This window comes from Ailuropoda melanoleuca, chromosome X (genome assembly GCF_002007445.2).
Source record: "Ailuropoda melanoleuca isolate Jingjing chromosome X, ASM200744v2, whole genome shotgun sequence".
Classification (NCBI taxonomy): Eukaryota; Metazoa; Chordata; class Mammalia; order Carnivora; family Ursidae; genus Ailuropoda; species Ailuropoda melanoleuca.
In genome coordinates, this window is record NC_048238.1 from 90369379 (window position 1) to 90441467 (window position 72089).

The following is a 72089-nucleotide window of genomic DNA, read 5'->3' on the forward strand; positions in this document are numbered from 1 at the left end:
TGTATGTGGGGGAAAATATTACAGGCAGTATGAAAGTGATGAGAATAGTGCTCAAACCTAGTTGGAATGGGAAGACAATAGCACTGTATACAGCAGGCTGATTACATATTTCTCCTCACCCTGAAACTTAGGTATTTTGTGTGATACATATCCTAGGGGATATAATGCAGACAGTGAGATATGAGCACAATGGAGTAACTTAAAAGCAATAATAGAAAATTAGCCCCCCAAAGCACATGTCAATATAAATAAATAAATAAATAATAAAATATTTTATGATTAAGTAACTAGTTAATGAGGAAATTATATGTAAAATTATATTATATCTATAATCTATAATTATATTATATATCTATATATTATATGTAATATATATCTATATTATATATAGATATAATTATATATCTATAATCTATATTATAAAGAGCTAACTGATGGTGGAATTATTAAATACTCAAAATTGTGGCATTCAGTTAAAACAGTAATTTATGGGAAATTTATAGCTTTGAATATACATATCAGAAAATGGGAAAGACTGAAAATAATTGAGATATACATTCAATCCAGGAATCTAGGGAAAGAGCAACAGAGTAAACTCAAAAAAATAAATAATATATGGACTATGAGAAACAAACTGAGGGCTTCAGAGGGGAAGGGGGTGGGGGAATGAGATAGACTGGTGATGGGTAGTAAGGAGGGCACGTATTGTATGGTGCACTGGGTGTTATATGCAACTAATGAATCATCGAACTTTACATCGGAAGCCGGGGATGTACTGTATGGTGACTGACATAATATAATAAAAAAACATTAAAAAATAATAACATATGGAAGAGGCATTCAAAATGATTTACAAATGAAAAGCTGTTTTTTTGAAAAGAATGGTGAAAAAGATAGATAGGTAAAAGATTAATCAAGAAAAAGAAAAGCAGACTGACAAAAGCAGTCTGAAAGTGGGTAATAACCAAATATAAAATAGTTAAATATAAAAATGTAAGATAATATTATAACCAGTGCTATGCAAATGTTAGAAAAATATTTCTGGGAAAAAATATAAATTTTCCAAACAAAACTCTGGGCATTATAATTCAGTAGTTTTGGTTTGAGGTCTAGACATGGGTATTTTGAAAAATCTTAGCATGTGATTCTGACATGTTACCCTTAGTCAAGAACTAGTGACGTAGTGGAATTAGCATATATCGAAGTGCATCTTCGTTCAGTTTAGTTAAAAGATTTTCATACTTCACCATGCACTAAGTGGGGAACTTGAAGTAGAAAAAAAGGACAAAGAACACAGGGAATCAAGCAAAGCACTCATTCTTTAGATTTCCCTTAATATGTAGGTTTTTCATATATCAGAATCAAAGAAGCCAGGACATACACCGATAAATGCTAGCATAATGGATTTTGGAACAGAGTAAACATTTATGGATGCTTTCACAGAGTTTATCCCAAATAATTTGAAACCTACTCCACATGAAGTTGGTTTTCTGCCAGGATTTTTTTTTTAATCCTTCATAATCCATTGGGTATATTTACTTTGGAGATATGGAAAGTCCACAGGACTTTTATTTCTCCCACCACTATTTCAAATTTTGTATACAGAGAATTATCAGAAACTCTAATTCTTATAGGTCAGTGTAAGGATATAACCTTTGGGTGTTAGAGCTCACTAATTGTTGGCTGAGCGTGCAGAGAAAATGAGAGACCCTCTACAAGTCTGTGTTTAACAATACTCCCCATTCCATCTCCCAAATAACGCCCCCCCCCCAAATGTATCAGGTTGACCTTCAGGACTTGTTTGCTTGCTGGTGTGATTTGAGCCTCTTACCAACCCCACCTCTCAAGCCAAATGGATCAATCCATAGATAATCTCTGTCTTCTTGGTAATGCTTAAAATTCCTCAACCATGAATAAAAACACTGCCTTACAAATTGAAGTATAATAAGCCAATCAAACAAAAGTTTAATAGAATATGAAAGAGAGAAAGGAATGAAGAAACTCATGAAGAAGGAGCTTATTGGAGAGTTGGCAGGAGAGGGGAAAAAAGGAGAAAGAAGAGTATATATTCATTACTGACTTTGAGTATATCTAGAGTGGATAATTCTAAGCCTCTCTTGGGCAAAGAAAAATATGTATGCAGGTAATATTTTTCAGCTTGACTTCTACAAATATAAACTACTATGCCTCACAGGACTTACACAGATTTGTTCAAACCCAAGAGATTTTGTATGAAGTTTAGTGAGTTTTTATTGAGGAATTATTTCATTTTAAAATTCCAACTTGATGACTAATAGTTATTTCTCATATGGTATCCTTTAAAGTGATAGAAGAGGGGTGCCTGGGTGGATCAGTCAGTTAAGCATCTGCCTTCAGCTCAGGTCATGACCTCAAGGTCCTGAGTTTGAGCCCCACATCAAGCCCTGCATTGGGCTCGCTGCTCAGTGGGGTCCCTGCTTCTCCCTCTCATTCTCCCCCTGTGTGCTCTCTCTCTCTCTCATATAAATAAATAAAATCTTTTAAAAAAATAAAGTGATAGAAGAGTATATGAGTAAACAGAATACTTTCCTCTATGGCTATGTTGGATAACAAAAGAGCCTCTCTACACCCCAAATTTTTCATATGGGCTTTGTGATGAAGTAAAGTAAATATGCAAAATAAAAGTGAAATACTACCAAAGAGAAACTATAGCTAAAACAAAACAAAACAAAAACCCTTTTTTTAAGTCAATAGTTTCCCTTTTTAGAGAATTTCTACTCCATACACATTTAGTTTCAGCCTGAGGTGAGGAGAGAAAACAGCATTTGATGCTGTAACATGAAACCTACATGAAAGATTATTTTCATTTGAAAGCTGAAAAATTGATAATAGGAACTGAACAATGATGAAAAATTGGGTAGGCTATGACAGTGATAACATTCTGGTGGCATCCTGTCCTCTGAGCAAGCAAACAGTATAACTCAAAGCTGTTCGCTTTTCCCTGCTTACTATAATCAATTAAAGTGGAAGAATAGGCAGTATCCTTTAGCAACGGTAGAGTGTAGATATAAGCAGAATGCTAATCAGAGAAAAAAAGGATATGTAGTGAAATGCAGTGAGGACATGAAGTTGAACTTGGGCTTGAAGTCCTGGGTTTGAATCCTGACTTTGGTACTTTCTAGTACACGACATTTGGCAAATTAATTGTGTCCTGGCTTCCTTATTTTTAAAACTGGAATATTAATACCAACTTTACAAAGATGTTGTAAGACTTAGAAATAATATATGTAAAGGATCATATACTATGTATATGTTTTAAATGGTAATGATTATTGTTACCTTTTCCAACACCAACACGAGTTTACCTAGGAAGAACTCAGAAAACAAACCCATATTGTAGACTATGCTCTGATAAAAAACAGTGTTGCCAAGGACAGTGAATTTTCCTACTTGATTTCAAATTAAATTGCTTTATTATTTTTAAAAATTTAGCTCCCACTACTTTAGGAAGAAAATTGAGTTTTAAGTCATAAATAATCATTAAACTGATGCATGGTATAGGACAATAGAGCAATGGTTAAGAGTACCATGGGTAAACTAATGTAGAATATTTTTAAAATGGAGATACTATGACTACATTATAGTTTCCTTCTTTGTTGAGACATTAGTTTTTTCCCATAGCTGTGCTCAGAGTAAAAATCTGTAAATGTAAATGTAGACTACATTGCATAGATTTCTAAAAAACATTTTTTTACAAAGCAATCAATGGTATCTGGCCAAAAATAAAACAAATTTATATGATTTCTCTAGGGCAAAGAAGTACTGTGTGTTGAAATAGAATAAAGCAGATAAATTTATGTACTTCAGTATTCTGTGATTACAACTATTTTTCATAACCTTAGATTAATATTATACAAATTAATGAAGCAAAACTTACCAACGTTGATGCTTAATTTATGTGACTAAAGCAATTAAAGCTTACTTATTTCAGTTATAGATATGATTACAAAGATAACTCCAAAATTTCACACAAAACAAATCATAGATACTTTAAAAACACTCAGGCCATTACTGAATGAAAAATGGATAAATAGAATGGAACAATGAATAGTAGAGGCTTCTTCTCAAAAGATTAAAAAATAGGCAACCTATCAATTCTATATTAGGAGTTGGGATAGCAGATTATTCTATGTAAAATCTGGAATCTAAGAAAAATTGATAACAGCAGATTCAAAAATCCTGTCAAGGTCCAGCATTGAAAATTTAATGTTTTCTCTATTGTTTTCAAGTACAAATTACATGTTCCTGTAACTGGATAAGAGTTGAGGGGATGTTTTTCTGATGGAGAGAATGGAAAACCCTCAAATCAGATTAGGAAAATTCTGTTCCCTCAGGAGTGGTTACATTTCTGGACTCCTAGTGAGGGCCTAGACTTCCCTATGGTGAGTATAATCCATATAATTACCTTCCATTAAGTGTGGATAGAACCTGTGAACAAGATTGGATATTACTCCCTCATTTGGAATACGAATCTGTTGACTTTGAAATAAACAAAAGGAAGCTAATCCTGGGTGGCCCTGGTGTTTCAGAGAAAGATTTAAAAGATGGAGGAAGTTTCAAAAAAAGTCCAGTCTTGCTGGTTTCGGAAATGCAGCCAATTTGAGTTCTACAGCTGGAAAGAAATGAAATGTGCCAACAACTACATGAACCTGAAAAAGGAACCTGAGCCTCAGAAGAGACCCCAGCTCTGGCCAACACTGATTTCGGTATGATGAGGGCCTGAGAAGTGAACCCAGCTATTCAACGTCTAAACTCTTAACTCACAGAAACTATAAGATGATAATGAATTTGTATTGTTTTAAATATGAAAAAGAAAGTGAAAATGAAAATGGAAAGTGAAGGATCAAAGGTAAAAAGGTAAAATTGCCAAAAATGCCAAGAGGAGGACAAATTGAGAAGAATGAAAGGAAGGGGGAAAAAAAGACCAAACAAGGGTCATGATTTGTTCTGACAAAGTAATGTGAATAGTGTGTGTTCTAGAATGCAGACTTTAAAATACACTTTTCTGGCCTACTAGAGAGACAAATACTACTTCTGTCACTCATTTTTAGAATGAGAAAGTCATAGGGTTAATGCTGGACCTAAACAGACTCGGCAAGAGAAACAGTAATGAAACACAGTAGATATTTAGGGAGAGGGGAAAATGATGCACAAAGTGGTGAGATGGATGCTACAGAAAGTTTGACTGAGCTTAGAATAGGTCATCAAATTAGTAGCAGGTTTCTATAATGAAAATTATGATACACATTTGGATTATTTTTGGCTTTTATTTCGATTTTTTTTATTTTTTAAGTTTTTATTTAAATTAATTAGTTAATATACAGTGTAATATTAGTTTCAGGTATACGATATAATGATTCAAAACTTTCATACAACACCTGGTGCTCGTCGTAAGTGTACTCCTTAATCCCCATCACTTATTTCACCTATCCAAACACCTACCTCCCTTCTGGTAACCATCAGTATGTTCTCTATAGTTAAGACTTTGTTTCTTAGTTTCTCTCTCTCTTATTTTTTCCCCTTTGCTTCTTTGCTTTGTTTCTTAAATTCCACATATGAGTAAAATCATAAGGTATTTGTCTTTGACTGACATTTCATTTAGTGTTATACTCTCTACCTCTATCCATATCCTTGCAAATGTAAGATTTCATTCTTTTATGGCTGAATAAAATTCCATTGTGTGTGTGTGTGTGTATATATCTCACCTCTTCCTTATCCATTCATCAATTTCATCAGTGAGTGGACACTTGGGCTCTTCCATATCTTGGCTATTGTAATAATACTGCTATAAACACAAGGATGCATGTATTCCTCTGAATTAGAATTTTTGTATTCTTTGGGTAAATACCTAGCAGTGCAATTGCTGCATTGTAGGGTAGCTCTATTTTTAACTTATTGAGGAACTTCCATACTGTTTTTCAGAGTGGCGATACCACTTTGCATTCCCACCAACAGTGAAAGAGGGTTCCCCTTTCTCCGCAACCTTGCCAACACCTGTTGTTTCTTGTGTTGTTGATTTTAATGATTCTGACAGGTATGAGGTAATTTCTCATTATAGTTCAGATTGGTATTTCCTTGATGATCAGTGATGTTGAGCATCTTTTCATGTGTCTGATGGCCATTTGTATATCTTCTTTGGAAAAATGTCTATTCATGTCTTCTGCCCATTTTTTAAACTAGATTATTTGTTTCTTGGGTGTTGATTTTTATAAATTCTTTATATATTGTGGATTCTAACCCTTTATCACATATATCATTTGCAAATATCTTCCCCCACTCAGTAGGTTGCCTTTTAGTTTTGTTTATTGTTTCATTTGCTGTGCAGAAGTTTTTATTTGAAGTCCAAATAGTTCATTTTTTCTTTTGTTTCCTTTGCCTCAGAAGGCATATCTAGAAAGAAGTTGCTACAGCCAAGGTCAAAGAGATTGCAGCCTGTGCTCTCCTCTAGGATTGTGATGGTTTCCTGTTTCACATTTAGGTCATTCATCCATTTGGAATTTATTTTTCTGTATGGTGTAAGAAAGTGGTCTAGCTTCATTCTTTTGCATGTTGCTGTCCAGTTTTCCCAACACCATTTGTTGAAAAGATTGTCCTTTTCCCCATTGGATATTCTTCCCTGCTTTGTTCAAGATTAGTTGACCATATAGTTGTGGGTTCATTTCTGGGTTTTCTATTCTGCTCCATTAATCTGTGTGTCTATTTTTGTACCAGTACCATAGTGTCTTTTTTAAAAAATAATATTTATAATTATATTATGTTAGTTACCATACAGTACATCCCTAGTTTTTGATGTAAATTTCCATGATTCATTACTTGTGTATGACACCAGGGCCTAGTGTCTTGATCACTACAACTTTGTAATATAAATTGAAGTCCAGAATTGTGATGTCTACATCTTTGCCCTTTTTTTTCAAGATTACTTTGGTTATTTAGGGTCTTTTGTGGTTCCATACAAATTTTAGAATTGTTGGTTATAACTCTGTGAAAAAATGCTGGTGGTATTTTGATAGGGATTGCATTAAATGTGTAGATGGCTTTGGCTAGTACAGACACCTTGACAATATTTGTTCTTCCAAACCATGAGCATGGATTATCTTTCCATTTCTTGGTGTTATCTTCAATTTCTTTCATCAGTGTTTTATAGTTTTCAAAGTATAGGTCTTTCCCCTCTTTGGTTAGGTTTATTCCTAGTCATCTTATGGTTTTGTGGGCAATTGTAGATGGGATTGATTCCTTCATTTCTCTTTCTGCTGTTTTATTATTGGTGTATAGAAATCCAAAAGATTTTCGTATGTTGATTTTTATATCTGTGACTTTACTGAATTTGTGTATCAGTTCTAGCAAGTTTTGGGTGGAGTCTTTTCAGTTTTCTATAGAGAGTATCCTGTCATCTGCAAATAGTGAAAGTTTTCCCTCTTCCTTGCTAATTTGGATGCCTATTATTTCTTTTTGGTTGTCAGATTGATGTGGCTAGGACTTTCAGTACTATGTTAAATAAGAGTCCTGAGAGTCAACATCCTTATCTTGTTCCTGACTGTAGAGAAAAAGCTCTCAGTTTTTTCCACATTGAGGATAATATTAGCTGTGGGTTTTTCATATACAGCCTTTATTATGTTGAGATCTGTTCTTTCAAAACCTACTTTATTGAGGGTTTTTATCACAACGCTTTTTTTCTGCATCTATTGAAATGATCATATGATTCTCTGTGTGTGTGTGTGTGTGTGCACACCTGTAATGGTTTATTTCTTTTTTTTCTTTTCAATTTTTATTTAAATTCTAGTTAGTTAACATATAGTGTAATATTTGTTTCAGGAGTAGAATTTAGTGATTCAACATTTACATATAACATTCAGTTCTCATCATAATAAGTGCCCTCCTTAAAACCCATCACTCATTTAGCCCACCCACCCACCTCTCTCAACCTGCAGTTTTTTCACTATCGTTATGAGTCTCTTATGGTTTGCTTCTCTCTCTCTCTTTTTTTCTTTCCATAAGTTCATCCATTTTGTTTCTTAAATTCCACATATGAATTAAATCATATGCTATTTGTCTTTCTCTGACTGACTTATTTCACTTAGCATAATATACTAGCTCTATTGATGTCATTGTAAATGGCAAGATATTATTTTTTGATTGCTGAATAATCTATTTATCTATCTTCTATCTATCATCTATCTATCATCTATCTATCTATCTGTCTATCATCTATCTATCATCCATCTATCTATCATCTATCTATGCACACACACACACCATGTCTTCTTTATCTGCTCATCAGTTGATGAACATTTGGGCTCTTTCAATAATTTGGCTATTGTTGATAATGCTACTATAATCATCAGGGTGTATATATGATCATATGGTTCTTATACTACTTTTACTAATGTGGTGTATCATGTTAATTGATTTACAGATATTGAACCACACTTGTAGCCCAGGAATAAATCCCAGTTCTGCTTTTTGTTGTTTTTTGTTTTAGTTTCTATATCATTTATTTCTGATCTAATCTTTTTTTAAAGATTTATTTATTTTAGAGAAAGAGAGTGGGGGGGTAGGGGCAGAGGGAGGGAGAGAATCTCAAGCATACTCCCCACTGAGTGCAGAGCCTGACATGGGGCTTGATCACATGACACTGAGATCATGACCTGAGCAAAAATCAAGAGTCAGACACTTAACTGACTGAGCCACCCAGGTGCCCCTCTGCTCTAGTCTTTATTATTTCCTTCCTTCTGCTGTCTTTAGGCTTCATTTCTTGTTATTTCTCTAGCTCCTTTAGGTGTAATGTTAAATTATTTAAGATTTTCATGCTCCTTGAAGCAGGCCTCTATTGCTAATACTTACCTCTTAGCATCTCTTTGTTGCATCCCAAAGGTTTTGAGCAATTGTGTTTCATTTTTATTTGGTTCCATGGAAATTTTTAAAAATTTTCTTCCTTTTATTTCCTGATTGACCCACTCCTTGTTTAGTAGCATGCTGTTTGTGGTCTTTCCAGAATTTTTTTTTGTGTGTGATCAACTCCTAGTTTCATAGTGTTTTGGTCAGAAAGTTGCATGGTATGATTTCAGTTTTTTGTACTTGTTGAGGCTTGTTTTGTGACCTAATATGTGGTGTATTCTGGGGAATGTTCCATATGTACTTGAAAAGAGTGTGTATTCTGCTGTTTTATGATAGAATGTTCTGAACATATCTGTTAAGTCTATCTGGTCCAGGGTGTCTTTCAAAGTCATTGTTTCCTTGCTGAATTTCTGTTTAGATGATCTTTCCATTGATGTAAGTGAGGTGTTAAAGTCCCCTACTATTATTGTGTTATTATCAATGAGTTCATTTATGTTTTATATATTTGGATACTCCCTTGTAGGGTGCATAACTATTTACAATTGTTGTATCTTCTTGTTGGATTGTCCCCTTTATGATTATATAATACCCTTTGTCTCTTTTTACAGTCCTTATTTTAAAGTCTAGTATGTCCAATATAAGTGTTTTTACTCCAGCTTTCTTTTGACATCCTTAACACGATACATGTTTCTCCACCTCCTCACTTTCAATTTGAAGGTGTCTTTAGGTCTAAATGAGTCTCTTGTAGGCAGCGTATAGATGGATCTTGTTTTGTTATCCATTCTGACACCCTATGTCTTTTGATTAAAGTGTTTAGTCCATTTACAATCAAAGTAACTATTGATAGATGCGTATTTATTGACATTTTATTACTTGTTTTCCATTGCTTTTGGAGATTTTCAATGATCATGCCTTGTCTTTGTTACTTTTGGTCTCTCCTTTGCACTTAGTGAGTACCATTTCATATTTCTGGCCTGGCTGCTTTAGTGGTCATGAAATCCTTTAGTTTTTGTTTGTCTGGGAAACTCCTTATCTCTCCTTCTATTCTGAATGATAACCTTACTGAATAGAATATTCTTGCCTGCAGATTTTTCCCATTCAGCACTTTTAATATATCATGCCACTCTCTTCTGACTTGCCAAGTTTCTATTGAGAAACCTCCAGCTAGCCTTATGGGTTTCCCCTTATAAGTTAAGGACTTCTTTTGTCTTGCTGTTTTTCAGATTTTTGTATCACTATATTTTGCAAATTTAATTAGAGTATGTCTTGGTGTTGGCCTGCTTTTGTTGACTTTGATGGGAGTTCTTTATTCTTCCTGGGTCTGGATATCCATTTCCTTCCCTAGATTAGGGACTATGTCTGCTATTATTTCTTGAAATAATTTTTTTGCCCCCTTTTCTCTCTCTTCTTCTGTGACTCCTATAATACAAATGTTATTACCTTTGATGGAGTCAGTGTTCCCTAAGTGTATTCTCATGTTTCATAATTCTTCTCTCTTTTGTTCAACTTCATTATTTTCCATTATTTTGTCTTCTATATCACTAATTCATCCCTCTGCTTCTTTCAGCCTGTTGTTCATTGCATTAAGCCTGTTTCTAATCTCATTTCTCTCATTCTTTATCTCTGTTTGATTCTTTTTTGACTGTTTTTAACTGTTTTATCTCAATGGTAAGAGTCTCACTGATATCTTCTATTCTTCTATTCTTTTCCTCATCAAGCATGTTACTTATATCTGTTTTGCTTAGATCCCTGTGGCCTTATCTTGTTCTTACACTTTAGATAAGTCTCCCTATCTTGGTATTTTGTAAGTCTTTCTTCTCTGTGTTTTCTAGAAAGACCCGTTATGTCTCATGTTCCTGAAAGTAATGGCCTATGAAGAGGTCATGTAGTGCTCAGGGCCTGGCACTTCAAGAACTGTTTCCAAGTTTGCTGAGTGCCCTCTGGTGTTGTGTTGTGGCTGCTCTGTGCTTCAGGTCCGTTGTCTGCAGAGGATTTCCTTTCCTGCTATGGGCAGTGTTTTGTCCCTGGCCTGAATATGGTGAGTTTTAACTAGGTGTGCTCTGGTCTGCTTTTGAATTGAGACCTGAAACTAACTCCACCAGAACTGAGGCCCTGCAGAACTCTCTGGTCGAGAGATGTGGTGTGGGCAGGGGTTTTGTTGCTCTTCTGGGGGAAGGGCCTACCTCGCTGGGACTAAAACAAGCTTGATATAGATGGGCAGTCCTGTCTGAGTGCAGGGAGGTGGGGCTTTGTGTAAGCAAGTTAGGCAGCCAGTGTCCTTGCTGAGCTGCTTCCCTCAGGTGGCTCTGTGTTTATGCTGAGGGGTGAAGGAGGAAAATGGTCCCAGCCAGCTCCTTTGTTCCTCTAGAGATGTCTTCTTGAATGCTAACTTTCAGGTATGTGCTTTAAGAAGATTGTATAATATCCACACTGCATTCCCCAGGTGTTTTTCAGACCTCTGTTTCCATGTTGTCTGTCACTGGGTTGTTTGCCTGCCTTGTCTCCAGGAGCAGCATAGTGCCCTCTGGGCTCTATCCTCACCAAGCTCTGTGACCTTAAAATCCAGGCTTTGAGACCAACTCTTTGCAACAACTCACAAAATTTAGTTCTTCTTGTTTTTCAAGCTAATTGCTCCGGGGAAATGTTCTCCTTGTGCATTTCCCTGTGTGCCCCTCTCTGTCTCACACTTCTCCTTGGCTCCCTCCCCTCCCCAGTACCCATGATCTGTTTCTCTCCCTAAATCACATCTTCACACTTCCTACCTTCTTGGATGTAGCCTCTTCTCTCCCTTTATAAAGTTTGTTCTGTCAGTCTTCAGGTCAGCTTCTGGGGTATTCGGGATGATTTGATAGTTATCTAGGTATGTTTGCAGGATGATATGAGCCAGGGTCCTCTTATTTTGCTGCCATATTCCTCTCAAAGGACCCCTAATCCTTTTATAAGTCTGAGACCTTTTTTTGCTGAAAGATATACTTAACTGATATCTACTGCTTACTTACCAGGATTTTGAAGACTTTCCTGCCCAAACTTCCCATTACTGTGCTCTAATTACCCATTGTAATGTCCAGATAGTTATCTTTACCTTTTATTCATTACAAAGTAAATGTGTGGAGCACAAAATTCTATCATATACTCATGGATGCTTTATTTTACCCAACAGAGTAATCTATCCCTCAGTGACTACATCTGGGACTGTTTCTCCAGTACTTTCCTTGACTTAGAAAGTGCATGTCCATTCATTTATACTCTGTCAGGGTCACGCCTGATTAAAAAGTGAGACAGAACATTTTAATGATATCCCTTTTAACTCTTGTCAGCATTTGCTATGATACATTTATTTAAATGTCCTGTAATTTTAGTAAATTGGGGACAATGATCATGATCACAGTAGCTTGCTGATTTGAAAATGTACTGTAGGTGTGGGCCACATATAAAAAGCATTAGAACCATTCGAGGATAACTTGTTATAAATATGTTTCCAGGTCTCAACCTCATCTTTGACTTTGCATGTAGGAAATTGCATTTAAAACAGGCTCCTCAGGTAATTCTTGTGAATGGAAAAATTTGAAAACCTTGGAATTAGAACAGTTTGGAGATGTAATATAAATCTTGCACATTTTGTTCATTATTGTTGTAATAAATTGTGAAAAAATGTGAAAAAAGCTACTACTTATTAGTGTATTATTATTTCCCTTATCTAGCTCAGTATTTTCATGTAAATTTCAAGTTCACAGTCTAATAAATATTATTTCAACAATACTATGTGTTTGTATGGAAGAACATGACTGCTGATATCAGATTGGCTTTTTCTAGGATTGGTTCTTTTTCATGACTAACATGTAGACATAAGCAGTATAAAAAGATGACAGTAGGATGAGACAATAAGAAAACTAAGTAAATATGGTTTGTAAATACACTTTATGAGGAGTATTTGTAAGAAGATAGATACTTTTGGCCAGCCCAGAGACATGAGATATATGTTACAAAGCTATAGTTGCAAGACAACACTCACTGATAAGAGGGAGTTATTAGTATATTACTATATCTGGGAGAGAGGAAAGATGGCAGAGGAGTAGGGGATCCTATTTCAACAGGTCCCCTAAATAAAGCTGGATATCTACCAGACCATCCTGAAGAGCCACAAAATAAGCCTGAGATGTAAGATACATCTGGATCTCTACAAACAGAATATCTCCCGTGCTTGGTCTCAAGGTATGAAGCAGGGACCTGAGAGTCTGTGGGGAGATATTAGAAGATAAACTGAAGGGGGAGCCACCGTGCTCACGCACCAGGAAGGCAGAAGCCTCCCAACACTGCGGAGCGGGCCACACTAGCAGACTGGTAGCAGCAGGGAAACCACACTGAAACCTGGAGCTTAGAAGCATGCATGCAAACTGGGGGTGGCTGGCAGTTTTAGAAGCACAAAGGGCAGAGACAGCTGGCAGTAGGAGTGAGGACTGGGAGAGCAGCTGTGGGGCACACAAACCAGGATGCCGCAGTTTTTAGCAGCACCGACAGATATGGAGTCGTGTGCCCTTTAGAGCTCAGTGAAGAGCAGATTGCGATCTCTCTGTTCTGAGACAGAGGTTCAGATACGGTCGCTGCTGCTCTGACTCTCAGAAGAGACACAGAAAACCACCAGGGAAAGCCGCCAGAGAACAAAAGCCCCAAAACCCCTAAAAACCGGTTCTCACTGTGCCCATCCCACCCATAGGGGGCAGGGCAACCCTGCCAAAACAGGGTTGCCTGAATATCAGGGTGGCAAACCCCTCCCCCAGAAGGCAGGCTGAAAGAACAAGAAGCCCACATCCCTAAGGTGCCTATAAAGCAGGTGCATCTTGCTTGGGTCCTGGTCAATAATTTGAACTCTGTACATTCCCACAATGACACCTCACCAGAATGATGATGAGGAGGAACCCCCAACAATAGAAAGAAACAGAGACTGTGGCCTCTGCCACAGAACTAATGGATATGGGTATAACCAAGTTATGAAAAATGGATTTCAGAGTAATAGTTATCAAGATCATGTACAGTCTCAAGAAAAATATAAACGAAAATAGAGAATCTCAGAGGGCTGAAATAAGAATGAATCTTCAATAAATTAAGAATTCTATGAATGAAATGCAGTCTAAACTGGATGCTCTGACTGCCAGGGTAAATGAAAGCAGAAGAAAGAAATAGTTAGAGGATGAGATGATAGAAAAGAAGGAAAAGGAGGTAACAAGGGAAAAAGACTACAATTTCAAGAAAAAAAGCTACAGGAGATTACTGACTCAAAGAAACATTCCAGTGTCAGAATTATCGGGATCCCCAAAGGGGATAGAGAAAGAGAGAGGTCTAGAAGAGATATTTGAGCAAATTGCAGCTGAGAACTTCCCTAATCTGATGAAAGAATCAAGTATTCATGTCCAAGAGTCAGAGAGGACCCTTACCAATATCAATGAGAACAGACCAACACCACAACATATAATAGTACAATTTGCAAATCTTAGATCCAAGGATAAAATCTTGAAAGTGGCAAGGGGGAAGAGATTCCTTATGTACAGAGGGAGGAACATCAGAATAATGTCAGACCTGTCTACAGAGTCCTGGCTAGCCAGAAAGGGCTGACAAGACATATTCAGAGCACTAAGTGTATCCAGCAAGGCTGTCATTCAGAATGGATGGAGAGACAAAGAGCCTCCAAGACTGGCAGAAACTGAAAGAATATGTGACCACAAAGCCAGCCCTACAAGAAATACTATAAAAGTAAAAAGACCCCAGGAGAGATACAGAACAGAAATTTACAGAAACAATCTATAGAAACAAGGACTTCACAGGCAACATGAAAACATCAAAATAATATCTCTCAATAATCACTCTCAATGTGAATGGCCTAAATGTTCCCATAAAACAACACAGAGCTTCAGACTGGATAAAAAGACATGACCCATCCATATGCTATCTACAAGACACTCACTTTAAACCTAAAGAAACATCCTGACTGAAAGTGACGGGATGGAAAACCATTTTTCATGCCAAAGGACTTCAAAAGAAAGCCTGGGTAGCAATTCTTATCTCAAACAAATTAGATTTGAAGCTAAAGACTGTAGTTAGAGATGCAGAAGGACACTGCATTACTCTTGTAAGTGCTATCCAACAAGAGGATCTAACAATTATAAGTATGCCCCCAACAGGGGAGCAGCTTAGATACACAAGCCAACTCTTAATGAGAATAAAGAGACATATAGATAATAATACGTTAATAGTAGGGGACCTCAACTCTCCACTCTCAGCAATAGACAGATCACCTAAGCAGAAAATCAACAAAGAAACAAAAGCTTTGAATGACATACTGGACCAGATGGACCTTGTAGATGTATACAGAACATTCCACCCTAAAACAACAGAATACTCATTCTTTTCGAATGCACAGGGAACTTTCTCCAGAATAGACCATATACTGGGTCACAAAACAGGTCTCAACCAATACCAAAAGACTGAGATTATTCCCTGCATATTCTCAAACCACAATGCTTTGAAACTGGGACTGAATCACAAGAAAAAATTTGGAAGACTCTAACACTGGGAAACTAAGGACCATACTGCTTAAGAATATTTGGGTAAACCAGGAAATTAAAGAAGAACTTTAGCAATTTATGGAAACCAATGAAAATGAAAGCACATCAGTCCAAAACCTATGGGACACTGCAAAGACGGTCCTATGGGGAAAATACATAGCTATCCAAGCCTCACTCAAAAGAATAGAAAAAATCTAAAATGCAGTTTTTATATTCTCACTTCAAGAAGCTGGAGCTGGAACAGAAGAACAGGCCTAAACCATGCATGAAAAGACAACTGATTAAGATTAGAGCAGATCAATGAATTAGAAAGCAGGAGCACAGTAGAGCAGATCAACAAAACTAGAAGCTGGTTCTTTGAAAGAATAAATAAGATCAACAAGCCACTGGCCAGACTTATTCAAAAGAATAGAGGAAGGACCCAAATAAATAAAATTATGAAAGAAAGGGGAGAGATCATGACTACCACCAAGGAAATAGAAATAATTATTAGAAATTATTATCAACAACTATATGCCAATAAATGAAGCAATCTGGAAGAAATGGATGCCTTCCTGGAAACCTGTAAACTACTAAGATTGAAACAGGAAGAAATTGACAACCTAAATAGACCAATAACCACTAATGTATTAAAGCAGTGATCAAAAACCTCCCAAGAAACAAGAGTCCAGGGCCTGATGGATTCCCTGGGGAATTTTACCAAACGTTCAATAAAGAAATAATGCCTATTCTCCTCAAGCTGTTTCAAAAAATAGAAACAGAAGGAAAATCTCCAAACTTGTTTTACGAGACCATCATTACCTTGATTCCCAAACCACGGAAAGACCCCAACAAAAAGGAGAATTACAGACCAATATCCCTGCTGAATATGGATGTCAAAATTCTCAACAAGATCCTAGGTAATAGGATCCAACAGTACATTGACAGCATTGTCCATCATGACCAAATGGGATTCATCCTTGGGAAGCAAGCGTGGTTCAACATTCGCAAATCCATCATCGTGATAGCACACATTGATAAGAGAAGAGACAACAATCATATGGTCCTCTCCATTGACACAGGAAAAGCATATGACAAAATACAGCATCCTTTCCTGATTAAAACACTTCAGAGTGTAGGGAGAGAGGTACATGCCTTATTTTTATAGGAACCATCTATGAAAAGCCCACAGTGAATATCATTCTTAATGGGGAAAAGCTGAGAGCATTTCCTTTAAGATCAGGAACATGACAAGGATGCCTATTCTTGCCCTTATTGTTCAACATAGTACTAGAAGCCCTAGCAACAGCAATCAGACAACAAAAAAGAATAAAAGGTATTCAAATTGGCAAAGAAGAAGTCAAACTCTCTCTCTTCACAGATGACTTGATACTTTATGTGGAAAACCCAGAAGACTCCACCCCCAAATTACTAGAACTCATAGAACAATTCAGTAATGTGGTGAGATACAAAGTCAATGCTCAGAAATCAGTTGCATTTCTATACACGAACAATGAGACTGAAGAAAGATAAATTAGGGAATCCATTCCATTTACAATAGCACCAAAAATCATAAGACATCTTGGAATACACTTAACCAGAGAGGTAAAGGATCTATACTCTAGAAACTACAGAACACTGATGGAAGACATTGAAGAAGACACAAAAAGATGGAAAAATATTCCATGCTCATGGATCAGAAGAATAAATATAGTTAAAATATCTATGCTACCCAGAGAAATCTACACTTTCAATGCCATCCTGATCAAAATATTAGTTACATTTTTCAAAGTGCTGGAAAAAAACAATTCTAATATTTGGAATCAGAAAAGACCCATGGATTGCCAAGGAAATGTTGAAAAAGAAAAACAAACCTGGGGCATCACATTGCCGGATTTCAAGCTATACTGCAAAGCTGTGCTCACCAAGAGAGCGTGGTACTGGCACACAAACAGATACATAGACCAATGGAACAGAATATAGACTCCAGAAATGGACCCTCAACTCTATGGTCAACTAATCTTTGAAAAAGCAGGAAAAAGCATCCAATGGAAAAAAAGACAGTCTCTTCAATAAATGGTGCTGGGAAAATTGAAAAGTTATATGCAGAAGAATGAAATGTGACCACTCTCTCACACCATACACAAAGGTAAACTCCAAATGGATGAAAGACCTCGATGTGAGACAAGAATCCATCAAAATCCTAGAGGAGAACATAGGCTGTAACCTCCTTGACATTGGCCATGGCAACTTCTTTCATGACACATCTCCAAAGGCAAGGGAAACAAAAGCAAAAATTACCTGTTGGGACTTCATCAAGATAAAAAGCTTCTGCACAGCAAAGGAAACAGTCATCAAAACAAAGAGGCGACCCACAGAATGGGAGAAGATATTTGCAAATGAAAGTACAGATCAAAGGCTGGTATCCAAGATCTACAAAGAACTTCTCAAACTCAATACACGGGAAACAAATAATCAAATCAAAAAATGGGCAGAATATATGAACAGACACTTTTCCAATGAAGACATATGAATGGCTAACATACACGTGAAAAAATGTTCAAAATCATTAGCCATCAGGGAAATTCAAATGAAAACCACACTGAGATACCACCTCACACCAGTTAGAATTGCAAAAAATTAACAAGGCTGGAAAGAACAAATTTTGGAGAAGATGTGGACAAAGGGGATCCCTCTTACACTCTTGGTGCGAATGCAAGTTGGTACAGCCACTTTGGAAAACAGTGTGGAGGTTCCTCAAAAAATTAGAAATAGAGCTACCCTTTGACTCAGCAATTGCACTACTGGATATTTACCCCAAAGATACAGATGTAGTGAAAGGAAGGGGCATATGCACCCCAATGTTCATAGCAGCATTGTCCATAGTAGCCAAATGGTGGAAGGAGCCAAGATGCTCTTCAACAGATGAATGGATAAAGAAGATGTAATCCATATACACAGTGGAATATTACTCAACCATCAGAAGGAATGATTACCCCACATTTGCATCAACATGGATGGGAATGGTGATTTTTGCTAAGTGAAATAAGCAGAGAAAAACAATTATCATAAAGTTTCACTCATTTGTGGAACATAAAGAATAGCAGGGAGGTTGTTAGCAGAAGGAAGGGAAAAATGAAGGGGGGGTAAACAGAGAGGGCCATGAACCAGTGGAGACTATGGACTCTGGGAACCAAACTGAGGGTTTTAAAGGGGAGGGTGGCACAGGGATGGGCCAGCCTGGTGAATGGTATTAAGGAGGGCATGTATTGCATGGAGCCCTGGGTGTTATATGTAAACAATGAATCATGGAACACTACATCAAAAACTAATGATGTAATATATGGTGACTAGCGTATCAATATATTACTATATTTGTTTATTGTTAGTTTAAGAATTGGCTAAAACTAAACTTGCGAGTAGTTGACTTTTATTGCCAGGGTCAGGGCTGATCAGTGTTTAAACATATTTACTTAGAGAAACATAGATCACTGAATCTTAATTCATGGTTCATTTCCAATCAATAAGCTATTACCATAAGAATAATTAAATAACTCAAAATCTTTTAAATTTTCTCTTCTGAGATTTCCAATAAAAAGCTAAATTCACTTTTATTTGCTTAAGGAAAAACAAGAGTGGGTCTGGTTAAGGTTTTTTGTGCCTGTGGAAGAATATTTCCCTGCATAGCACTATTAAACATATAGCTGAAGATATCTAGTTTGAAGATTTGAGATGGTCTGAATGAATGCTCCTCTCATAATAATGAAAATATTTGATAAATAGAAAAGTGATTTGGAAGAAAATCACCACAATTTCTATATATAATTTGTAATTTCTATCCATAAGTGGAATAAAACAAAACAATATAAAAAAATAGAGCTGATCAATGTTATAAGGAAAAGTGTCTTTATGTGACAATCTGAGACGTATATTCAAGAAAACATTGATATATTTTTGTAAACACTACTGGTTTCTTTTAACTTAGTATCACAAATTAGCATTTTATTTTAGGTTAACCAAAGATGTTGAATGTTAGAGAAATAACAACCAGTTCCCAAAACTGATAACCATAACTTATTGAACTTAAAATAAATTGCATACCAGTAAACCTAGTACCTATTTGCTTAATCAATGGACATACAACTATGCAAAGAAGGTTATAATTAGAAATGGGATTTATGACCCTACTTTACCTTAATCCGTGTCATGAAACTACTACATTTATTCCATAATAGTGTAATTCTAGAAACATGACAGAATTAAAAAAAAAACCTCACAAGTAATATGTTGTAATTAGGAAAAATTGAAAAAGATGTTCCAATGAGTTTGAGTTACCAAATCATAATTACTCATAATTTAAATAAAAGATAAATTGAGACATTATTGATCTCATTTGTCAATGAAAAACTTTTAGCAACCTAATACTGAATTTTACATATATATATTCGCTAAATACTACATGCATAATTAATAGCAGTTTTCCTTAAATGATAAATTACTTATTGATGATGAATTATGCATCAATTGTGTGTAAATTTAATATTTTCATAAACAAAACATATTGGTAGCAAAATAAATAACTATACTTAAGATTGAATGGATTGCCTAAGGACATTTAAATTTTCTGCAGTGACTAAATATTGATGTGTAAATGTAGTTGCCTCCCCTAATTGATTCAGGTTATTACTGTAAGTGTTCAATATTACATTTCAAAAGAAAATTTATCATTGGAGGATGAGTATCAGGATCAATATTAAAAAGTCTTGTACAAATAATTTCATCTGTAACAAGAAGAATTGGGTGTCTTATGTAGAGCAAGAATCAGATGTGACTAAAACATTCACTAGATTTAACCTTATAAAGCACATAAAAGCAGTTTGTGGCTGGAACTTGAAATTATGAGCTCCTTGTTGGTGTGAAGCAAAGCAACTTGGCCAAAGAAAATAATTACGGCAAAGATGAGTATGAAGGTGAATTTCAAGCTGATAGTGCAGATGTGGCATTCATTGTCTATGTAGTATAGGACATGGCGATCTGAACCTGATTTCCATCTTTACCAATTATTTCCAATGTGACCTTGAACAAGTTATATCTCCTTTGAACTTTCTTATGTGTAAAATGTAACTAGTAATGCTTATATCACCAGATTGTTATAACACACGAATAAGATAATGTGTGTAAAAGCACTTTGCAAACTATAATTTTCTGTGTTGTGTTTATATTTATAATACTGACCCTTAAGAAGAAAATTATTTCAATTGTCTCCCAAATCAAGCAGTACCTCCTAAATATTAAGGCTTCTACAACAACCTGGGATAATCAATTCCTACTACAAATTAACAATGCTCCAAATTTTATTAGATTTAAGTAACTTTATATTTCAAAAAGGGTTTCAATACCTTATGTCTACTGTATTATTTCATTAAATGGACTATTTATAAAATGTTTTAATTACAAGCTGTGTAGTCAAATTTATTATTAGCTCTTACGCGTTTTTTCAATTTAGTACTTAGTATCATGCTGATTACTTTCTTTGTTAGATTTTAGTTTTTCCAATTTTTCATAATAGAGACTGTTCCTTTTTCAAAAATCAATTACATGGGAATCATAAAACTCTATTATTCTAATGTGCATGGATATTCTAATTTAATGGAGTGGGTAACAGTATTGCTTTTCTGTCAGCTATTTAAAATGCATGGTTATTCACACAGAAATTTATTAATGGTCTATCGAATTTCATTTTAATATATAGACTTCAGCATTACCTTTTCACTTATTTGATAATAGAGTGTGATGAGGATAATCTAGCAGGAAAATAATAGAACCTACCAGTGATTAGTAAGGATAAAGTAAACCACATTGCAAATATAATTAATTTAAGGATAGAAACAAATTGTTAAACCCTAATTTCTCTTTTTTAGGAGAAAAACATGAAATCATTTATTTTAAAAAATCCAGTGGTATATGGAGCATGCTCATCATTGGCAAAATACCTAGAAATTAAAACAAAACAAAACAAAACAACAACAACAAAACACTAAATGGGCTTGAATCTGTTTGCAACAAGGCCCCAATTAATTCTGACGTCTCCTACTTTTACAGCCTCTTAACTGGTGTCCTCGCCTCTAGATTCTCCACATCTTAATCCAAGATTTTCTTTTCTTTTCTTTTCTTTTCTTTTCTTTTCTTTTCTTTTCTTTTCTTTTCTTTTCTTTTTTTCTTTTCTTTTCTTTTCTTTTCTTTTCTTTTTTCTTTTCTTTTCTTTTCTCTCTTCTCTTCTCTTCTCTTTTTTTTCTTTTCTTTTTTTTATTATTTTAGTCACCATACAGTATATCCTTAGTTTTTGATGTAGTGTTCCATGATTCATTGTTTGCATATAACACCCAGTACTCATTGCAATATGTGTCCTCCCTAATACCCATGCCCAGGCTAACCCATCCCCTCAGCTCCCTCCCCTCTGAAACCCTCAATGTGTTTTCCAGAGTCCATAGTCTCTCATGGTTTGTCTCCCTCTCTGATTTCTCCCCCTTCAGTTTTTCCTTCCTTCCCCTATGGTCCCCCATGCTATTCCTTATGTTCCACATATGAGTGAAACCATATGATAATTGTCTTTCTCTGCTTGACTTCTTTCACTCAGCATAATCCCCTCCAGTTCCAACCACATTGATGCAAATGATAGGTATTTATCCTTTCTGATGGCTAATATTCCATTGTATATATGAACCACATCTTCTTTACCTATTCATCTGTTGGAGGGCATCTCGGCTCCTTCCACAATTTGGCTATTGTGGACATTTCTGCTATGAACAAATAATCAAGTCAAAAAATTGACAGAAGACATGAACAAACACTTCTCCAAGGACACATACAAATGGCTAACAAATGCATGAAAAAATGCTCAACATCACTAGCCATCAGGGAAATTCAAATCAAAACCACACTGAGGGGCACCTGGGTGGCTCAGTAGGTTAAGTGTCTGCCTTCGGCCCAGGTCATAATCCTGGGGTCCTGGGATCAAGCCCCGAGTTGGGCTCCCTGCTCAAAGGGGAGCCTGCTTCTCCCTCTCCCTCTGCTCCTCCCCCCCACTTGTGCTCTGTCTCACATGTGCTTTCTCTCTCTCTAATAAATAAATAAATAAAATCTTAAAACAAAACAAAACAAAAAACACATTGTGATACCACCTTACACTGGTTAGAATGCCAAAAATTAACAAGGCAGGAAACAACAAATGTTGGCAAGGATGTGGGAAAAGGGCAACCTTTTTACATTGCTGGTGAGAATGCAAGCTGGTATAGACACTGGAAAACAGTGTTTGGAGTTTCCTCAAAAAGTCAAAAATATAGCTACCCTATGACCCAGCAATTGCACTACTGTAAACCCTAATTTCTAACAAAGTACATTAAAAAAGATACTTAGTTGTACTGATATTCTCAAATATCAAGTTTATATTTAGAAACATAAAAAATATAATAAAACGGAAAATAATGTTGTTTTTCTTTTTTTTTATTGAGGCAAGCATCTATTAATCTCACCCAAAATATAAATGGGTCTCTTTTCTTTCACCATCTTAACGACTTTTAAATTTTTATTTATATAATTTATTTTTGGTTTTAGTTGTAGGTCTATTTTTGAGGTAATTTAAGGAAGGAAAAAAAGATAATATGGTAGGCCAAAGCCATAATGCAGGCAAAATAATGTTAGCTTTTAATCACTGTGGCTTTTCTGTATTGAATGTCTTACAGTCTTTCATTTATTTCTTGTTCAACATTTGTTCCATATGTAGCTGAAGTAAAATAAAAGTTAAATGTTCATATAATAAAATCAATTTTGTCTCATCAAATCAGATATGAGCTATAAATTCTTCAGAAACATTTGACAAAAGCAAAATATTATTGCCACAAGTCATTTTTATTTTTTTTTTCAGTTGTATTGAGATATAATTGACATACAGCATATGTAAGTTTAAGGTCTACAGCATAATGACCTGACATACATATACTGTGATGATTACAATAAGAAGTTTAGTTAACAATCATTACCTAATATAATTACAAATAATTATTTTTCTTTGTGATAAAAAATTTTAGGATTTGCTCTTTTAGCAACTTCCAAATATACCATAGAGCAGCGTTGACTATAGTCATCATGTTGTAGATTACATCCCCAGTATTTATTTTATAACTGTAAGTTTGTACCTTTTGCCTAACTTCAATCCAATCTCCCCATCCCCTACTTTCTATCTTTGGTAAACAAAAATTTGATCCCTTTCTATGTGTTGTTTCGTTCTTTTTTAGATTCTATATATAAGTGAGATCATACAGTATTTTTCTTTCTCTAACTTATTTCACTTAGCATAGTGCTCTTAAGATCCATCCATGTTCTTGCAAGTGTCAGGATTTTCTTCTTTTTTATGGCTGCATAGTATTCCAGTGTGTGTGTGTGTGTGTGTGTGTGTGTGTGTGTGTGTGTGACCACCATCTTTCCTTTATCCAGTCATCAGTCAATGGACACTTAGGTTGCTACCATGTCAGCTAGAGCAATCAGGCAAGAAAAAGAAATAGAATTAGAAAGGAAGAAGTGAAATTTATCTTTGTTTGCAGAAGACATGATTCTATATATAGAAAATACTAAGTTTCCACCAAAAAATTCTTAGAATTAATCATCGAATCCAGTTAAGTTGTAGGATACAATATTAACATATAAAAATCAGTGGCATTTCTATACAATAACAATGCATTATCTTGAAAAAATAAGGAAAATGATTCCATTTACAACCACATCAAAAACAGACAAACAAAAATATTTAGGATTAAATTTAACCAAGGAAGTGAAAGATCTCTATATTGAAAACTATAAGACACTGATGAAAGATATTGAGGAGAACAAACAAATGGAAAGATATCACATGTTTATGGATTGGAATAATTAATGTTGTTATAATGTTGGTATTACTCAAGGTCATCTGCAGTTTCAATGCAATCCCAATCAAGACTCCAATGACATCTTTACAGAAGTCAAAAGAACAATCCTAAAATTTGTATGGAATCACAAAAGAATCCCAAATAGCCAAAGAATTCCTGGGAAAGAAGAACAAAACTGAAGGCACTTTTGGATTTGAAACGATATTATAAAGCTGTGGCAATAAAAAACAGTATGGTAATGGCATAAAAACAGACATACATATCAATGGAACAAAAACAGAAGCCTAAAGGTAAACCCATACATATGCTGTCAACAAATATTTGACAAAGGAGCCGAGAATACACAATTGAGAAAAGAAAGTGTCTTCAGTAAATGGTGTTGAAAAAAAATGGATATTCACATGTAAAAGAATTAAACTTGACCCCTATCCTACCCCACTCACAAAAAATTAGCTACAAATTTGGAAATAATTAATAATAATAATAATAATAATAACAATAATAGCATTTATTGAGTGCTTATTTTGTGTCAGGCACATTGTAGTATTCTCCTTATATTTGTTAATTTCATGAATCATTACACTTATTCATTCAATCTCCAAAACTACTCCATGAGGTTGCTATAACTATTTTCTTTAGTTTACATAAGATAAAATTTTGTTGTTTGGAGAGGTTAACTAACTTATGCAAGGTAACAAGGCTAGAATAAGTGCTATAAATGGGATTTTAAACTTAGCTCTTTTTAATTGAAGGATTTTATCACTGAACTACTAAACCATAGTATATTATTAAATGGGATAAAGCACAGAAGAGGACCCAAGATGGTTGAGTAGTAGGAGGACCCTAGGCTTGCCTGGTCCTTTGAACACAGCTAGATAAATATCAAATCATTTTGAATACCCAAGAAATCAATCTGATGACAGAACAAACTGCATGACTAGAGGGAGAGAAGAAGCAACATCATGGAAGGTAGGAGGTTCAGAGATGTGATTTGGGGGATAAGTGGATGTTAGGGGTTGTGGAGGTGAGGGAGCCCCAGTGAGAGGGAGAGAGAGAAAAAAAGAGAGGAGCTCACAGGGAATTGCACAAGGAAAACACTCCCCCAAAGCCATTGACTGAGAAAATTAGAAGGGCTGATTTTTGTATGCTTTTAAAACCAGAAGGGATCAAAGACTAGAGTTTTAGAGGGCCACAGAGTGGCTGGTGTGGAGCCCTGAGGACACTGCAGTGCTCCTGTGGAGAAGGAGGACAAATAGCCTGGGAGCGGACAGTGCGATCTGAAGATTACCTGGGACACACTGAGAGAGACAGTTCTCCCTTCTTGGAGTGCATCTATGAGAGGTGCCATTGCATTTTCAGAGAAAAAAAAAGCCAGAAGACACCATTACCCTCCCCAGCCCCTCAGCATAGATGCAGAGACACCTGCTGAAGGCAACTAACCTGGGCATGGGCCCTTTGCTGCACTTTACTAGAAAGTCCATGCCCATGCACTTTGGTGGGACTGCCCTTCTAGGACAAAAGTGCATCAGTCCCTGTGTGGGGAGACCCTCCGCAGAAGACCAGCATGGGTCCATGCTATGCCAGGTCCCTAAAGTTTGGAGTTCTAAAACTCAGCCAGCCTGTCTGGGATAGAACACAAGTGCACAGCACTGCCGGGTAGGTAGAGGGATTGGACACAGGGTTAAGGCAGGGATGTCAGGAACACCAGGAACAGACAAGGAGAAATTGTTCCCTCTTCTTGGATGGCTTCCCAGACAGTGGACAGGTGTGAACTTCCCTTTCATGGGATGAAGGAGAGATCTGGGACCATTTCTCTCCCCCAACCTACAGTATAACCTAATATCAGTAAGTAGCATAGCACTAACAATGGTGGCCTAAACCTCTTACACCAAGCCCACCCCCTGTGATCTGCAGGGACTGGTTTTCTCTGGCAAGTGTGCCTGAGAACCATAGCAGTAGGCCCTCCCCCAGAAGAACAGGACAAAGCCCCCACATGCACTAGGTCAATTAACTATAGATTTCTGCAAAGCTGCAGGTTTTGTGGAAATAGCATCAGGTCCCTTGTAATAAGCAGACCAGAGCACACCTAGTTAAAACTCACCACATTCTGGCCACGGTCCAAACACCCCCCACTGCAAGCAAGGAGAAACTCTACAGAGGACTGACCTGAGGGAAAGAGCAGTCAAAACACAGCAGCAGAGTGCACACAGCATACACCAGAGAAACTTCCTGAAGTGCCAGGCCCTAGACAGTATAAGACCTCTTCTTCAAAAGCTATTACTCTAAGTAGCAGGAAAAATAATAGGCTTTCCTAAAATACAAAAGAAGCAGAGTACTAGACAAAAACTAAGATGGAGGAACTCATCCCCAAATAAACAACAAAAAATCATGGACAAGGATCTAATTAAAACAGATATAAGTAATATGCCTGGTCCAGAATTTAAAGGAACAATCATAAGGATACTAGCTGGACTTGAGAAAAGCATAGAGGACACTAGGAAGTCCCTTACCACAGAGATAAAAGACTTAAAAACTAGTCAGGCCAAAATGAAAAATCCAATAATTGAGATTAAAAACTAAGAGTCTCCTACACTAATGGCCTTGGGAAAACTGTACAGCAACAAGCAAAAAAAAAAAGAAACTGGATTACTTTCTTACACCATACACAAAAATAAATTCGAGATAGATGAAAGACCTAAACGCAACGCAGTTAACCATCAAAATCCTAGAGGAGAACACAGACAGCAACGTCTTTGTCCTTGGCCATAGCAACTTCCTTACTAGACACATCATCGGAGGCAAGGAAACACATCAAAAACGAACTATTGGAACTTCATTAAGACAAAAAGCTTCTCCACAAAGAAGGAAACAATTAACAAAACTAAGAGGTAGTCTAGATAGATATTTGCAAGTGACATATCTGATAAAGGATTAGTATCCAAAGTCTATAAAGAACTTATCAAACTTAACACCCTCCAAAACAAATAAACCAGTTAAGAAATAGGCAGAAGACATGAATAGACTTTTTTTTTCAAAGAAGACATTCTAATGGCTAACAAACACATGAAAAGATGCTCAACATCACTCATTATCAGGGAAATAAAAATCAGAACCATGATGAGATACCATGTCACACCTGTCAGAATGGCTAAAATTAACAGCACAGGAAACAACAGATGTTCACAAGGATGCAGAGAAAGGGGAACTCTCTTACACTGTTGGGAATGTAAACTAGTACAGCTAATCTGGAAAACAGTATGGAGGTTCCTCAAAAAGTTAAAAATAGAGTTATCCTATTACCAAGCAATTGCATTACTAGGCATTTAACCAAAAGATTCAAAAATACACTTTGAAGGGGTACATGCACCCCCATATTTATAGCAGCATTATCAACAATAGCCAAATTATGAAAAGAGCCCAAATGTCCATCAACTAATGAATGGATAAAGATGTTGTGGTTTATATATACAATAGAATATTATTCCACCATAAAAAAGAATGAAATATTGCCATTTGCAACAACATGGTTGGAGTTAGAGGGTAAATAAGTTAGAGAAAAACAAATACCATATGATTTCACTCATACGTGGAATTTAAGAAATGAAACAGATTAACATGGGGGGGAGGAGGCAAACCATAAAACACTCTTAACTATAAATGGGATAAGGCACAGTCTTATTTATATAATGTATTCTTACTTTCTCTGAAGGATAGTGCAATTCATTGAATAAAAAGTGCATCAAAAATAAGTAGGTGTGTCTTAAATGTAAGTAACTATTAACAATTCTTCAGGGTAATTGTATTCAAATTACACATGTTTTGAGATTACGTGTACCAGCCAGTCACCACTGCATATTTGCTATTTTATAAGAGTACATGTTCCTCCCCAGACATAAACAATCTCCTCATTTTCATTCATAATAGTAAATCATTTGACACTAGTTCAAAGTTACACATTCACTGAGAACAACAGAGATTTACCAGGGTAATTTTTTATTGTCAAGTCCAAGTATTAATATATTGGTCTTAAGATTAGGAATCAACTACTTCCCAAATTTATTAATGGAGTTAAGCATACACAATATTTCTATACCTTTCTTGGGATCTAATTTGCAAATACTATATGAAAATTTTGACATGACAAAATAATGAATTTGCATTTCAGAACATTTATATTGCAAAATATTAATCATGACTCTAATAAAAAGCCAACTAATCATGGCAAGATGTATTTACATATATATTTGTGTTGAATCAGCATATCTAAAAAATAAGAAAATACAATACTGGAGTACCATTAATGCATGAATTTTGCACGGGCAATTAGCAGCTCAAGGAAAAATGTGCCATTATTTTTTCCCAGTAGGAAAGAGGAGACTGCTGAATTATGGTCTTAGGAATCAAGGGACGTAAGTTGGCAGCAGCCAGTCCATCCACCATGAATTTAAAATTAGTAATACCTCTCCCTGTTTATAAATAAACAAGAGTTATTTTTTTGTTTGTTTCTATGTTATCAAAGAAATTGTAAGGATATTTACACACATTGCAATCAGCTGAATTTATATTCTTAGAATGTGGGAAAATCTAGCTTATTACATTTCTTAAGTTTATCAGTTAGAATTTTAATTTGCAATATAATGTCTTTTTCCTTGTGGTTTATGACTGGAAAACAGACTCAAATTTGACATTCAGCTAATATTTTGGCTGACTTCCTATTTGTTTTTATTGGATTGTTTTAACTTGATCTTTCTTAAGAACTCTTTCTAAAACTGGTGTAACTAGGGATCCACAAGTGGGACAACTGAACAGAGGAGAGATGGCAAATGTTGCTTACTATTTGCCCCAGATTAAATAATTACAATTCATACCTCTGGTTTTTTATTGCTTTTTTTTTGGCTCATTCTTTCACCCCTCTCTCCTCTGGCAACCACCAGTTTGTTGCTGTATTTATAAGTCTATTTCTGTTTTTGTTTGTCAGTTTGTTTTGTTTTTTAGATTTCACATGTAAGTGAAATTATATGCTATTTGTCTTTCTCTGTCTGACTTATTTCATTCAGCATAATGCACTCAATGTCCATCCGTGTGTGTGTGTGTGCGTGTGTGTGTGTGTGTGTGTATGTGTACATATACACACACATACATACACCACATCTTATTTACCACTGCATCCATTTATGGACACTTAAGTGTTTTCATCCATTTATGGATACTTAAGTTTTTTTCATATCTTGACTATTGTAAATAATGCTGTAATAAACATAGAAGTGCATATATCTTTTCAAATTAGTGCTTTTGTTCCTGTTTTTAATGCTAAAGAAAATAAACTGAGAATTACTTGTGCTGTCTTAATAAAATTGAAGCATTTGAAATGAGCAAGGACTTAGTGTTTTGGTCAGCCCTCTAGAAGAACTAGAATTGCTGGTTCTTGTTGAAAACGAAAATTTCTATGCCTTGAACTAAAGATTCTGATTGAAGAGATGTGGGCTGTGGCCCCAAAGTATGCTTTTCAAGTAGGTGGTGGTGATATAGGTATTCCCCAGACCTTACTTGGTCCCAGACAAAGCTTTCTGTATCCCGGCCTCCCAAGAAATGCAGATTATTCCTTGGTACGTTTTACCCTGAGCTGCTGTAGATTTCAGCAGAAGAGCCCTCATGTGCACCTGCATGCTCCTCAAATAAAAGGGGAAGGAGAGTAACAGGGAAAGTGTCAGTTGGTACTGTCAGAGTGGGGTGGCCCAAGCAGCTTGGGAAAGGTGCTGTGATGTTGAAGATAGGATATGCTTCTCACAGGCAAAGATAGAGGGGGAGGATATTCTAGGGTAAAGGAATAGTTTAAACAAAGACATAATTGAGATGCTTAGAGAATAGGATTTGGAATTAGTCCCACCTGAGTTCATACCCCAATTCTACCATTTAATAATAGATTTATCCATGGCACTGACTGTTCTACATATCTCTGTCAACCTTGTATTTTCATATCTTACATCATTATGCTTACCTTACCCTAAGGCTATAGTATTCTGATAACTGTATATGCCCAACTAGGATATTATCTATCATCTTCCCAATAAAAGTCTTTACCACTACTTCCCTCTCTGTTATTGTATGTGTTTTTGCCTAGAAGCCCACCCATTTTGTTTCATTTTTATCCTAAGATTCTTTTGTGAAATTGTCACTAATCTCTTCTCCAAGCACAGATGCTATGTGGTTGATTACTTAGTTATTTGTAGCATTTTCAGCTCAGGTTTCTAAATATAAGTACAAATTTAAGTGCAAGTCTTAGGTGCTTCCTACCATCTTTTCCTGGATGACCTATCTGAGTTCCCCCCAAATTCTCCTATATTGCAGTTTTGATGCATCTGCCATCCTGTGCCATAATTTTAGGGAAGAGCCATCTATTGGAAGGAAGTGGATCAAGGATGGCTTTGTAGAGTAGGCTACTTTTAGCTGAACCCTAAAAGATGTGCAGAATTTATGCAGAGATAAAGGACATTCTAGAACAAGGCAATAATATGAACAAAGGCAGAATCTTCAGATATTCTGATTCAAAGATCTCAGATATAGTCCACTTCTCAGAAATAAATATTTTTAAATGAGTGCTCTAGGTGATTCTAATGTGGATAGCTCAAAGACATACCTTTTGAACAATAGTACTTGAATTAATTGATTACAGAGCAAGATTTAAACTAAAGGATTCTGCTCTCCAAATTCATGTGCACGTGCCATAATACACACAACTACTGGATAAGTTTTGATGAGTGACTATTTCCATGTGATGGAAAAGAGTGTGTGAAGGGAATTGGGGGCAATAACAGAAACCTCTACAGGAGATAGAGATAGAAACACATAGCATTTAGTCCAAATAGAATTTAAAGTGAAAGATCCATGGCTTTTATTTGGAACATTCCAGCTTTCTCTTCCCCCCCAAAATGTATTTTAATGAGTTAAGGATAGGCTATTCCCACATGCCTTTGCACATAATTTTACAAACACTTCCATGTTAATGAAATAAGATGCTATTTGAAAGAAGGTTTATACACAGTGTAAGTTCTTTTCTTTTTACTATGAAAGTTTTGTTTTAATATCAGTTAGTTAAAATACAGTGTAATATTAGTTTCAGGTGTACAATATAGTGGTTCAAGAATTCCATACGTCACCTGATGGTCATCACAACAAGTGCACTCCTTAATCCCCATCACATCTTTAACCCATCAATTCATCACCCTCCCTTCTGGTAACTATCAGTTTGTTCTCTATAATTAAAGTCTGCTTTTTGATTTATCTCTCTCTTTTTCTTTTTTCTTTTCCTTTGATCATTTGTTCTGTTTCTTAAATTCCACATATGAGGGAAATCATATGATATTTGTCTTTCTCTGACTGATTTATTTCACTTAGCATTATACTCTCTATCTCCATCCATGTCATTGCAAATGACAAGATTTTATTCTTTTTATGGCTAAATAACATTCTGTTTTATATACATGCCACCTCTTCTTTATACATTCATCAATCAATGGACAGTTGGGCAGCTTCTGTGTCTTGGCTAATGTAAATTATGCTGCTCTAAACATATGGGTACATGTATCCGTTTGAATTAGAGTTTTGTATTCTTTGGGTAAATACCTAGAAGTGCAATGGCTAAATCATAGGCTAGTCCTAATTTTAACTTTTTGAGAAACCACCATACTGTTCATAGTGGCTACGCCTGTCTGCATTTTCACCAACAGTGCAAAAGTGTTCTTTTCTCCACATCCTCACCAATATCTGTTGTTTCTTGCATTGTTTATTTTAGTCATTCTTACAGTTTGAGGTGAAATCTCATTGTAGTTTTAATTTGCATTTCTCTGATGGTAAGTGATGATGAACATCTTTTCATTTTTGTTGGCCGCCTATATGTCTTCTTCTGAAAAAAAAGTCTGTTCATGTTTTCTGCCCATTTTTAGTTGGATTATTATTATTATTGTTTTTTGGTTGTGGAGTTTTAAAGTTCTTTATATATTTGGGATACTAAACCTTTATCAAATATGTCATTTGTAAATATCTTCTGTCATTGTGTAGGTTGCCTTTTAGTTTTGTTGTTTCCTTCACTGTGCTGAAGCTTTTTATTTTTATTAATTTTTTCTTATAATAATATTTTTTATTATATTATGTTAGTCACCATACAGTACATTTCTGGTTTTTGATGTAAAGTTCGATGATTCATTAGTTGCATATAACACCCAGTGCACCACGCAATACGTGCCCTCCTTACTACCTCACCAGCCTAACCCATTTCCCCACCCCCCTCTGAAGCCTTCAGTTTGTTTCTCAGAGTCCATAGTCTCTCATGCTTCATTCCCCCTTCTGATTACCCCCACTTTCTTCTTTCCTTTCTTCTCCTACCGATCTTCCTAGTTCTTATGTTCCATAGGTGAGAGAAACCATATGATAATGTCTTTCTCTGCTTGACATATTTCACTTAGCATTATCTCCTCCAGTGCCATCCATGTTGCAGCAAATGTTGAGAATTTGTTCTTTTTGATAGGTGAGTAATATGCCATTGTATATATGGACCACATCTTCTTAATCCAGTCATCTGTTGAAGGCCATCTCGGCTCCTTCCACGATTTAGCTATTGTGGACAATGCTGCTATGAGCATTGGGGTTCATATGGCCCTTCTCTTCACTACGTCTGTATCTTTGGGGTAGATACCCAGTAGTGCAATTGCTGGATCACAGGGTAGCTCAATTTTTTTTAAGGGACCTCCACACTATTTTCCAGAGTGGCTGTAACAACTTGCATTCCCACCAACAATGTAGGAGGGATCCCCTTTCTCCACATCCCCTCCAACAATTGTTGTTTCTTGCCTTGCCAATTTTTGCCATTTTAACTGGCATAGGGTGGTATCTCAGTGTGGTTTTGATTTGAATTTCCCTGATGGCTAATGATGTTGAACATTTTTTCATGTGTCTGTTAGTCTTGCCTTGCCAATTTTTGCCATTTTAACTGGCATAGGGTGGTATCTCAGTGTGGTTTTGATTTGAATTTCCCTGATGGCTAATGATGTTGATTCTTTGTAGATCTTGGATACCAGTCTTTTATCTGTAGTGTCATTTGCAAATATCTTCTCCCATTCGGTGGGCTGCCTCTTAGTTTTTTGGACTGTTTCCTTGGCTGTGCAGAAGCTTTTTATATTGATGAAGACCCACAAGTTCATTTTATCTTTTGTTTCTATTGCCTTTGGAGATGTGTCATGAAAAAGGTTGCTGTGGCCGATGTCATACAGGGTGCTGCCTATGTTCTCCTCTAGGATTTTGATGGATTCCTGTCTCACATCGAGGTCTTTCATCCATTTGGAGTTTATCTTTGTGTATGGTGTGGGAGAGTGGTCAAATTTCATTCTTTTGCATGTAGCTGTCCAATTTTCCCAGCACCATTTATTGAAGAGACTGTCTTTTTTCCACTGGATGTTTTTTCCTGCTTTGTCAAGGATTAGTTGCCCAAAGAGCCAAGGGTCCATTTCTGGATTCTCTATTCTGTTGCATTGGTCTATGTGTCTGTTTTTGTGCCAGTACCATGCTGTCTTGGTGATCACAGCTTTGTAGTACAACTTGAAATCCAGCATTGTGATGCCCCCAGCTTTGTTTTTCCTTTTCAACATTTCCTTGGAGATTCGGGGCCTTTTCCGGTTCCACACCAATTTAAGGGCTGTTTGTTCCAGTTCTTTGAAAAATGTCATTGGTATTTTGATCAGGATAGCATTGAAAATGTAGATAGCTCTGGATATCATAGAAGGTTTTTATTTTGATGAAGTCCCAATAATTTATTTTTGTTTTTGTTTCCCTTGCCTCAGAAGATATATCAACAAAATAGTTGCAGTGACCGACATAAGAGAAGTCGCTGCCTGTGTTCTCTTCTATGATTTTTATGGTTTCAAGTCTCACATTTAGGTCTTTCATCACTTTGGAATTTATTTTTGTGTATGGTGTAATAAAGTAGTCAAGTTTCATTCTTTTGAATATAGCTGTCCAGTTTTCCCAATACCATTTGTTGAACAGACTTTTTCCCATTGCATATTCTTGCTTCCTTTGTTAAAGACCAATTGAACACATAGATGAGGGTTTATTTCTAGGTTTCTTTTTCAGTTTCACTGATCTATGCGTCTATTTTTGTGCCAGCACCATACTACATCTTTGTAATGTAAGTTGAAATCTGGAGTTGTGATGCCTCCAGTGCTGCTTTTATTTTTCAAGATTGCTTTCACTATTCAGGGTCTTCTGTGGTTCCATGCAAATTTTACAATTGTTTGTTCTGGTCTATGAAAAATACTGTTGGTATTTTGATAGGGATTGCATTAAATGTATAGATTGCTTTGGGTAGTATAGACATTTTTAACAATACTTGTTTTTCCAATCCATGAGCATGGAATGTCTTTCCATTTCTTGGTGTCACCTTCAGTTTCATTAGTGTTTTATAGTTTTCAGAGTATAGGTCTTTCATCTCTTTGGCTAGGTTTACTACTAGGTATCTTATTATTTTTGGTGCAATTGTAAATGGGAGTGTTTTCTTAATTTCTCTATCTGCTGCTTCATTATTGGTGTATAGAAACATTTCTATACATTGACTTTGTATCCTGCAATTTTACTGTATTCATTTATCAGTTCTTGCAGTTCTTTTGTGTAATCATTCCGGTTCTCTATATAGGTATCATAACATCTGCCAATAGTGAGAGTTTTACTTCTATCTTACTGATTTGGATGACTTTTGTTTCTTTTGTTGCCTAATTTCTGATGCCAAGACTTCCAGTACTTGTTGAATAAAAGTGGTGAGAATAGGCATTCTTGGGTTGTTCCTGACCTTAGGATAAATCTTTCAGTTCTTCCCCATTAAGGATGATATTAGCTGTGGTTTTTCATATATAGCCTTTATTATGTTGAGGTGTGTTCTCTCTAAACCTACTCTGTTTAGGGTTTTTGTCACTAATGGTTGTTGTACTTTGTCAAGTGCTCTTTCTGCATCTATTGGAATGATCACATAGTTCTTGTCCTTTTTCTTATATATATGATGTATCACACGGATTGATTTGCAAATAATGAACCAAACTTGCAACCCAGGAGTAAATCCCACTTGATTGTGGTGAATGATTTTTTTTAATGTATTGTTGGATTCAGTTTGCTATTTTATTTTGTTGAGGATTTTTGCATCTATGCTCATCAGGGATATTGGTCTGTAGTTCTCTTTCTTAGTGATGACTTTATCCGGTTTTGGTATCAGGGTATTACTGACTTCATAGAATGAATTTGGAAGTTTTTCTTCCTCTTCTATTTTTTAGAATAGTTTGAGAAGAATAGGTATGAACTCTACTTTAAATGTTTAGTAGAATTTCTTCTGAAGCCATCTGGTCCTGGACTATAGTTTTTTGAGAATTTTTTGGTTACTGATTCAGTTTTTTTTTGCTGGTCATCAGTCTGTTCAAATTTTCTCTTTCTTCCTTTTTCAGGTTTGGTAGTTTAAATATTTCTAGGGATTTATCCATTTCTTCTAGGTTTCCAATGTTGGCATATAGTTTTCATAATATTCTCTTACAATTGTGTGTGTTTCTGCAGTGTTGGGTGTTATTTCTCCTCTTTCACTTATGATTTTATTCATTTGAGTCCTTTCTCTTTTTTCCCCAAAAGTCTGACCAGAGGTTTATCAATTTTATTGATTCTTTCAAAGAACCAGCTCCTACTTTCATTGATTTCTTTCTTTCTTTTTCTTTTTTTGGTTTCTATATAATTTATTTCGGCTCTAATCTTTATTGTTTCCTTCCTTCTGCTGCTCTCATTTTTTATTATTTTTCTAGCTCCCTTAGATGCAAGGTTAGGTTGTTCATTTGAGATGTTTCTTGCTTCTTGAGGTAGATATGTATTACTATAAACTTTCCTCTTAGGACCACTCTTTTGCATCCCAAGGTTTTGGACCATTATGTTTTCATTTTTAGTTGTTTCCATGTATTTTTTTATTTCTTTTTTATGTCCTGCTTGATCTATTCATTGTTTATTAGCATGTTTTTTAACCTCCATATATTTGTGATCTTTCCAGATTTGTGTGTGTGTGTGTGTGTGTGTGTGTGTGTGTGTGGTTGACTTCTAGTTTCATAGCATTGTGGTCTGAAAAGATGTGTGGTGTGACTACGATCTTCTTGAATTTATTGAGGCTGGTATTGTGGCCTAATATATGATCTATTCTGGGAGTTGTTCCATGAGCACTTGAAAAGAATGTGTATTCTACTGTATTAAGATGGAATGTTCTGAATATCTATTAAGTCCATCTGGTCCAGTGTTTCATTTAAAGCCATTGTTCCCTTATTGGTTTTCCCTTTAGATTTTTTCTCCTTCGATATAAGTACAGTGTTAAAGCAACCTACTATTTTTGCATTATTGTCAATTAGTTAACTTATGTCTGTTTTAAACTTTTATGTATTTGGATGCTCCTATGTTGCATACATAAATATTTATAATTATATCTCCTGTTGGATTGTCCCCTTTATGATTATATAGTGCCCTAATTTATATCCTGTTACAGTCTTTACTTTAAAGCCTATTTTGCCTAATACAAGTATTGCTACTCTGGCTTTGTTTTGACAACCATTTGCATGATAAACGTTTCTTCACCTCCTCACTTTCAATCTGTAGGTGACTTTAGGTCTAAAATGAGTCTCTTATAGGCCACATATAGATGGTTCTTTTTTTTTTCATCAATTCTTTCACCTTATGTCTTTTGATTGGAGTGTTTAGTCCACTTATATTCAAAGTAATTTTTGAGATATATATTTATTGTAATTTCATTATTTCTTTTGCAGTCCTTTCTGAAGATTTTCTCTGATTTCATCTTGTCTTTCACTCTTTCATGGTTTGCTGTTATTCTTTAGTGATGTATTTCAGTTTTTCCTCTTTAACTTTGCAAATTTATTTGTGGTTTTTGATATGTAGTTACTATTAGTCTTGTATATAACTTCTTCTGCATATAGCAGTCTATGTGAAGTTGGTGGTCATTTAAGTTTGAACCCATTCTTTACTCCTCTCCTCCCCATGTTTTAGGTATATGTATTACAGTTTACAACCTTTTTCTGTGAGTTTCTTGACTGACTTTTTATAGAAATACTCATTTTTACTGCTTTTGTGTTTCCTACCTTTATACTGTCACTTTTGGTCTTTCCTTTCCACTCAAATTGTCTTTAATATTTCAGAAGGATGGTTTGTTTTTTATTTTTCCCTTCTTTAATAATACTTTTTTATTATGTTATGTCACCATACAGCATATCCTTAGTTTCTGTTGTAATGTTCCAAGATTCATTATTTGTGTATAACACCCAGTGCACCATGTAATATGTGCCCTCTTTAATACCCATCACGGGCCTATCCCAATCCCCCACCCTCCTCACCTCTGAAGCTCTCAGTTTGTTTCCTAGAGTCCACAGTCTCTCATGGTTCATTCCCCCTTCTGTTTACCCCTGCTTCATTCTTCCCTTCCTTCTCCTACTGATCTTCCTATTTCTTATGTTCCACAAATGAGTGAAACCATATGATAATTCTCTTTCTCTGTTTGACTTATTTCACTTAGCATAATCTCCTACAGTCACGTCCATGTTCCTGCAAATGTTGTGTAATCATTCTTTCTGATGGCTGAGTAATATTCCACTGTATATATGGACCACATCTTCTTAATCCAGTCATCTGTTGAAGGGCATCTAGGCTCCTTCCACAATTTAGCTATTGTGGACAATGCTGCTATGAAGATTGGGGTGCATATGGCCCTTCTCTTCACTACATCTGTATCTCAGGGGTAAATACACAGCAGTGCAATGGCTGGATCATAGGGTAGCTCTATTTTTTACTTTTTAAGGGACCTCCACACTGTTTTCCAGAGTGACTGTACCAATTTGCATTCCCACCAACACTGTAAGAGGGGTCCCCTTTCTCCACATCCTTTCTATATTTGTTGTTTCCTACCTTGTCAATTTTTGCCATTCTAACTGGTGTAAGGTGGTATATCAATATAGTTTTGATTTGAATTTCCCAGATGGCTAATGATGTTGAACAATTTTTCATGTGTCTCCTAGCCATTTGTATGCTTTCATGGGAAAGTGTCCATTCATATCATCTTCCATTTTTTTTTAATTTGATTAGTTGTTTCATGTGTATTGAGTTTGAGAAGTTCTGTGTAGATCTTGGATAACAGCCTTTGATCTGTAGTGTCATTTGCAAATATCTTCTCCCATTCTGTGGGCTGCTTCTTAGTTTTTTGGACTGTGTCCTTGCCTGTGCAGAAGCTTTTTATCTTGATGAAGTCCCACAACTTCATTTTTTTTCTTTTGTTTCCCTTGCCTTTGGAGATGTGTCATGAAAGAAATTGCCGTGGCCAATGTCAAGGAGGTTCCAGTAAATGTTCTCCTCTAGGATTTTGATGGATTCCTGTCTCACATCGAGGTCTTTCATCCATTTGGAGTTTATCTTTGTGTACGGTGTGAGAGAGTGGTCAAATTTTATTCTTTTGCATGTAGCTGTCCAATTTCCCCAGCACCATTTATTGAAGAGACTGCCTTTTTTTCCACTGGATGTTTTTTCCTGCTTTGTCAAGGATTAGTTGCCCAAAGAGCCAAGGGTCCATTTCTGAGTTCTCTATTCATTTGCATTGGTCTATGTGTCTGTTTTTGTGCCAGTACCATGCTGTCTTTGTGATCCCAGCTTTATAGTATAGCTTGAAATCCAGCATTGTGATGCTCCCAGCTTTCTTTTTCCCTTTCAACATTTCCTTGGTGATTTGGGGCCTTTTCTGTTTCCATACAAATTTAAGGGCTGTTTGTTCCAGTTCTTTGAAAAATGTCATTGGTATTTTGATCGGGATGGTATTGAAAGTGTAGATTGCTCTGGATAGCATAGACATTTTAACTATGTTTATTCTTCTGATCCATGAGCATGGAATATTTTTCAATCTTTTTGTGTCTTCTTCAATGTCTTTCAAGAGTGATTTGTAGTTTCTAGAATATAGATCCTTTACGTCTCTGGCTAAGTTCATTCCGAGATAACGTATAATTTTTGGTGCTTTGTAAATGGAATGGATTCCCTAATTTCTTTTTCTTCAGTTTCGTTGTTCGTGTATAGAAATGCAACTGATTTATGAGCATTGATTTTGTATTGCACCACATTACTGAATTGCTCTATAAGTTCTAGTAATTTGGTGGTGGAGTCCTTTGGGTTTTCCATGTAGAGTATCATGTCATCTGCGAAGAGAGACAGTTTGACTTCTTTTTTGCTGATTTGGATACCTTTTATCCCTTTTTGTTGTCTGATTGCTGTTGCAAGGAATTCTAGTACTATGTTGAATAATAATGGCAAGAGTGGGCATCCTTGTCGTGTTCCTGATCTTAAGGGAAAGGCTTTCAGCTTTTCCCCATTGAGAATGATATTCACTGTAGGCTTTTCATAGATGGCTTTTATGAAATTGAGGAATGTACGCTCTATCCCTACACTCTGAAAGGGTTTTAATCAGGAAAGGATGCTGTATTTTGTCAAATGCTTTTTCTGCATCAATTGAGAGGATCATATGGTTTTTGACTGTTTTCTTGTTCATATGATCTATGACACTGTTAGATTTGTGAATGTTGAACCACCCTTGCATCCCAGGGATGAATTCCAGACTTGGTCTTGATGGATAATCCTTTTAATGTATTGTTGGATCCTATTAGTTAGGATCTTGTTGAGAATTTGGCATCCATAGTCATCAGGGATATCGGTCTGTAATTCTCCTTTTTGATGGGGTCTTTGCCTGGTTTGGGGATTAAAGTAATACTGGCCTCATAGAATGAGTTTAGTAGTTTTCCTTCTTTTTCTGTTTTTTGAAACAGCATCAGGAGAATAGGTATTATTTCTTCTTTGAATGTTTGGTAGAATTCCCCAGGGAATCCATCAGGCCCTGGACTCTTGTTTTGGGGGAGATTTTTGATCACTGCTTCAATCTCTTCATAATTAATTGGTCTGGTTAAATAATCAATTTCTTCCTTTTTTAATAACAATATTTTTATTATATTATGTTAGTCACCATATAGTACATCCCTAGTTTTTGTTGTAAAGTTCCATGATTCATTACTTGCATATAACATCAGTTTCTTCTTGTTTCCATCTTTGTCATTTCCAGGTTTCCAGGAAGTCATCAATTTCTTCCAGGTTGTTTAATTTATTGGCATAAAGCTGTTGATAAAAATTTCTAATGATCCTTCCTATTTCATTGGTGTTGGCTGTGATCTCTCCCCTTTCATTCATAATTTTACTATTTTGGGTCCTTTATTCTTCTGAATAAGTCTGGCCAATGGCTTATCATTTCTGTTTATTCTTTCAAAGAATGAGCTTCTAGTTCTGTTGATCTGCTACTGTGCTCCTGGTTTCTTTCTTTCTTTTTTTTTTTTAAGATTTTTATTTATTTCTTCCACAAAGATAGAGACAGCCAGTGAGAAAGGGAACACAAGCAGGGGGAGTGGGAGAGGAAGAAGCAGGCTCATAGCAGAAGAGCCTGACGTGGGCCTCGATCCCATAACGCTGGAATCACGCCCTGAGCCGAAGGCAGACGCTTAACCGCTGTGCCACCCAGGCGCCCCGTGCTCCTGGTTTCTAATTCACTGATCTCTGCTCTAATCTTGATCAAGTGCTTTCTCGTTCATGGGTTAGACTTGTTCTTCTGTTCAATCTCCAGCTTCTTGAGGTGAGAATATAAAAACTGCGTTTTAGATTTTTCTATTCTTTTGAGTGAGGTTTGGATGGCTATGTATTTTCCCCTTAGGACTGCCTTTGCAGTGTCCCATAGGTTTTGGGCCAATGTGTTTTCATTCTCCTTGGTCTTCATTAATTGTTTAAACTGATTTTCAATTTCATGGTTTACCCAATCATTCTTGAACAAGATGGCTCTTAGTTTCCAAAAGTTTGAATATCTCCCAAATTTTTTCTTGTGATTGAGTTCCAGTTTCAAAGCATTGTGGTCTGAGAATATGCAGGGAATAACCTCAATCTTTTGGTATCAGTTGAGACCCGTTTTGTCACCCAGGATATGGTCTATTTTGGAGAAAGTTCCATGTGCATTCGAAAAGAATGAGTATTCTGTTGTTTTGGGGTGTAGTGTTCTGTATATATCTATATCTTGTCCAGTATGTCATTCAAAGCTTTTGTTTCCTTGTTGATTTTCTGCTTAGGTGATCTATTGTTGAAAGTGTAGTGTTGAGGTCCCCTACTATTAACGTATTATTATCATCTGTATGTCTCTTTATTCTGCTTAAGAGTTGGCTTGTGTATCTAGCTGCTCCCCTGTTGGGGGCATAGATATTTATAATTGTCATATCCACTTGTTGGATACATCCTTTAAGAATATTATAGTGTCCTTCTGTATCTCTAACTACAGTCTTTAGTTTAAAATCTAATCTGTCTGATATGAGAATTGCTACCCCAACTTTCTTTGACGTCCATTGACATGAAAAATGGTTTTCCATCCCTTCATTTTCAGTCTGGATGTATCTTTAGGTTCAAGACGAGTCTCTTGTAGACAGTAAATGGATGGGTTATGTCTTTTTATCCAATCTTCAACCCTGTGGCATTTTATGGGAGCATTTAGGGCATTGACATTGAGAGTGATGATTGAGAGATATGATTTTAATGATGTCATATTTCCTGTGAAGTCTTTGTTTCTATAGATTGTAAATTTCTGTTCTGTATCACTCTTGGCACCTTTTTACTTTTATAGAATCCCCCCTTAATATCTCTTCTGAGGCTGGCTTGGTGGCTATGGATTCCTTCAGTTTCTGCCGATCGTGGAATGTCCTTATCTCCCCAACAATTCTGAATGACAGCCTTGTTGGGTAAAGGATCCTTGGCTGCATGTTTTTCTCAGATAGATCTTTGAAAATACCCTGCCAACCCTTCCTGGTCTGTCAGTTCTCTGTAGACAAGTCTGACATTGTTCTGATATTGTTCCCTCTGTACATAAGGATTTTCTTCCCCCTGGCCACTTTCAATACTATGTCCTTGGATCTAATATTTGCAAATTGCACTATGACGTGACGTGTTGTAGGTCTGTTCTCATTGATCTTGGGAGGGGTCCTCTCTGCCTCTTGGACACGAATGCTAGTTTCCTTTGCCAGATTAGGGAAATTCTCAGCTACAATTTGTTCAAATATCTCTTCTAGACCTCTCTTTTTCTCTACACCCTCACTGATGCTGATGATTCTGACAATGGAATGTTTTATTGAGTCAGTAATCTCCCATAATCTATATTCTTGAGATTGGGTTTTTTTGAGCCAAGTTGCTGTTTTAACTTTCTCTTCTACCATCCCATCCTCCAATTCACTAAGTCCTTCTTCTGCCTTTTTTACCCTGGCCGTCGGAGTGTCTAGTTTAGACTGCATTTGATTCATAGCATTTTTAATTTCTGCCAGATTCGCTCTCATTTCTGCCCTTAGAGTCTATATTCTTGTTAATATTTTCGTTAATATTTTTTTCCTACCTACACATCATCTTGACCATTGTTGCTCTGAACTCCATTTCTGATAATTTGGTTATGCCCATATCCATTATTTCTGTGGCAGAGGCCACAGACTCATTATCTTTTCTTTGCTGGGGGGGATTTCTCCTTCTCGTCATTCTGATGAGGAGAGCTTGTGGGAATGCCCAGAGCCCAAATTATTGACCAGGACGCAGGCAGGGTGCACTTACTTTATAGGGACCTTAGGGTTGTGGGCTTCCTGATTTTTCAGCTTGCCTTCTGGGGGAGGGGGCCTGCTGTGCTGATAATCAGGCAACCCTGTTTGGGTAGAGTCACCCTGCTCCTGTGAGGGGGGATGGAGATGGGCACAATGTGAGCTGGTATTTTTGGGCTTTTGTTTTCTGGCAACTTTCCCTGGAAGTTTTCTGTAACTCTTCTGACAGAGCAGCAGTGGCCGTATCCTAGCCTCTCTCAGAACAGAGAGATTGCAATGTGCTTTCCACTGAGCTCTCTTGACCACTTTAACTCTGTTTCTGTTGGTGCTGCCAAAAACCCTGCAGCATCCTGGGTTGTGTGCCTCCCACTCGCTGTCCCAGCCCTCACTACCAGAGTCGGCATGTCTCTGTCCTTTGTGCTTCTAACACCACCAGCTGCCCCCAGTTCCCATGCACGCTTCCGAGCTCCCGGTATCAGTCTGGTTCCAGTGAGTGCTCCAGAGCTCCAGTTTTCAGTCTGTTCACGCATGCACTCCCTCCTGAGCTCTCGGTTTCAGTCTAGTTCAAGTGTGCGCTCCAGATCTCTGGTTTTCAGTTTGGACACACAGGTTCCCAAGCTCCTGGTTTTAGTCCAGTTCCAGTGAGCACTCTGGAGCTCGGGTTTTCAGTCTGTCGCAGGCATGTTCTGAGGCTCATGGTCTCAATCCACTTTTTCACAGATGCTGGCCCACTCCCCAGTGCAAGTGGCTACTACTTCCAGGTGCCCCAGCATGTCGGCTCCCTCCCCTTTTGTTTATCTTCTGATATCTGTGTGCAATTCACAGCTCCCCACTTCAAACCTCAATACTCAGCACTGGAGATGTTTGTTTGTAGAGATCCAGATGTATCTTCCTGAGTCTCAGGCTGATTTCGTGGGTGTTCAGGATGGTCTGTTAGATATCCAGCTTGAAGCAGGGGACCAGCTGAAAAAGGGGTCCCCTACTCCTCCACCATCTTTTCTCCTCCTCTAGAAGGAGGTTTAGTGGTCATAAACTTAGTTTTTGTTTGCCTGATAAGTTATTTATCTCTCCTTCTTTTCTGAATGATAGCCCTGCTGGTTAGAGTATTCTTGGATGCAGATTTTTCCCATTCAGGATTTGAATAGATCATGACACTCCCTTCTGGCTTGGAAAGTTTCTCCTGAAAAATCACCTGCTGGCTTTATCAGTTTTCTCTTGTAAATTACTGTCTTTTTTTTTAATGTCTTTCTGCTTTTAATTTTTTTTTATCCCCATATTTTCCCAACTTAATTACAATGCCTTGGCTTGGGTCTGCTTTTGTTGATTTTGATGGGAGTTCTCTGTGGCTCCTGAATCTGGATATCTTTTTCCTTCCCCAGATGAGGGATGTTTTCAGCTATTAGTTCTTCAAATAAATTTTCTCCCATCTCTTCTCTCTTCCTTTCCTGGGACTTCTATAATATGAAATTTATCACATTTGATAGAGTCACTGCATTCTGTAAGTTTATTCTCATTTTGCATTATTTTTCTGCTCTTTTGTTCAACTTGATAACTTTTCATTACTGTGTCTTCCAGTTCATTAATTCTTTTCTCTGTTTCCTTTGGCCTACTGTTCATTCCATCAAGCATGTTTTTCATTTTGTTTATTCAGCTCTTTATCTCTGTTATGCTATCCTTTAAAACAAGGTCTCACTCATGTGTTCCATTCTTTTCTCAAGTTCAGTTAAGTATCCTTATGATGATTGCTTTAAATTCTCTATTAGTCGTGTTACTTACTTTTGTTTTGCTTAGATCTCTGGCCGTGGACTTGTCCCATTCTTTCATTTGAGATACATTTCTCTGTCTTCTAATTTTGTATAAGTCTTTGTGCTTGATAATATGTGTTAGAAATGTCAGCTACATCTCCTATTCTTGAGTGTGATGGCCTTATAATGAAGAAGTCTTATTGTGTCCTGTCATGTAGTTTCCCCTATTTCCCCAGGGTCTGGCCCTTACAGGAGTGTCTCCAGTATATGCTACATGTGCTCTGCTTTTTTGTCCTGGATGTTTTATCCTTAAGGTCAGTCATCTACCAAGGCTCTCTTCACTTGTTGTGGACAGTGTTTGGTCCCTGGCCTGAGTGTGGCACATTTTAAATAAGTGTGCCCTCCTCAGATTGTGAAATGAGAAATTTAGCCACTGCTTCTGGAACCAAGGCTCTGCAAACCTGCATTGAGAGACACAATGTGAACAGGGGTATGCACATGTATCCTGGTTGAGGGAGCATGCCATGCTAGTACTGAGGCAAGTGTGATTGGGAGGGGCAGTTCCGCTGGAGTGTGGGGGTCATTGCTTGGTATAAGCAAGTTATGTAGTGAGTTTCTGTGTTGAGCTGCTTCCCATAGGTAACTCCATGGTATACTGAGGAGCAGGGGAATGAAATGTCATTGGTCAGTTCCTTTGTGGAACATTCCAACTTTCTATCTAAAGAAGGATTCTTCTGCCATTTTAATATTGCAAAAAATAAATGAAGGGAAAAAATAAAACAAGATGCCTCTGTCTCAAGAGAGCCTTGTTTTATATAATACAGAAAAATGAGATCCTGGTTATTTTTCAACAGTTCTTGAAATAAAGAAGCATGTGCCTTTCACTCTGGAAAGCCAGTCTCAGAAAACACTTTCCCATATTTTTAAATCTAAATAAGGGAGAAGGGTTTTGGAGGAATAGAATGAATATGAAAAACAGAGGCAAAATCAATAGATGTGTTCATTATCCAGATTTTATAGAGAAACTAGGGGAATCACCCGCACTAGCAGAGAGGTAAGCCTGGCCTTGGGCTTGGAGAAAGGATGACCAAGATGAAAGATGCTGCAGAGCACAAGTGGTATAAATTGATGTCATGGTGACTTATCTACCTTCTTTTCTGATTCATCATGAATTTCCCATGTGATATGCTGTATAAATCAAAAAAGCTGGAGTGAAATAGATACAGTATTGTGTAACTGAAAGATCACACAAATATCCTCAGTACAACCATGAAAGGCAGTTGTAAACTGTTTTGCATTTTGTTCAGCTGCCAAAATGTAGGTCCTAAGGCTAAATGGCATGTTTTGTATTAATAAAGTTTCAGCCTTGTCAACAAGTACTTCAAATGAAAACTGTCTCTCCCCTAAACAGGATTGTCAGGGAGATTAATTTATGTTTTCTGATTGCCTCCTGACAGTAACTGAAGTGTTGTAATTTCTGTCTATACTAATGGTACGGAATTTATGGGGGCTTTTCACTTTACTGTGTAGGTTCATAAAGCTATCTCATTTTAAGAAAATGCTTCTTTAGACATAATGACAGAAAGTTATTTAGGGACTTTCCAATAACTACTTCATCCAAAAAAGGGCCCCATTTCTACAAAGCTGAAGGGAAAATCTAGAACTATATGCAGGTACTAGATAAAAAACCTTGAATATCTAATTTCAGAAGATTTTGATCATTGACTCTGGTTGTATATAATTAGTATTGTTGTTCCACATGGCATATAAGAGTGAAAATATAATGAAACAGATGTTTTGAAGAGAAGAAAAACTTCCTTAAAAAAGGAAAGTTTTGCACTGATAATATTGTATAAATAGAAGAGCTCTTTGAAAAGGGGTAATAAAAACCTATTTCCTCAAATCATAATACCATTCCTTTCTGGATATGTGTGTATATATATATATATATATATATATATATATATATATATATGGTTTTTATTTATTTATTTATTAGAGAGAGAGAGAGAGAGTGTGTGTGTGTGTGTGTGTGTGTGTGTGTGTGCAAAAGTGGAGGAAGGGGCAGAGGGAGAGGGAGCAGAAGAAAATCTCAAGCGGAATCCCTACTGAGCAAGGATCCCAACACAGGGCTTGATCTCACAACCCCAAGATCAAGACCTGAGCTGAAATCAAGAGTCAGATGTTTAACTGACTGAACCACCCAGGCACTCCTAATTAAAAAGTATTTTAAATACAAACTCAAAATCTAACTTTGGTAGTAAGAAATAAAACATAACAAACATGCTGTCCTGGGCCTGTACTGAGTAAAAAGTGTTTTGGTGGAATTTCAATCCTGAAAATATTGCTCAGATAATTAAATACAATGTTAGACATAGAAAGACATAATATTCTTAAGCAGATAAAGCTTTTCAAGACCCTATCATCAGTACCATCTGAACTCAGAATTGGTTAATCAGATGTAGGAATAAATTAGGAACCAAACAGTCACTATGCTGTCTCTTCATATCAAATGGCAAATCTGGGAAAATACATCAAAGTGTGAATCTATTACTTTAAAATCTAAAATTTAAAAGCACTGCATTGTTTGTTTTTTCCAGGTCAGAGTAAATTGCAAATTTATGAGCAGTCTGTAAGACTACTGAATCCTAACTATCTGATTTTGAACCTGAAGGTAGATATAAAATGAGTTGACATTGTATTCTATACCTAATGAGCCTTTTGCCAAGTACTTTCCAATATTTTTAGTTTTCTTCATAAAGACAATCAAAATAGACCACGAGTAAGGAAATAAAGTCATTGCACCTATGTCATAAATGTTCTATATTTCTCATATGGCAACTTTCATTAACTATGCAATAAAAATAACAATAACCACACAGCAGCAGAAGCAACAGGAAATAATGGCTCATACTTTTTAGGCACTTACTGTTTATTCAAGTTGTTATACCAAGCAATTTGTTTGCATTCACTTCATAATTCCATGTGATACTCTTAAATGCTCTTTTGTGTTCCATTATCATACAATACCTTTAAATGCCCCATGGTGTATTATTATTATTATTATCCTAAATGTGCAGATGAGAAATTTCCCAGGCCTAAAACATTTAGCTATTAATAACAGAGCCAGAATATAAGATAGGACCAGTTCAAATAGGTTTTTGGCTCAGTAGCCTATAAAGTACATAATTTTCTGAATTTTGTTGAATGGAAAAGTCTTTGTTAACTCCGTTCAATAGCATCATGAGTATCATCCCAACTGCCTTTATGGTGAGTGTCCCTTTATCAGTTATGTAGGTATAGATTGGTGTATAATGTCTCAAATCTATTCAAATATCTATAGAATGTTTTTTTTTAATAAAGAATTTTTATTTATTTATTTGACAAGGATAGAGACAGCCAGCGAGAGAGGGAACACAAGCAGGGGGAGTGGGAGAGGAAGAAGCAGGCTCATAGTGGAAGAGCCTGATGTGGGGCTCGATCCCATAACGCCAGAATCACGCCCTGAGCCAAAGGCAGACGCTTAACCACTGTGCCACCCACGCGCCCCTAGAATGTTTACTATTATTATATTATTATCCTGTATACAGTTGAATTTCACAAAGTGTTCATAAGTTTCCTTCCTGCAGAGAATTTAAGGAAATGAGCAGTCAAGAAGAAAGCTCTGCTAATTAGCTCAGAGCCTGTCTGTCTGATGGGGGCCATCAGCAACGAAAATGAGAAGCAATCAGTGAAGGAACTTCTGTCTCAACACCACACAAAAAGTAAGTGGCAAGTTTAAAAAAAAACTAAAACTAACAACCAACACTCAAAAGCCTCTATGCATTTCAATGAAATATGGATTCAGAATTCTACATAAATCATGAATGTTTGCAGAACCATTAACTATGTCTTTATATATATGACATTATTATTATATAAATATGCAAACAAATTTATAAATTTATAAAAATGATCAGTAGCTACATAGATAGATAGATGATAGATGATAGATAGATGATGATGATAGATAGATAGATGATAGATAGATAGATAGATAGATAGATGATAGATAGATAGATAGATAGATAGATAGATAGATAGAGATAGACAGGCAGATTTACATTTAAACTAACAAAATTGAACCAAAGGAAAAGAGTTTGAAAGACCTAGTGAGCAAAGAGCCAAAGAAAATGAACACAAATTCTCTTGTTCTAATTCAGCACTGTTAGAAAGCAACACATAAAGATAAAACTTCATTTGAAAGTAGGATAGTACATAAAACATCAGGAAAACATACACTTATACTTTAATGATGGTAATCCAATGTTAATAAATTTACACTTAAATTCACATCAATTGCTTTAGGTTTAAAAAATGTACTCAAGAAAACTATAAGAAAAATTCAGTACACCAAGACAGGAGAAAATTAAATCTCACTATTTTAAAACAAATATAAAACATAAGACCTAAGACTGAAAAAAATGGAAAACAAGATTCTGAAACCAAAAAAAGGAAAATGAATAAATTATGCAAGAAAAACAAAGCTGAATTATTTTAGTAATGTTAAATATATTTGAGATTTTTAATTAATAGTTTGCTTAATACAAATGAATGACATAAGACTGTATTGAATCCATCTCATTCTGGGAAATAGCAAGTAAGAGAGGGAAAAAGCGATGTTTAACCAAAAGAACCAAGGAATGCTTTTTCCAATTCTGAGGAACACTCTGCTTCACTGAATGTAGATTGTGAATGAGTTAGGAGCTACACCTCATTGAAAACTGATGCAAATCACATTTCAAGAATTATCTCCTAAAGAGTACAAGAGGTGTAATATATATACACTTCGAAGGCTGGCTGTTTTTATTCACACAGAATATTTCATCTTGATTTGGGTAATAAATGATAAAGAGTGAAGGAAACTACAAGCTCTTCATCTCAGAGGCAAAAGCTTATATACTGTGATTTATTTTCCTGATCCTTTACTCATCCAAGTTCACAATTACTTTTCCTCTTCATCCCTTTCTAAACTTCCACACCCTACTTTATAAACCTCCACTTACTACTTTACCTCTCAGAACTGCTGCTGAATTGTGGTGATTTCATTGATTTTTGCTCACTATTCATTTATTCAACAAATATTTATTTAGCACAATCCATGTATAAAATATAGTGCTCAAACTGGAGATATAATGATGAACAAAAGTAGGCAACATTCTTTACACTCATGGAGCTGACCCTCTATTTGGGAATAAAATTATTAATTAAAAAATTTAAAAATATATAATGAGATTACATATTATCAAATGGCATTACAATATCTCCATTGGCCTAGAGACTTAGTAAGAAAGTTGGCCATCTTGAAAGTGTTATGAAAAAGAGTCATCTTCAAGGAATCAGAACCCTAAGCCAGTGCTAGATGCAGAAAAAAAAAAGTACAATTCATACTGTACAAGGATAATGAAAATTTCAATCCAATAAGTTATTGTAAAAGTAACCTTGGAAACACTGAGAACCATAGACGTTCAAAAGAAGTAAATATGAAACTGCTTAAAGTAAGTCTGCACAATCCATGGCATAGAAGAATCCCTTAAGAAACAATTACTCTCTGGGGCACCTGGGTGGCTCAGTCTGTTGTGTCTGCCTCCGGCTCAGGTTATGAGGAGTCTTGGGATGGAGCCCCATGTTCTGGCTCCCTGCTCAGCAGGGAGTCAGCTTCTCCCACTCCCTCTGCTGCTCCCCCTGCTTGTGCTCTCTCTCTCTCCATCAAACAAATAAATAAATCTTAAAAAAAACAATTACTCTGAAGGTGAGGTTATGGTCAAAATTGCATACCACAAAAGGAAGCAAACCACCATGAGATAGTAAGCAAATAAAATAAATATAAGAAGTAACACATTGTGAACTATATAAATAATAGAAAAATTGAAAGAGTAGTTTAAGTAAGTATTTTTAAGATAATCAAGAGTTGAAGGAAAGAATAGATATCATAAAGGCAAGATCAGGACACCATAGCAAAAATGACAAATAATTAGAAATTATTGAAATAAAAATATGGCATTTGAACAAAGAACTTGAGGGAAAGAAAAACATAAAAGGAGTTAGTGAAATAGAATATAATCTGAGGAACTTAGTTGGATTGCAGCATAGAGCATTAAAGAAATAGAAGATATGAAAGAGAAATCCAAGCAATGTGGAAGATATAGAAGATCCAATCAAGTAATATCTAATCAGAGTTCCAGAAGCAGGGAATTTAAAAGATAAGAAAGACATAGTGTCAGCCCCTCAGCTCTCAACAAGGCCCAGTGTTGCTCCAGGGTGGGAGACAAGCCAGCCTGGAAGAAGATTGGATCCAGCCTTATTCAACATTACTACCAGTTATTTGATAATGACAGAACCCAACTAAGCTCAATTTATATTGACACATCAGCATTTAGGAGGAAGGACAGCAGTCCAGCCTTCCATTCCAGAAAACCCAGCACAGCATCAGGGTGCGGGACCATCATCCCATGCCAGATAGCTGCATCATCAGCATGATTGTGGGCCAGCTCAAAGCTGTTGAAAACCCCATCATGGGGTTCCATTAGATGTTCCTATTAAAGAACACCAACAATGCTTGGGTTTGCACCAGTGACATGTTCAGGCTTGTCCTGCACAACTTTGGTTGACCTCCCAGCTAGCAACTCAGGCTGTTTCCTCCTCCCTCCTCTTCCCAATACTATTCACACTCCTCCAGATGCTCCAAATATACACAAATGAGCAGGGCTACAGTGGGAGCAGGCACAGTGTGCTGCTGCTACTGAGGTATTATGCATGCTGTTTGGATGCTAGACTAGTTGCATATGAGAGGAGAAGATTGTGTTGTACCAGCGCGTGCCTTGGAAAGACTTAAGTAATGCAAAAGAATTTAAATAAAAATTTAAATGAAAAAAAAACTGTGACAGGAAACTCATTCACTGGCCTTTTGGACATGCTGCCTGTCTACAGCTATGAGGACATTAAATGAATGCATACATTTCAATCTTCTACGTGCCTACTCTCTATTCAGTCAGTTCCCTGATGTCACCCATAGAATACAAGTAGACAACATGCAGGAAGAACATGCTTTACCACAAATAGGGACAAAAGATAACCTTTTATTGTCCTTGCCAAAAGATCCATCTACAAGGGAACATATAATTAGATGGCCCTGGAAATGGCAAACAATTCCACAGTGTATTAGGTTTTCACCCTGTGGGAAATAGGTATAGAACAGGACCTAACCATCACCCCATTTCATCACCCCATTCCACCAAAAACAATGAAGGTATACAACCCCAGGACTTCTAATAAAAATTGACACTGTCCTAATTGCCTTATGGAGCATTGTAATATATCAACTATCCTTTTGGGGTTTGCCCCAACATGTAACAGAGTGGAAGCAAATAATTTGGTACTGTAAACCTCGAGTTTAAGCTCAGCTGGGGATGGCGGTATCCCAGGAAAACATCACCATCTGCATTATATTCAACAATCATGGCCTTCCTTTTTTGGGTGCCTACTCAACATCTTATTTTTTGTCCTTAGATTCTGCATGGGAAACTTGTTTGCCTATTGGGCCGGATTGTGGCTTCTATACAGAGTAAGACTGACTCTTGGGTGTGTAGTGAACTTGTATCAGCAAATTCAAGCTGCCCATCTTACCATTTGGAAATGCTTCTACACTTGGTATAACACCACCATGCCCCTACCCTGACTAATGTGTGTTCCCTAGCTGTCTGGACTCTACTCCCCTCCTGGGAAGACATGAAGAGGAAAATTTTCTAATTGATAAAGAAGCAAAGAAATAAGACTCTGCAAAACAAACAAACAAAAGAAGATGAGAAAGAGAAAACTTTCCAAAAATGATTGGTAGAGGATTTTCCAGAATTGAGGAAGGACAAAACTGCTTAGTCTTAAGGAATATACTAGGTACAGAACAAAATGCAAAATTACAAGCCTAAATTTAGCCTCATCAAATGGTAAAAACAAGAATTATCAAAGACAAAGAGAAAATCTTAATTCCTACTGGAGAGAAAAAATTAATTATCTACAATGGAATTAGACTTACATGAGACTTCTCATTAACAATAATAAATGACAGAAGTAAATGAAGCAACCTCTTAAAAGTTCTGATAGAACATAACTCTGGACTTAAAATTATAAACTAATTTAAAGTGCCATTTATGAATAATACTGAAATGAAGAAATTTTCAGACCTATAAGACTTCAGAGCTTACTACTATAGAGTGTATACATCAGTATGAAAGAAATGAAGGGTTGGGATGCAGGAACAATGGTAAAGAGATTGGTAAACTGTGCTGATAATTTTGAACAAGTAATGGGTCACTCTAAATGAAAAGTAGTAATCCATAGTAATGATGACTACTGGAGAATTTAAAAACAATGGGCACCTAAAATGCTAGACTGCAATATTATAGAAATGGTAAATATTTGAATGAAAGTATTTTAAGATCTTTGTGGGCAAGAAGATATAGACACTGACTAATTAAAATTTTAGGTTAAGTACAAATGTTAAAATGTAAAGGAAACTACTAAAATACGATAAATATAAAATATAAATTCCAAACAACTAGAGAAAGGGGAAATATATAAAATATATGATAAAAATTTGAGCAATTCAATAGATGACAGGAGAGGATTTAGTAGAAATGAGTTCAATTATGTAGCAATCATAACTAATAAAATTATTAAATCATCTATTAAAAGTCTGGTAGAAATACAATCCAGATATATGTTAATGAATATAGACTGACAAAATATGAAGATACACCACAATAATACTAATAGTGTTAATCAATAGCAAACCAGTGAATAAGCTGGAAAACTATACAGTTCATAAAACAAGAAAACTATCTTTATATCTATCCATCTTAACCTGTATAGATAGCAAAACCATGATGACAATTTTAAAAAATATTTATTTATTTATTAGAGAGAGAGAGAGCATGACACACAAGTGGAGGGAGGGGCAGAGGGAGAGAATATCCAAGCCAACTCCTGCTGAGCGCAGAGCCTGACAATGTGGGGCTCAGTCTCATTATCGTGAGATCTGGATTTGAACTGAATCCTGGAGTTAGATGCTTAACCTACTGAGCCACCCAGGAGTCCCTACGATGATAATTTTTAAAAATACAGAATTATAGCAATGCCTGGGTGGCTCAGTAGGCTGAGTGTCTGCCTTCTGCTTGGGTCATGATCCCAGGTCCTAGCATCAAGTCCCACATCAGGCTCCCTGTTCCGTGGGAAGCCTGCTTCTCCCTCTGCCTGCTGCTCCCCCTGCTTGTGTTCTCCCTCTCTTTCTCTCTCTCTGACAAACAAATAAATAAAATCTTAAAAAAATACAAAATTATATTGCAGTACCGTGCCATTTATGTAAGTTTAAAACCTCAAAGGTTTTTTTTTAAGATTTTATTTTATTTATTTAACAGAGAGAGAGACAGCCAGCAAGAAAGGGAACATAAGCAGGAGGAGTGGGAGAGGAAGAAGTAGGCTCCCAGCAGAAGAGCCTGATGTGGGGCTCGATCCCAGAACTCTGGGACCAAGCCCTGAGCTGAAGGCAGATGCTTAATGACTGAGCCACCCAGGTGCCCCAAAACTTCAAAGTTTTTTATATTATTCATGAAAATGCAAGTACATATACAGTAATTTATAAAAAAATCGATTAAGAATGCTTAGAGTGAGAACAACTGTAATGTAATTATTTTTTTTAATTTTAATTTTTTATCATGATAAGTGTACTCTTTAATCCCTATACACTATTTCACCTATCCCTGCCACCCACCTACCTTTTGGTAACCATCACTTTGTTCTCTGTAGTTAAGAATGTGTTTCTTGGTTTGCCTCTCTTTCTCTCTCTCTTTTTTTTTCTTGAGTCATTTGTTTTTTTTTTCTTAAATTCCACATATAAGTGAGATCACATGGTATTTGTCTTTTTCTGATTGACTTATTTTGCTTAGCATTATACTCACTAGATCCATCTATGCTTTTGCAAATGGCAAGATTTCATTCTTTTTGATGGTTGAGGAATATTTTGTGCTGTGTGTGTGTGTGTGTGTGTGTGTATCCCCTCATCTATTGATGGCTGCTTTCATAGTTTGGCTATTATAAATAATACTGCAATAAACATAGGGGTATGTTTATCCCTTTTAATTACTGTTTTTGTATTTTTTGGGTAAAACCCAATAAGGCAATTACTGGACTGTAGGGTAATTCTATTTTTAACTCCATACTATTTTCCACAATGGGTGCACTTGTTTGCATTCCCACCAACATTACAAGAGGACTCCTTTTTCTGATTTATTTCTTCTTAAAAATATCAAAAGAAAATACACCAAAGGAAGATGATATTATCATATTAATATTTATTCAGTATTTAGTATTACTCAGGCATTGTTCTAAGCACTTTTTGTGTATTAAGTTATTTAATTTGACCTTATGAGGTTGATATTTTTAATTCAATATTAATATTGGTTACCGAGGTGTTTGTTATATTACAGTTTATAATTTTTATGTTTTAAATATTTAATAATATAACAATAAAAAATAAAATGTTCTGGGTGTTTAGGTCACTGGCAATTTTTCAGATTATAATTTCAATGGATAGAAGTTAAGCCAGATAAAAATTATGATAAATTATAATAGACTTAGGTCACTTAAAAAGTTCTACAGTGGGGCGCCTGGGTGGCACAGCGGTTGAGCATCTGCCTTCGGCTCAGGGCGTGATCCCGGCGTTATGGGATCGAGCCCCACATCAGGCTCCTCTGCTATGAGCCTGCTTCTTCCTATCCCGCTCCCCCTGCTTGTGTTCCCTCTCTCGCTGGCTGTCTCTATCTCTGTCGAATAAATAAAAAATAAAATCTTAAAAAAAAAAGTTCTATAGTGCATTTCTCCCCTCCCCCATACATGCAATTTAGGTTTACAAGAACATAATTTCGAAACATAAAGGGTGTGTTTGTTATTTAATTTTCATCTCTCCATGACCCTCAATAGTGGGCTCAAAATCAAACTGGTTTCAACAGATGTTGATTAATACACAGGAGAGGCAGATGAAATATTTTAAGCTCTATGTAAACAAATTAGTGGCTATTTTTTGGAATTTGCTATTTGAAAAGTCAATTCATTTACTTTTTTCTCATTTTCAAATATGATGTAATAATCTAGTGCATGTTCCCTTTCATTGCTGAGGAAAATGTTATAGATCCATTTGCAGTAAAATATTAACTCTAAGGTGTTTCTAAAAAAGCAGTATAACACTTACATTTATGTCCAATAAAAATATAAAAATATGATGATCATCGACATGCAGTTACAATATGCCTAGATGGTTTGGGGTCCCGTGTGTAGAGATACAACTACAGCATAAGAGGATAAATATTGTCCTCAGAAAAACTTTATCAAACACCTTATACAAGGCACATTACCATGTGCTTCTTAATATGCACCTTACCAAATTGAGCTCACGAATTAGAATATGGCCTGATGGAATTTGAAAAAGTTTGTTTTGGCAAGATCAACATATTGGTATTTATGGTAATTCTGCATCACAAATACCATTTTTAAGAGTCTCAATCAATAATGCTTACCACATTGGGAAGAAATGAAAAGAACACAGGCATTAGCATACCAGATTTTTCTGCACACTGTAATCTTGAGCTAATTACTTCTCTCGAAATCTCAGGTTTTCCTGTTTGGAAAACTAGAGGGCTTTAAACTACATCATCTTGAAGATTTTGTCCCTGTATCTCTCCAAGAGAATGATTTTTAAAAGTCTGATTCTGCATATTAAAATCTAATCTCATTTTTAAAAACTGAAAAAAAATCTATTTAAAAATTGTTGAAGATTACATAAAAATAAGGCAGCAGAACCAGTGTTCTTTAAGAATTAACAGTCGTGGGGTGCCTCAGTGGCATAGTTGGTTAAGCTTCTGACTCTTTGTTTCAGCTCAGGTCTTGATCTCAGGGTCTTGAGATAAAGCCCCCAGTGTGTTCAGCGTGAAGTCTCGTTGAGTTTCTCTCTCTCTCTCCCCTGCTCCTCCATCTATGCTCTCTCTCTTTCTCTTTCTCTCTCTTAAATAAATAAATCTTAAAAAAAAAGAAGTAACAGTGGAGAAGCTAGGCTATTGGGACTCTTAATTTGGAGAACTTGCATTTCATATAACCTTAATAAAATGTTTTTGAATACTACTATGATAAATTTCAGATTCTGGATAATGTGAGGGGTTGCTGGAGGTGTGTGCTGTGTATGTAGAATCTACTGGGCTGAATAAATAGCTTGATTAATAATGAATATGTAAAAGCAGCACCTGCACTATTTCAAACATCAATCAATGGCTTGATTAATGACTTTTGGAGGGGTAGGAAGGAAAATTTGTAAAAAAAAAAAAAAAGGAAGTCCAATAATGACACCTGAAGGTGGCATAATGATTGCACTCAAAAATATGTTTTGCCCTAACATAAATAAGGTGTGGCTCAGTTATCCAAATATATTGACAGTTATTTAGAAAATATGAGCATGCCTCTCTCCTTCTTGGAGATTTATTCTGCTATGGAGTTCTGTAGTAGTAACAGTCCCCTTTCATGTGTGGGTACTTCAGAGATAACAAATCAAAGAGTTAATTTTACTTACACAAACACTAGATAAAGTAGGCACAATTTTCCTCATTTCACGGATGTAGAAATGAAAGTATAAAGAGATTAAGTGCTCTGTTAAGTGGTAGAACCAGGATAAGAACCTAGGTCAACATGCCTCCATACATTAAATTGCTTCCTATGGGGCCATCATGCCCGAACACTTTTTAATGAAAGTATTTTACTCATATCAACAAACATTACCTTTAAAAGAAATGGCAATATCTAATATCTATCTTTTATCAGGTGACACTAATTCCACATTTCTTTTGTAGGAGAATTGGGTGTTTTATTCAGCTCTTCTATCTTTTCTCTGGTTTGGACAGCCTTCAGAAAAGGTGTATTCTGCTCTCCTTTTTAGGTCATAGGATAAACCTAGATAGAATGGCTCAGAAGTGTGTGGATGGAGGTTTTCAGAGCTGTCTGTGACCGGGTGAACAAGTCTAAATGATTTGGGGGAATGCTAGCAAGCAGTTATAACTGTTATACCCTCCAATGTAGCTTTTAATTGGAAAAGCTATGAACATTTTGATCTTGATTTTTCTCAGTCCTGAATGTATCTCTAAACTGATTCCAAGTGCAGAGGAAAAATGGGGTGCTTTTGTTGGGCCCACTAGAACACAAACACTGGCCTTAATTTAAAGATTAACTTTCTTTTTTAAGATTTTATTTATTTATTAAAGAGAGAGAGAGAGAGAGAAAGAAATGAGCGGGAGGGGGAGGGGCAGAGGGAGAGGAAGAAGCAGATTGCCCTCTGAGCAGGGAGCCTGTCGCAGGGCTCTATTCCAGGACCTTGATGTCATGACCTGACCCGAAGGCAGACCCTTAACAGACTGAGCCACCCAGGGGCCCCTTGATGATTAATTTTCATGACTATCTCTATTGTGAATATAATATTGGGTACTTGGAAGACAGAGACGACTGAGACACATTATTATAGCCTATTAGTAAGAAATACACACAATTTTAATATCAAGTCTGTCTGATCCAAATAACAACATTCCTCCTTCTATTTACTATTTCTCACAATCCCACAGAAAGTGCTAAATAGGTCCAAGGAAATTTTCTTTTAAATACATGGCTTGTGGATGGCTAGTGGCTGATTAGTGGCTGGACCTTTAAAACCTAAACTTCTGACAGATTAACTGGAATTACATAACAGGTCAAGGCAGATCTAACAGCAGAAAATGCAAGGAATCTTAGAATAATGGACAATTACCATCAAGGAGGACTGGTGAGAGGCTCCAAAAAGATGCAGGTAATACCTGATACAAGAACAACATTATGTAAAGATAACTTAATAAATAAACATGACTCCAGGCAGTCTAGTTGTGGAACTCAAAAGGGGCTTGGGTTAGTTGAGATCGAGCCTGGGGACTGAATGATAAAGTAGAGTAAGGCATACCCTAGTCTGAACTCTGTTAGTGACTCAGACATGGAGAAAAGACAAAGATTAAACTGGTAGAAGGCAGATGGTGGCTAAAAGGAATAGAGAAAAAAAGTCAGTAATAGAACTGGGGTGTAAGTTTGGGTGGCAAGTCTGACTGGTTGGTCACCGAGCTATGCATTAAATGATCTATACTTGTTATACTATGCATAAATGAACTATATTTGTTAGTAGAATCTGATTAATGGCTGAGCCTGGAAATCAGAGTTACATTATCCTATTTTTGAGGACTAAGACAAGAAGCCAGGAAAATTATTACCACAATGTGTAGGGCAATGCCAAGTTTCCAGTGAGTATTTGTGAATACTAGTAGAGAGATAGTGTCATGACATGGAGGGGAAAACAGCCTGGATTAGCAAACAGGAAACCTGGATTCTAAACCTGAATCTGCTAATAACTAGTTGGATAATCTTGGAAAAATTAATTTTCTTCCCTGGGATTCTTTTTTTCATATATATATTGAGGAATTTGGGCTATATAGATCTCTTTTCATTCTTACAATTTTATCATCCTATGATAAATGAATTTTATTTACTCCATTTTTTTGTTTTAAGTTTAGGGCAGATATTCTGAGATGAGAACAGACCATGCTTATACAACTAAGCCAAAATCTGGATTTGCATTTTTATTTAATCGATTGCCTCATACAAATACCATTACATGTAGCATTCTTGTTTATACTTCTTTGCCCCTCCTCTCTTTTTTGCCAAGATTAAAATGAGGTCACTAAATAGCCATAGGGCAGTCTAAAATTAGTTTTGTTTGTTTTGTTTTGTTTATTTTGCAACTGAAATGAACATTTCATATTTCTTAGAAAATAGTGGTAATACTTGGCATAGACTATATCTGCATTTACATGAGTGGGTATATGTTAACCTTTTTTTTTTTGCATACTTCACTAACTAATAAATACTTTCCTTTCCCTTTGAATTTCATCCAAACTACTATGGTTTTGTCTCCTGTTAGGTCTGCAAATTTGATTTAGTAATACTTAAAGGATGAAATATGTCTGATGTTTTCATCTCCCAGGTACAAGAAGTATGGATCCATTCTTATTTTGTTTTCCTTTTAATGTTATATGTTAGTTAGTTAGTTCAGGAAGATTTGCTGGCCAACAATGTTCTTATTTCGCAGAATTGCATCTGTTGGATAACACTATCCATGCCTCATTTGATAGTTTTCCACAGTTTACAGCATCATATTGACTATGTGATAATTTCCCCTTATTAAGCCTTGAGATTTCTTGACTCAGGGTGACAAGAAAATAACAATAAAGTGTCATACCACTAAACACTTCCAGGCTTCTGTTAAACTACTTCATTTCTTGCTTTCAAAGTATTTAGTCATCCTACAACTATTTCTCCTCTTCTAACTTTCAGACATCTTGGTTTAAAAGCCACCAGTTGAGTTTCATTTTGGACTATATATCTCCTTTAAAATGCATCAACACAATAATTCCTTGACTTTTCATTTCTAAAATTGTGAGGAACTAAGTGAATCAAATGGAACTATAAGAATTGAGTCCTTATTTCAATTTGGGTATTAAGGGATAAGTCAATAATATAGAATTCAAGGACTATGAGGAAAGAAAAGAAAATGCATTCTAAGAGAGTTTATACATGTTAATATTTTCATTTTGAGTTCTTTTAAGGGCCCCTTATAATGTATTTAATTATTACTAGACTAATGCCTTATCTTACTTTTTGAGCTTGTGTCTTAAATGCTGAAGTATTGTACTTTTGTAAATTTGATATGGAACAAAGATTTGATATATATATTTGGATGGTTTCTGTCATTTTTTATTTCATTATCAGTTTCTCAGCTGTTTTACGCAACCAAAAAATGTTTGTCCAACCATTTGTTCACAAGAATAACAATCTCAAAACTTTAATTATTCACCACCATGAGACTTTACCGAAATGTTTCTACAAATATGTGCATGTTTATATAAGGTATATCCAGAAATGACGGTGAGTTATTAAATTATTATTAGTGTAGAAGTGATGGAAAAAAATTTGTGATTAGGAGAGGAATTTTATAACCTATTATTTATACTTATATATCTTTAATTCATAGCAGTAAGAACTATTAATTGGTCTCAGTAATGGATGGTAATTAGATTTTCTTTTATCTTGAAACTATTACTAATATAGTGACAATTTTTGGTCAAGGGAATTTTAACCCTCTGTTTTTATTTCCGTGAAATGAAAGTATTGGTTTTGGCTTTCATTTATTCACTGTGCATCTAATATTGTGAGGTAAAGTAGTATGATTGGTGTACACGAATGAAGCACTTGATACATTTTTGTCACCTAAACATATGTAAGGTTGAGTGTTCTCTCATCTATGGAACATAAGAACTAGGAAGATCGGTAGGAGAAGAAAGGGATAAAGAAAGCGGGGGTAAACAGAACGGAGAATGAAACATGAGATACTATGGACTTTGAAAAACAAACTGAGAGCTTCAGAGGGGAGGGGGGTGGGGGACTGGGATAGGCTGGTGATGGGTAGTAAGGAGGGCACATATTGCATGGTGCACTGGGTGTTATACGCAACTAATGAATCATTGAACTTTACATCAAAAACCAGGAATGTACTGTATGGTGAATAACATAATATAATAAAAATATTATTATGGAAAAAAAAGGAGCTTAGAGTATCATGAGTAAGATAGGAACACAGGCAATTGTAATACAGGATAGTATGCAAAAACATTAACGAGGTCCCTGATACAGACTTAAGTTATCATTAATAGTTTCATGTAGAAAGTGTTTTTTTTTTAAGATTTTATTTATTTATTTGACAGAGATAGAGACAGCCAGCGAGAGAGGGAACACAAGCTGGGGGAGTGGAAGAGGAAGAAGCAGGCTCGTAGCGGAAAAGCCTGATGTGGGGGCTCGATCCCAGAACGCCGGGATCACGCCCTGAGCTGAAGGCAGACGCTTAACCGCTGTGCCACCCAGGCACCCCAGAAAGTGTTTTTAAATGGATAACTGAAGGATCAGTAGAGATTTGCTGGCTAATGGCAGTAGAATGGCATAGAGGAGAGATGAAAAATTTCCAGTCAAAAGGAATTACATGCATTCCTAAAACAGTGAGATCATGGTGCATGTAAGGATCTCCTAAATTAAGTACAATCAACTTGATAATCAATCATGTGCAGTATATACAGACATATTCAGACATTTTTTTAAAATTCTTAACCTATTTCTGGTTTAATCTGACTTCCAGCAGCCAGTATCACAAACAGTAACAAAGCTGGTTAAAAGAGAATATACCATGGCTAAATCCTTCACGGTCAGTAATAAATTAGCTGTATCTTCACATCACCTTGTCACTCTCATTGCTCTAGAGGAAGACAAAATAATAGTGAAGAAACTGGGGAAGGTGAACAATTTAATAAATACATACATACAGAAAGTAAGGCAATGATAACCAGTGACCTTTGTAGAATATCACAGTCAATTCAGTACCTTCACCTATTTTATTTCATTTTGACTTTACAATAACTCTGAAGGATAGGTGAGGATAAGTACGCAACACAGAGTGAGTCTAGGGTACTTTTCCAAAAGCACACATGAGGACTCAAGCCAGGTCTTCTGATAAAGGTTCTTTCCATTTCAAAACATTCTCTCTCTAAATCTCCCTAAAGCAGATGAACAAATCATCACAATGTTTGGTTACTGGTCCTTTCCTCTTATCTTTCCTATAGGGAAAGAAATTGATAATGTTCCATGTAACCTATGACTATGTGAGTATGTGTGAATTGGAAACAGACTATTAGAAGCAACAAAAGTATCTACTGTAGGCCAAGAATTGGGTCAGAGTTTCCGATCAAGTTCTGAGAGGGTTACATGAAAAGGAAGAAAAATGGAGTTATTAAACACACATGGAACAACTAGAGAACAATCAATCATGTGATACTAAATGAATCTGCAGTAGAAATCAAACCCCATATTGGAAAAAAATGAACTGTGAAAAGGCAGTCAGTTAATTCACATATGGTTTAGATACCAATAAACAGTTTTGGAGCAACACACTGATTTGTTGTACATAGAAACTAAAAATGGTCAGATTTCCAAGTAAAGTATAAAGAAAATGTCAAATTTTAATGTCAGCAAGACACAATTAGAAAATAATTATGTTTAAATGAAAATCAACTTATCTAATTTATTTGTAAAATTTAGATTATTTTAGTCTCCCAAGCAACATATGGTGCTGTCTCAAGGTACTTTTCTAGCCTACTAGAAGAAGTCATCATTGATTCCATTCAAATTATTACATTAAAATCTATGGCAACTTTTTGTTCTATGAGAAATACAAAATAGCTGTAGTTACATAGAAAAATAAAATTACTCACCAATTAGTAGTGGTGGATTTGTCATTTCAGTTTAAAATGGGTGATGCATAGGATTTGTTTTGATTTATAAGTAAAACAAAATTTATTTATTTATTTATTTTTAAATTTTTTATTATGTACCATTAGTCACCATACAGTACATCATTAGGTTTTGATGTAGTGTTCCATGATTCATTGATTGCGTATAACACCCAGTACTCCACGCAATATGTGCCCTCCTTAATACCCATCACTGGTTTATCTTAATCCCCCACCGCCCTCCCCTCTATAAGTAAAGCAAAATTAAAAAAAAAAAAAACGACATGAGATGCACACATGGGAAATGATGGAAATATTTGCTGATAGTAACAGTTCTGAGAATTAATTCAATGCACAAGAAGCAATGAAATCCCAAATATGCCAGCTTTTCAGATAATACAGGTTGTTTGTTTTTTTGTTTGTTTTAATTAGAAGTGATATAAGTTAAGGTGACTCAGGGTGTCTTCTTAATATCAAGGGATCCCAAATGTATTTGTGTTGTAAACGGCAGAGTTGGTGCCATTGCCACCCAACTGTCCTTGAAGTGATGAGTGGTTTCAGTGAGTGAAGGCAGCTCTGAAAGAACATGCAAAGTGTGACATTTATCTGTTCACTATTTGGAGATGACTTGTTACCTCTGGGACACATCCACCTCAGGTTCACTCTTATTGTTCTGTCACTGTTTTCAAAATGGACAAGAACAAGCCTAAAAGATCTTCATGAAAACTATTCCCACTCACCCCCATGCTGAGGTCACATTTCCCTAGCCTTGGGTCTATGGATAATGGACCCTGCTTTACATAGCCTAGGCCAGTGGCTTTCAAACTAGTTTTGTTTTGTTTTGTTTTTGTGGGGGTTTTTTTGCTTATAGTAAGAAATACATTTTACATAAAGACTAAGACTCTATGTATGTAAACACACATACACACCCTAAAAAATATTTTACTGAAACTACTTTTACTATCTGCAACGCTTGCTGATATTTTTTATTCTTTTTTTAAAAAATTTCAAGTTGCAGCCCATTTAATTTGTTGCAAGACTCACTAATGTATTTCCACTTGCAGTTTGCCAAACATTGGTCTGGGAAGCTCTCATTCTGGCAGGTCCACTGGTTCCAATCTGTTTATTCACTAAGAAATAAAACAAGAATGTAAGCAGTTATGAATTAATGGTGTGAAGGTTGAGATAAAAATATCATTTTGAAGTGCATTTTGTAAATTCTAAAATAGTGTATTTGTTATTTGTCTTTGACCTTGCTAAAAATTGTGTCCTAAATTCCAATCAGGGATGATGATCTACAAAAATTATGAATTATCACCACACTTATATTTTAGCTTCAAATTATTTTTTAAATTTAAATTCAATTAGCTAACATATAGTACATCATTAGTTTTTGATGTAGTGTTCAATGCTTCATTACTTGCATATAACACCCAGTGCCCATCACTTCATGTACCCTCCTTAATGCTCATCACCCAGTTACCCCATGCCCCCAGCCACCTCCCTTTCAGCAATCCTGTTTGTTTCCCTGAGTCAAGAGTTGCCTGGAACGGCCAGCAATCCCTGTACTGATGGATGAGAGATTACTCCAGACTTTGCTGTGAAAGAGAGAAGGCAAGGGGGTCAATGCTCAGAGAGGAAGACTCTTTGCTCTTCTTTTGCTCTCACCTTTATTGGTGCTTCAGGTTAATCATAAATCTTACTACTCTGTTTCTCAAGCAAGTGATGTGTGGCAAGGGGTCTTACAGAAAATAGAAGAGTCTGATTACAGGAAAGATACAATGTGCTAATCAGCTTGTTCTAGGAATTCTTCTAAACATAGCTTTAGGGGACAATGCATACATCTCTTAGATCACAGGGCAGCTATTTGGGCTAAGAAAGCTTCAGAGAAGGTAACCACCCACGGTGTTCTTATGGCAGAGTGGTCACACAGGCCTCAGCATTCCAAAGGCCTACGCCCTTCTCCTATTATCTTCCATGGCCCCCAGTGGCCTCAGTGTACGTTTTAGCAAGTCAGGTATTAAGGATGATTTCATACTCTACATTAACCCCAACAAAGAGTCTCTCATGGTTTGTCTCCCTCTGACTTCTTCCAATTCAGTTTTCCTTCCCTTCCCCTATGATCCTCTGTGCTATTCCTTATATTCCACATATGAATGAAACCCAATGATAATTGTCTTTCTCTGATTGGCTTATTTCATTTAGCATAATACCCTCAAATTCCATATGATAGCTTCAAATTCTATGTGTCATTTGGCCATGCAAAAAGGTTGATCTATATAATCCATTGAAAGACATGCCCTCAGGGCACCTGGGTGGCTCAATGGTTAAGTGTCTGCCTTTGGCTGAGGTCATGATCCCAGGATCTTGGGATTGAGTCCCATGTCAGGCTCCCTGCTCCGTGGGAAGCCTGCTTCTTCCTCTCCTCCCTGCTCGTGCTCTCTCTTGCTGTCTCTGTCACTATATCTGTCTGTCTCCCTCTCTAAAATAAAGAAATAAAATCTTTTTTTTTTTTTAGAGAAAGACATGACTTCTGTTATGCAATACAAAGATATTTGGAAGATTCAAATTAACTGAAATATATTAATGGTCATAAGAATCCACAAAATAAGGTATTGCCTATTAGAAAAATGAGTAGCTTAAGAGACATGCAAATGATGATCTTACATGGCATTCTGTTTTGTTGCCTCAACTAGCAATGATAAATTAATTTAATGCATTTAACTGATTACCTTGACATTAAAAGCATATAGATGAATATATTCATCAACACTGTCTATGCAAATCTCATATGAAAGTCAAGGAAAATAATATATTCTGAAACTATGTCACTGCTTATAGTTTTTGGTGCCTATGAGGGCCTCATCATTTTAAATTTCAATTTGTTTTCCCTTATACCCACAAGAGTATTATTCTGGTTGTTCGTTTGTTGTTTTATTAAAAATAAATAAATTGTTGTGCAAACAGAAAAAGAGTCTAGCTCAAGGTAAAAGAATAAAGACCATGATAAATGACATATAGTAAGAGATTAGTAAATGTTTAGAAACTTGATAGTCATATATAGACTAAATAAACAATTCTGACTCTTGGCTTTTTTTTTTTTTTGTATTGCATGTTTACTCTTCCCCATGATATGAAAAAAGTAAACTTTTGTTAAGCGTAATTACATAAGCACTTTCCCCAGTGGACTATAATTCGACTGCCTCTCCATTTCTTGCTACAATGCTTTCAAATTTCCTGGCTGCTCTCTTCCCTTGTGTCATGTTCAATCTTATTGCATGCATTTATTTTAGGTTAGGAGACAATAACATAATATAACATGACTGATGCAAGTGAACATGATTCATTACTATATTTCACACCTCCCTAGGAAAATTTGATTAGATGTGGTTAGAAAAACTTTTTCCAATGATACCTTTCTCTGATCTTTTACTTTGAATATGCATTAGTTGCTAGTAAATAAATTCAAAGTATATACAGATACCAACACAATGCAAAGCTTGCAATTTGTAAATGTTTTACATATTTATTTAAGGTTTTTTTTCATTTTCTTGTAGAAGGAGAGTTTGAACTTTTAGATACCATAAAAGTTATAAATGGAAGATCAAATGTTCAAATTATGAGCTTTGGGCATGCAGTTTTGGCTATGTAATTAATACACAATGCTATTTATTATATGGACATCATCTTAATTTATCTCAAACATGTTTTTCTAAATTCCAAAATATGGGTTCTTTCTTTGGGTTACCATATTCAGGAATATTTTACCAGATGTATGCAATGGACTAAAGATCAAATCAAGTATAGAATTATTTGGTTTAGGTAAATTCAGATATATGGTAATCCAAGTAAACCAGAGAACTGCTATTAGGACTTCCTCTTTCATGGAGATGAGCTCTTTCTTTGCCCCATATATTGAAGACATATAGTGAATACTATGTGCATGCTAATGTGTTGGAATAATTCAAACTTTTAACTGGATGATAAGCAGTAGAGTTTGAAGGAAAAATTGAAGACACCTCCTCACACTAACGAGGTAGTCTTACAATAAAGGAAAAATTGGATATCAGATTTTGACTGGCTGAGGCCAAATGAATGAGTTAACTTTGTTGCTACTCTTCTGCTCGTGACAGTAGCCTATAGACTCAATTTGAGACAGAGCAGACTAGACTACAGGAAAATTTTGAACACTATAAATGGATTTTGGAGATGATTTCTTTCAAATCAGTCAAAGTAGTGTTCTAGGTCCAGTATTATGTCAAGTGTAGTCAGGTGTATAATCATTATTATGGAGGAGCATGCATTCTGTCAAAACTATTGATTTGGTGTAAATCTGTATGCTCATAGTATGAATTTCCCTTGACAAATTCCAAACTAATTTATCATAAGTTTAACATACCCTCTGTTAAAGTGATCTAAAATTGATTTATCATTTAAAATATTCTGCCTTATTCATTCAGGCTATAAAAAATTTGGTAACCAAGACAAAATTTTCAATTTACTCAGTACATAGACAATTTCTAGAAATTAACTAGAAATAATTCCAGTTAAATTTACCTTAGGACACTGTCTGAGATACTCTGGCCAACATATATTCTCTTTAACATACTTTATTTTTGATCATTTTCCAAACTTGCAATCATTCCTCCTCCTATATATTGTAAATATTATTCACCTTTTAGCAACTAATCTTATTTTCCAGCTCTAATTTCCACAATTTAAGTTAATAATTTTATTCACAATAACTAACATGAAAGAAACTTGGAATACACAGAAAATGAAAATTATGAGGTTAATTCAAAAAAACAAGTGACACAAAGACTAATAGCTACTGTATTTGACGTTTATGTGAGTCCTAAGTTTCATCACTGTTATTTCTCTAGCTTAGTTTTATTAGCATCCTTTCAGTCACAAGACATTTTATTCTAATTCACATTTTTCCAACTGAAGGTGATAAAAGCTTATTTTTATGCAACAAAGTAGTGCTTTGTGATTTTGTTCTTTCCCTGATAGGGACTTTCAGTCTTTTTAATACTTTTGTGTCTCCCACCACAAAAAGGAAAGATGAATAATTTCTTCAGAATCAAAGGAATATTCACACAAGACCTCAAACAATTCCTCATTGCATTTTGAGCCAAAAATATTGCAAAGATGGAGAATAAAATTTAATGTTATGGTGACATTTTACTGACTTGCCCCTTTTCTTGTATAGATTAGTCAATAAAGGACAATGAGTAAAAGGAAGACAGAAGATAATCTCAGGTGTCTCTCCACCAAATATGCTTTCCTCAATGAACCAGTCACATTATTCATTAAAGAGCACAACTGGATAGTTGATCTGTAAATTAAGAGTATAAAATGCCAACAGAAAATATTTCTGGCTTTGTCTGCATATGGATGATAGAATATACTTCCAAAAAGAGGCATTATAAACCAATGATTGTCAACTGAATTTCTATTTACAGTGTAATATTGGGGGGAAAATCAGTAGCATTTATAAAGGGATTAAAAAATACTCAAAACAAATTTTAACAAAAATATATAATTATGATAATATCATGACTTTAACAATATGATTTATCATGATATTTATCAGACCAGCTCCAATAATTGTACTATTCACTTTGTGAATCTTAGGCATGTTGTCAGTATGTGTCTAAAACTGTTTAATGTCCTGACTTCCCCCTCCTGTATTCAAACAAAGCAAAATATCTTTACATTTCAAGAAATGCATAATCATTATTTGGTGACTGACAAAATTTTCTATAAGACCATGCTCATTTAGTAAGAGAAAAGGTATATTTTACACATTAATCAAAATTTGGCAGCATAAAATGTTGCCATGGGATACCTGTGGGTGGCAGTTTAGGGCTTTTTTTTTTTAATTTTAATTTTTTCAATATGTTCGGTTAGCCACTATATAGTACATCATTAGTTTTTGATGTGGTGTTCAATGATTCATTAGTTATGTATAACACTCAGTGCTCATCACAGCACATGTCCCCCCTTAATAACCATACCTTTTTACCCTCTACCCCCCCAAACCCTCTGTTTGATTCCCAGGTCCATAGTCTCATGGTTCGTCTCCCTCTATAATTTCTCACTCTTTGATCAGTGGAACAGAATAGAAAGCCCAGATATGGACCCTCAACTCTATGATCAACTAATCTTTGACAAAACAGGAAAAAATATCCAATGGAAGAAAAACAGTCTCTTCAATAAGTGGTGCTGGGAAAATTGGACAGCTACATATAGAAGAATGAAACTGGACCATTCCCTTACATCATACACAAAAATAAACTAAAAATGGATAAAAGATCTCAATGTGAGACAGGAATCCATCAAAATCCTAAAGGAGAACATAGGCAGTTACCTCTTCGACATTGGCCACAGCAACATCTTTCAAGACATATCTCCAAAGGCAAGGGAAACAAAAGCAAAAATGAACTTTTGGGACTTAAGATAAAAAGCTTCTGCACAACAAAGGAAGCAGTCAACAAAACTAGGTCTTCTTTTTAAAGCAGTAACTATTGTTCCTCGTTCAAGCTGATTGACCTGAAGAAAAAATGTTTTTAGATTCTTAGCACTTTGTCCTTCTTTCAGTCTTATACTCAAAATCTCTTAGGGCAAATATGTCCTAAATATCAGTGTCATCATCATTGCCATTATTATTATTATTTTAATTAATATATTTCTAAATTTGCACCCTTCCTTATTGTTCCTTTGGGGTATGTTTCCACATGAGTCAATGTAGCTTATCAATAGACAACAGTAAAGATATTAATAGAAAAATGAACACTTGAACTCCTTAGGTAAATCATTTAAAATCTGATACAGTTTTAACATACTGGGGGATGGTGGTAAACTGGATGATTTAAAAACTATTTTCCCATTATAAGTTATATTATTCATATAATCCTCAAAATAATATTTCAAGATATGTATTATATATGGCAATTATATTTAGCTCCATAGCACAACTGAAAAAATTGACACTGAAGGAAATTTGTGACTTTGCCATGGAATCAGAGCAAATCAGCTACAGAGATTTTTCTGGGTTTATTTACTATAGTTGCCTATATTTGTAGCAAAACTTACCTGTATAAAAATTCCCAAAATCTGTTTTATAAAGCACATCTAAATATTTTATAAATTTGCTATATTATTTAACTTACTTTTTTAAATTACATAAATACAATTCAGCCTGTTATACATCTTTGAATACATAATACATTAGGTTATTATTTCCCCAAAACACAACAATAAGTTGTAAATGTTATTTTGAGACAGATGTCCTATAAGATAGGTATTAAACTTGTCTTTCAATATCAATATATTCTCATTGGACAGGAAATACAGATTTGGATTCAAAATCAGGAGATGCAAGGGGATGTTTTCTCCATCTAGTAGGCAAAACAATCTTGCATACACCCTGAACTCATGTATTTTTTTAGAAAATTTGGAAAACAGGTTGTAGTCATAGCAAATTAAAGCAAAATACTTTGAAACCAGGAATAATAATTTTAAAAAATGATGGCTTCATAGACTGTGTTTAATTATACTTCCTACTGCTCTGGTTATCCCACATTTGATTTTGCCATTCCATATTATCTTTCCATTTAATTTGAAAGAGTAATACAAGTGTTTTGCAAAATGTTAACTCATGTTACCCCAAGCAAGAAAAATCACCATAGCAGATGAAAGATGAATGAACTTATTAAAACATAATGAATTGTTTCCAAGCACTAAATAGTAAGAGACATTTCCTCATCAAGAGGATAAATATCTTATTTGACAAATTACTTATTATTTTCTATAAATTGTGGCCTTTTGGATTTGTTAAAGACATCAGAGGGTGGAAGTCTCGTTCATTATTTTCTTATCTCTACATTATTATATTCTAAAAATATCTCTAAATATTTTTTATCCTCCAGTGTCAGTAGTCTGGCAAATATGAGAATAAAGAATTGCCAATTTTAAACTTATGGAATTTAAGGAATCCTTAAGAAAACCATATATGTGAAGGACTGTGAAGATCAAAGGAATTAATTTCATTTGGGCTGAATTGTTAGAGTTCTTTATCTTATAGTTATCAAATTATCAACTTTATCCTACATTTTCATCTTTTTCTTCAATCTTTAAAAGATATGTCAATTGGTTTCCTGTCTTGTGGTTTAGAAAGTCATATGTAAATTTTTTTTAAAAAAGATATATAATTGTCTTTTGCTGATAGCATTACGTAGATTTCATACCATAGTAAAGAAAGATTAAGAAAGTGAAATGATCCATTAACCGTTCCTTACCACCTTTTAACCTCCTTTGTCATTACCTAGATTTTGAACCAGGGATATGAAACATGAAGTATTAAACCTCATAGCAGCCCAACATGACTTATTTTATAAAGTCACTATTACCTAAACTTTTTGCATAAATACAAGTGGCAGTCCCATGTCTTTATGATATTTATTTGCTTCATTTCTGGATAATGTAGGTTTTCCTTAGATGTCTGTTGGTCATTAGCCAATTGGTAACAGATTACTTTTATCCCTGTAACTTTTGGCTTTGAACTCATTTTTACCAGACATAATCAGAAAATAAATATTTGCTTTAAAATGGTTTTCTGATTTGGGTTCCCCTCCACCTCCCAGGTCAGTGTTTGCTTTCAATGTGAAAGGTAATCTTTTGCTGCTTTTCATCTAACAGAGACATTGACTAACTTTTGTTATTATCTTTTATTTTTATTTATTTATTTTTTTAAGTAGGCTCCACACCCAGTGTGGAACCCAATGTGGGGCTTGAACTCATGACCATGAGATCAAGACTTGACCCTAGA

At 35.7% G+C, this 72089-nt stretch overlaps 1 pseudogene; it reads left to right on the forward strand.

The window, feature by feature from the left end:
* Positions 1-4583: 4583 nt before the first annotated feature.
* LOC100465186 lies at positions 4584-51430 on the forward strand (annotated as a pseudogene).
* Positions 51431-72089: the final 20659 nt, after the last annotated feature.